At 48.7% G+C, this 71,703-nt stretch overlaps 1 protein-coding gene across 1 annotated transcript; it reads left to right on the top strand.

The window, feature by feature from the left end:
* The first annotated feature begins 12,070 nt into the window (after positions 1-12,070).
* LOC149360554 (glutathione S-transferase B-like) lies at positions 12,071-35,651 on the top strand. The gene is made up of 4 exons (XM_089572395.1): positions 12,071-12,351; positions 31,337-31,550; positions 33,518-33,709; positions 34,368-35,651. Exons 1-4 carry the CDS (start codon positions 12,254-12,256, stop codon positions 34,557-34,559), a joined length of 696 nt encoding a protein of 231 aa, XP_089428521.1. The 5' UTR covers positions 12,071-12,253; the 3' UTR covers positions 34,560-35,651.
* Positions 35,652-71,703: the final 36,052 nt, after the last annotated feature.

Below are 71,703 nucleotides of genomic sequence, written 5' to 3' on the forward strand. Positions count from 1 at the left end.
GTACGAGATCGAACTCTGGCACCCCTGTATCTTTCTGCGTCGTAATTTTGTAGGTCGCAGTTTACGTTAACAATTTCGTGCAAATATACACATAGCTTGCACCAACGTCACGTCCAATGGCCGTGGGATGTCAGTCGGCCATGGTGCCGAACCAACGTCAGATCGCCTCTAGCTTAACGCCGCCTTTGTTAGCTCGCATCGTTTTGGTTCTCGTACATCCGTAGCACTAATATGGTTTTGTGTGCCACCCTTGGCTTCTCTAACTGTAGCGACAGCTTCAGGTGTGAGAAGAAGCCGATAAACACGAACTGCTCCCGCATTCGTACGATAATTGTAGGCATGCAAGTTCGAGCGCTCCAAGACTCTCAGTACGAATCGGCGCTGGCTGTGGCTGGCTTGCATTAAGCGCGACGATTGGACCCCAGCAACTCCGATTTTCTTATGTGTGGAGCGCACTTTGTGACAGGTAAGAGATTTGTGCCGTGGACAAGATCTTTGCGAAAACGTGGGAAGCTACCCGGCGTCACCTTTTGCTTTTTCGCTCGGCTTAAGAAAAGGCTTGTCAACGCCAACTACGCGGCTTTAGATTTTGAGAACCCTGATAGGCACTCTCCTGGCGCTTTGACTGTACTGTTGTCCCTCCCCCTCCCCACAAAAGCAGGCTTTTTTTTGGAAGTGGCTATTCTCCCGGCAGCCGTGAGAATTCCGCTCCCACAATTCTCACGGCACTCGCCTCTGATTGGCTGTACACGGTCACATGATAACTGCCGGTAGAATAAGATTTTGCTATTCTCCCGGCAGCAGTGAAAATTTCGGCAACGGAATTTTTACGGCTGTGCGTGATCAAATGATAATTTAAGATTTTGTTGCTCTCTCCCGGCAGCCGTGAACCCTGAACATCTTTTCCTACCTTTTTTATTATTTTAATAAAAGTACTACCTCCGGTTGAGCGTTCCTAGACTTCTGCGGGCAGGCGCCTCTAATTATCATTCATGGTTTCAGCGTTTCAGTAGTTGATGTGGTTGGAGGAGCAATTGCAGCGTTGGTGCAGAAGTCGACCCCGTCAGCGGAACGCTGCGGGCTTTTCACCTCTCGGTCCAGCCATACATGTTGCCTCACGTACTTTTCTTTTTTATTTTTATTTATTTATTTATTTACAAAATACTGCGGACACTGAGTCCAAGCAGGGTGGGCGAACAAAGTCAATCAAGAGACAAAAAAAACGCAACATTTCAAAAAAGAACAACACAATATAGAAAAAATAATTGGTTAAAATAATTGGTTTGCTACGTAAGTGCTAATAAATAGTAGTATTATTATTATTAGCCGCCGGCGCGGTGGCTCAGCGGTTATGGTGCTCGGCTGCTGACCCAAAAGACGCGGGTTCGATCCCGGCCGCGGCGGCTAGAATTTCTTTGGAGGAGAAATTCTAGAGGCCCGTGTACTGTGCGATGTCAGTGCACGTTAAAGAACCCTAGGTGGTCGAATTTCCGGAGCCCTCCACTACGGCGTCTCTCATAGCCTTAGTCGCTTTGGGACGTTAAACCCCATAAACCAAACCAAACCTATTATTAGCCCTTTTAGACGATGCGCGAAGTTTTCATCTAACCAAGAACCTGAAGAACGCGTTTCAGCGGCCTTGGGCGCATCGCGCTGCAAATTATCGTCACACGCGGTAGTGCTTCCTGTTTACTATATATAGGTCGACTGTTTAGTACTCGCTTCACACAAAAAAACAATGGCCTTGAGTAATTACGTGATATCCTGACAGAGGTCCTGACCCGGCAGCCGTGAGAATTGTGTTTGCGAATTTCTCACGGCACTCGCTTCTCATTGGCTGTGGACTGTCACGTGACCACTGCCCGACCTCATTAGCTGTGCATTGCCACGTGACCACTTCCCGATGCGGCACTGATGCACGTGCGTCGATGCGCGGATAGTTGTCCCGTCTTGCTTCGCACGTGTTGTCCCGTCTTGCTTCGCACGTGTTGTTCCGTCTTGCTTCGCATGTGTTGTGACCTGCAGCGTTTATTTCTATCGTGCGCGGTTTATCAGTGAACATGGCGAACGTGCCCAATTGCGGGCAGCCGCAAACGCACAGCCGCAAACTGAAAAAACTGCCCTCATCAATGTAATGCTCCCTTGTAATGTCAATACTTTGAGTGGCTGACTCGCTTCTCTTGGTCGTCAAAAGACTTCTTTTCTATGCAGGCTGCCTAAACAAGGCACAGGGCGACGTAATTTACTTGGAATAAAATTCGGTGCCATCGAGGATGTTTGTTTCACTGGAGTGTCGGTACATCTGTCAGGATATCACGTAATTACTCAAGGTCATTGTTTTTTTCTGTGAACCGAGTACTAAACAGGCGACCTATAAATAGTAAACGGGAAGCACTACCGCGTGTGACGATAATTTGCAGCGCGAAGCGCCCAAGGCCGCTGAAACGCGTTCTTCAGGTTCTTGGTTAGATTAAAACTTCGCGCAATGCCTAAAAGTGCTCATAATAATAATAATAATATTTATTAGCACTTACGTAGCAAAAAGAAAAGTACGTGAGGCAACATGTATGGCTGGACCGAGAGGTGAAAAGCCCGCAGCGTTCCGCTGACGGGGTCGACTTCTGCACCAACGCTGCAATTGCTCCTCCAACCACATAAACTACTGAAACGCTAAAACCATGAATGATTATTAGAGGCACCTGCCCGCAGAAGTCTAGGAACGCTCAACCGGTGGTAGTAGTTTTATAAAAATAATAAAAAAGGTAGGAAAAGATGTTCAGGGTTCACGGCTGCCGGGAGAGAGCAACAAAATTTTAAATTATCATTTGATCACGCACAGCCGTAAAAATTGCGTTGCCGAAATTTTCACGGCTGCCGGGAGAATAGCAAAAGTTTATTCTACCGGCAGTTATCATGTGACCGTGTACGGGAAATCAGAGGCGAGTGCCGTGAGAATTGTGGGAGAGGAATTCTCACTGCTGCCGGGAGAATAGCAAAATCTTATTCTACCGGCAGTTATCATGTGACCGTGTACAGCCAATCAGAGGCGAGTGCCGTGAGAATTGTGGGAGCGGAATTCTCACGGCTGCCGGGAGAATAGCCACTCCCTTTTTTTTTCTTTCTTGCGCGTCACGCTAACTTCGTTAAACGGAAAAAGCCCCACTTCGGTGACAGCGCGCCCATTTCTGTTTAGCTGTGCCGGTTTCTGGGCATGCTTTGTGTAATTTCTGTTCACAATTAACATCTTTTGCCTTGTATCAACTTGACTGCTAAAATTAACGAGAATGACTCGATGGTGGAAAATTTTTTGCCACTGTATAACGACGTTCCTGCTACTGTAGTTGGATACAACTCAAGAACGAAGCCGAAAATGCTCGGCAATGGAGCCCCTCCAGCCAGTGGCGTCCACCGATTATCCCCCTTGACCGGTTCTCGGCCTTTCTATCTTGACCGGTCTCTCCGGCAGAGTTTCTAGTTTATTTCAAAGCCTATTTTTAAGAATTGAGAGTGTTCTCTGAAACAATCGGTAGTTCCCGCGAGTCTTTTTGCAAGTCTGATTATGTTTCTTTGCGGCTGGAGCATGGAAGTAGCTTGTAAAAACGTAAGACGTTACTTTTTCCAACAGCCCTAAGCCAAGGTAACTAGGAACCAGCGGATATAGCACCGGTTCTTTCAAAGGAGATATTTTTATATTGACTGCGACTGCTGATGTAAAAGAGTGAAATGCTTTTGTGCGAAATTGTCCCGGTTATGTTCTCACACGTGTATGACGCCTTGAGTCACTTGCATTATTTCTTATTCTTTCCGTCCTACTCCTCCCCCCCCCCTCCCCCCTGTAATGCCTACCTGCGCTGAGGTTTACTGTGATAAAAAAATAAATAATTCGTCTGAGCTCGTGTAACATTATCTCCAGAATCCCTGCATTGCATCTAGGGTGGAGTGGTACTTCGCGCCAGAAAGACGCGGTGATACACCCCCTAACGTCGGCATGTCGCGGTGCCCCCTAGAGATAGCTGTGTTCACGTCTGACGGGCCTACGCATATCCGCTCCTTCTCTCTTTCAAGCGTTGCCACCTGCGGCTAGACCAGGAAGTTGGTTTAGCTGCCTTTGCTCTGACCCCGTCTTTTCCTATTGTTTGGAGCTCGGCTGCCACGAGTCCTTGAAAAGCCACGGCGGCTCTTTTTGCTGGTACAACCGTACATTGGGCGCCAGGCTGGAGTTGCATGTGGTAGGCGCAATCGTTTAGCTGTCCCAAGCCTTGGGCGACGTTTCTAAATTCGCTTGTTAGACCGCTATGCCTGCAGCATAGACTGAACCTATGCGGCGTATCAGTCAAAGATGTTCCGCAACGCAGCCGCTCAAGCCATTGAGATGTTCCTTTCGACGACGAAGAACCCCGCTTCGCTGGCTTTGTACCCGCAAAAACGCGTGCAAAGTAGCGTAGCACGGCTGCGCAAGATAGGAAGTTGGAAGACAGTGCAGTTGCTAAACACGTTTCCCGTTGTGTCGAGCGGCTTTGATAGCGGAAGACGACGCTATGCTTTGATGCTTTTACGGCAACGTTCCTGGTAGGGCGTTTCAAGGCTAGATAATTATGATGGCGGCACGAACGATGGCACTGTGCCGTGCCATCGACACAATCTTCTTACACAATGTGGTACTCCAGCAGTTGGGAACGATAAAACGCGGTTTAATTAATAGCAGCGTGGCATTTATACAGCTCCTGTACTGCTGACATGAGCAGTGTTGTGCGCGCGAGCAGATGGTGCATTGAGCCACAGGTTATTCGAAGTGTACATAGGAACTATATCTCTATAAAGATTGTGGCAAAGCTAGGAAAGAAAGTATAGCCCTGTCTCTCGCAAACCCGAAGTGAGCGCTGTTTCGCACGTTTATATTGTCACGTAGCAGTTGGTACAGGTAGCGCCGCGTCCAGACGGCAGAGGAACGCCAACACCGAGATGATGCCAGCGCACACCGAGACAGCCAGGATCGAACGTCGAGCTTCGTCTTCTTCAGCAGCGAACCGCGTGGCGCACGAGCTGCGTGCCGAACAGCCGCCGAGCGGCTATTGTTGTAGACGCGGCATTACCCTCCCTCTCGGAAAGAGCATCGGCCCGATGCTTTAACAAGAAAATAGGGAGAAAGAAACAAAAAAAAAACAACAGAGTAACGCACAGCACTTAGTCACTGAATGTCTCGCGAAAAATAGGGCTTCATCCGCACTACATGAACAATCTCTGGTCTCTGCTGACGGCGAGTAGTCCGGGAAGCCCCATCAGGGAGGACTTCATAGGTTACGTCGCTTAGCTGACGGAGAACTCGGTAGGGGCCGAAATACTGCTTGAGCAGTTTTTCGGAAAGGCCACGGCGTCGAATGGGGGGTCCATACCCACACTTTGTCGTCCGGGGCGAACGTCATCAGTCTGTGGCGGCGGTTGTAACGTCGGGCGTCACGGTCTTGTTGGTTCAGGATGCGCACTCTTGCAAGTTGTCGAGCTTCTTCTGCGCGAAGCGTGAACTCCTCGGCGCCAACGTCGAGGTCGCGGCCATCATGGGGCAGCATTGCTTCCAACATTGTCGACACTTCGCGGCCGTACAACAGACAGAAGGGCGTCCTCCGCGTGGTTTCCTGTTGAGCCGTGTTATACGCGAAAGTAATATATGGCAGGATATTGTCCCAAGATCGATGCTCAACGTCAACATACATGGACAGCATGTCGACGAGAGTTTTGTTGAGGCGCTCGGTCAGGCCATTCGTCTGGGGATGGTAGGCGCCGGGGAAACTGAAAGCGGCGACCTCAGGGGGGAAGGTTGCTGACAGCGGATATAACGAAGACCCCCGAACGCCGCCGGAGCGCGATGCCGAGATCCCGATGCCGCCGCAGCACGATTCTGTGAACCCGAGTTTCCCTGACACCGATGCAGTTAGCGCCGACCTCCGCATTCACGTTGACGGGCACCCAGTGACTGCTTTAGTCGATACAGGCGCGGACTTTTCGATCATAAGCAAACACCTCGCGGATCGCCTCAGCAAGGTAAAGACAGCCAGGATCGAACGTCGAGCTTCGTCTTCTTCAGCAGCGAACCGCGTGGCGCACGAGCTGCGTGCCGAACAGCCGCCGAGCGGCTATTGTTGTAGACGCGGCAATATGGTGCCTACGTTTTACTGAAAAGTGCGACTGAAAAGGTTATTTGTATAGAAACCTTGTTGTCAGCATACTGCACTTTTATACTGCCTCATGTTAAATAACGATAGCGTTGTATGTCACGTGTGTTGATCTGCCTTTGCTGAACCTCGATGCTTAGATTCTGTTCCTACTTGTGGGTCAGGCACCGTGCAGTTTGTAATGAGTTCAGCGGTTTCAGTCAAATCTTCCTGGCTGATATATTAGCGCAAGTTCATGCTTGAACGCCTCCAATAGCTACGAGCTCACTAGTCATATCTGCTCCATTTCCCGTACTTCCTCCTGCTAGCTCATTGTGGGAGCGTTTAACCGCATGGCAGGTCGATTTGCGTTGGGGATGGGCGGCGCTAGCTACAGCTACAGCATTAATGCACAGCTGACAAAACTAGCCTAACATACTTTGCCCAAGTAGGTTTCAATCATTATCTTGGGGGCGCGTTCAGCAACCTCTTGCCGCGTCAATAGTCTAACATCGTGGGGGGTACAAGACGAAGGGCGAAGCAAGAAGACACACAGACGAGCGCTGACTCTAAACTGTTTTGTTTCTTCACCGGGATAAAATGACCAGGGAAATTATGGAAGCTTATTTCATAAGGAAAAAGGAGTCACAGTGTGTCGGCCACCCTTCATTGGCATTAGATGGTAAAGAAGTATCATTTTTAGATAATTGATGACTCTTACATTTGGGTTCTCAAGGGTGCCTTTGGTCGCAGTTCGCCACATGGCATATGCTGCGATTATTTATCTTGATTTTGCAGGACCAATGCTCTTTGCTCTGTTTGTTCACGTGATTATTATGTATATATGTTTTCTCTTTTCAATAAAAAATTCAGTTTCGAGTCAGCGCTCGTCTGTGTGTCCTCTTGCTTCGTCCTTCGTCTTGTTCGCTCTGTACCTCCCCCCCCCCCCCCCCCCCCCCCCCCCCGATGTTACAAACTCGCCCAGCTATCCATCCTTCTTCAATAGTCGAAGTCCGATGTTTGCGTTGGGGATTCCTAATAATAAATCATTACTTATAATACAACTTCCTCTAACGCTTCTTTTTGTATGATAAAAACTTCACTAACGCGATTCTCGCACAGCCTGTTCCTCTTGCGTGCTCTAAAACAACTCTCCAAACTGACAGTCAGCCTCCTAGAATTGAACATATCTGGGCCTGTTAGTACAAACACACCTTAAAATTTCACTCGATCGAGGGGAAGACAAAACAAATAGTTAAAATGAGAGCTATCTAAACATTGCGTACGCAGTGAACCCTCGTGGCTTCTTCGTCCTTGTCTCGTGGGTCAAGCAGACAGTCGAAGAGTTCGAGGATTTATTTTTACCGCCAGACGACAGGTGCGCGATGACGTGAAGTTCGTTTTGTTTATTTTTATTATGATGTCATTGTTTAGCTGTCCACTCACAGCGGAGGTTGCGGGGGCTTCTCACCAGAAGGCGCCATATATTGAATTTTGAAGCTTTTATGCAACTTACGCTATCGCTCTATATCTACATTGCGCATCGTGTCGTTTTTTTTAGGTTAAATCGCACAACTGAAAATGAAACTTCACCACAGCGCTGCCGTTATAATGGCTGCACATGAGCTTGCATCAGAGAACAAAAGGAATAAAATAGAACGCAATGAAAAAGAGCCGCTATATTGAGACGTTCTACTTTTCAGTCTAAACTACAAACACACAAAAAACAACACTACGCTAAATTCATTTGCTGAAATAGGGCTCCAGCGGAGAAAGTCAGTATCCTAGAAGTATACTCAGTAGTGTGCTGCTCACTGTACGGCTGGAGTCTTTGTGTATACAGCTGCAAAGGCAGTTTGTCTTGTGGCGAAGTGAACCAAAATTATGACTTCTGGCATTAGATGTGCAGAGGGCAAACCGCTTGCCTAGAACTCGTTCTGAGCGTGTTTCAGGCTGAAGACGGGATATCTAGTGATAACATTTGGTTAGATATGATATAGGTGTAAGCACGTGCACTTTAACTGATAGGATGTCATCGTAATTTTTTGCGTTCCTGGTTGCAGCGGCTTTGGGAGCTGTTGGACACACAGTTCGGTCGTTCTAGACGTGTGTTGCCCTCTGTACACGTACCACATTTCATGAAAACAGAGTATAAAAACGCTTTTTGATTTGCTTTTGAGATTTTTATTTGGCAAAATAATGTGTTTTTAACATATAAAACTTTTTTTTCTGTGCGTATCTGCTATCATGTTTTCCCGGAAAGTAACCACATAGCTTAACCCACGCCGATTTGGACGTTTGCTTAGCGGACATTTCCAGAATATCAACCGACGTCTGCACTGCTACGGTTCCTGCGCGATTCCTTATTTTTATAGCCTCGTAACCTTCGAGGTACACTACAGCGCTGCCCTGGTGATACGGCTATGTGCTGTACGACGCTTGAGCTACACGTTGAAGAACACCAAATTTTCCATATTAACCCGAAGCCCTACAATACGGTACCTCGTTCTCTCTTCCTTCTTTCATTCCCTCCTTCATCCGTCGCCTCATGACGGCGGTGAGACATCCACCGAGATATGAAGCAGTTACTGCACCCTCTCCTGTTGCTTATAAAAAATTCCATTTCTTGCTTGCACGTTGACGTGTGAGCCGCCGCTGAGTTCCTTAGTAGTGGAATTGAATGCCCTAATACTGCCATGTTTATAGACCGACAAAAAGATAACAATATAAAGAGTCCCTCATATCCTGCAAACATTATTTATCCTGTATTATTTTGTGCACTTTTTCCGCCATATCTTGCACATCCTCATAACGAACTTACCCATCTCTCAAGCTGGTGACTGCGGCATTTTATCGCCACCTTTAAAGAAGTTCTCAGGGTGTCATGATATCGTGGGCGGCTTGATGTTTGGTTGGCGCCGTACTCCAACATGCCTGCGAACTACCGGCACAGTGGCCACCTCGGCCGCAAAAGAAAATGGAACGACCAGGCGAGCACGAACTTTATGACACAGGAACACAGCCCCGCTTGGGGCATCTCCTACATGCCATAAGACTTACGAAATGAAGTGCAATAGGGCAAAAACAGGTGACCACACGATGAAAAAGTTGAAGACGCGCATAACTGGCCCTCTGGGCCAGTGGACACCTCAATCGAGCTTCCAGGCAGGTGGTGGTGGTGGCGGCGTGAGAAAAACTGTGCTTTCGCAGAATAGTTCGTACTTAGCTATGCTAAACCGCCAGCGACTTTTTATTTGTAGCGCTCAGGTCCGAGTAGTTTTCGTGCCTTCTGCTGTGTGCGCAGAGAAAAAAGATGACAGTAGTAACCAGGCCTCCCAGGTCCTGTAGTAGCATTCATTTCGCTTGTGGTAAGTAGCTGGCACACAGGCTTTCTCGCGCAAGATTACTTTCTTCGGCACTTTTACTGACTGCTAAAAGGAAAAGAATTCTTGAATTATACGTAGTTCTGAAGACTATTAGGAGGCGCTTGATCTTTGTACTAATACACAGAAAGAGGATGTTCTTCAGGCGGCAAGTGAATATTCTAATCATGAATTAAAAAAATACCGTCGTGTCATAAAAAGGGGATCCTAGGAAACTGGAATCTTGCAGTTGGCCTCGTCCTTTGTTTGTAGTGAAGAAAAGCGATGGGTTAGCTTGAGGTTTGTCTATTTTCGTTTTTTGCTTTGAAACATGCCTGTCTCCAGTTATATTTACATCTTTCGCTTGTGGGACTTTGGTGACATTTTCAGTGCTCTGATAGAGGTTCATAACGATCAATATAATTGATATGATGCCGGCCTGAACAGATCGGTGTTCCGGACAAGGACGGCGAAGGTGAAACCTCTAATCTCGTGTGCAGATTTACTGTTATCAACGTCAATTTTTTTCTCTGTATTACAACACTGAATGGCACCCTAAGCATTTAAAGCCAATTTGTATGCACTGACACTATGCTTTATAAGTGCCGGTGACGGAAGCCTGAGGACGTCTTGAGGTTTCAGGAAGTTTTGGAGCTGAGTCACGTCGAGTGCCTACTTTACTTTTCACTCTGACGAAGCAGCCGTCCAGTTTTTATGGTTCAATTTGCATTCTAAGTGCACGATTGCTTCGTACTTCAATTTTTTATGTAAAAGTGGGATGGAAAGGTCCGTGTTCATTCTGACAGGAGGGGATACTCAAGAAGCTTGTTTCGAATGGAATGGAAGGTAACATATACTGAAAGGCTCACCAGCTTCCTGCTTTCATACAGTCATCGAGGAAAAGTAAATGAAAAGGAGCTGAAACGTTCGAAGTTAAGGAGAGCAATGAAAAAAGATTTTCTGTGTTGCTCTCTGCCGTCCAATGACCTCATTTTTTTTACGGATCAGGCGAAGAAAATTTATCAGCCACTGTTTATTTTAAGTTTTAATAAAACCCCATCCCATAGCTTTCGTTCAAATTGAGTGAAGTTAGTGACCTCAAAGCAGCATTTCCGTTATTTCCCATTATAGGCGATAAATGAGTGCTAAGGGGGCGCGGAAAATAAAATTCCCAATTCAGTCGAAGTGTTCGAGTTTTAATTTCTGTTTCGTCATTCGCGAGTCTTCAGCTGCCTCGTGACGGCAAATTCTAGCGAAATGACAGAAAAGTTTTAGAAAAATATGTTTATTTGTGTGGTTGTAGAAAATTCAGAGCAAATCGCGTTTGGGACGGTTCCGGCGCATCCTGGCTTACAGGCTCTCTACGGCTTTCCAACAATGAAGCCGCGCCATCCTCGTATCATCGCAAAGAGGAGAGATCAAAGATTCACTGGTTGCAAGGCCAAATTCATCTCTCCAAAAGCAAAAGAGGCAGTAAACAATAGCAACCAGGGAAAATACTTCTAGTTCGATTTTCTCTGCATTCACATTTCTTGCGATTGCTATCACCCACCTTTTCGGATTTCGTAATAACGGTAGAGTGATTCGTTTTTGAGCATGAATTCTGAGACGTTGAGGAATCCAGTAGAGCCCTCGGATAATTTATGTTTGCATGCAAGAGTTTATGAAAATTTCTTATGAAAGCGTTTTTTCATGCAAAAATGCGCGCTGAAGCTGGGGCTTTGTTTTCACTAGGAGAGGGCGTCAAAAACAACTTATAGCTCTAATGCACAACACAATGCTTTGTGAACATGCCGGCATGAAAAAGTTGTGCACATTCTTCATAAATTTTTAGCGCCCCAGGATTGAATTTAGGAGGTTGTTAATTATAATAATTTAACAATTATAACAGCTAAATTAAAATAAAATCCAGTTCTGAAATGTGCAATCTTGGTCAAAAGTCTGGAGGCCACAGCGTTGACCTGCAGCGAAATAAATTTTCCTATCATGCTCCATGTAGGGTGTCATTCAAAGCGCTACTCAAGCAAGAAGGTTCTCTACAGCAAGAAGAAACGAACTGCTAGCATTTCAGTGTCATTCGGTCATAAACAGTGCCATAATGGCTCTTTGGCCTTAAGACTTTTGACCAAGACTGTATTAAAATAGTGACACGAACGTGCCAAATGTGGTTACATTTAATGTGTAAATAACGATAAGAGCTAAATCTCTACTTCCCTGCCTAATTCATAGATACGTAAGATCACGCACCTCTTTCAAGAGCAGCGTGCGCATTTTGCGTCCAAACAACAAAAAACCAGACGCGAAGGCAACACGCCCTGTCTCGCACCAAGAGAGGGCGCGAGCGCGGGTACACACGTTGTCAGCATGATCGCTCAGTTTCCGGCATCTGGCAACGACGATTGCGCCGACGCACAGACAAACGGCCTCCGTCATGCGGCCGCTATCAGCCACTTTACGGGCCGCCGCGCCTCCCTTTCACTTGTTCAAGGACAAGGACGGAGTTCAACGGCTGCCGGAGAGAGCGACGCCGCTCACTGCCCATGCCGGAGCCACCGGAGCCGAGCCTCCTAGCGGCGGCAGGGCGAAGCGTACACGACACGAGGCAGCGCCCGCCGCGGTGGAGCTGTCGTCGCCGGCTCGTAGTTTTCTTGCTGCGCTTCCAGCCATCCGCATTGCCATTCCGCTGCCCGGGAAAGTAGGTTCGGACGCTCGTCTCGGAGGCCAGAGGAAACTGCTGCAAGCATGGCGCCCTTGGTGCTCGGCTACTGGGACATCCGCGGCCTGGGAGAGCCCATCCGCTACCTCCTGAACCACCTCGGCGTCCCCTTCGAGGACAAGAGGTGCGGCTTTTTTTTCCTTGCTTCGCTCTACCATTCATTCCGCGCGCACTTCACGGAGCGGATTCATTCCAAGCGCTTTAACGTCTCAGGCGAGTTGGCGGGTACCGCGAGCCGGCGCTGTGCCAGGCGTTGCATCCGCTTTATCACGGCTTCGCAGCTAGGTGCCGGTTGGGCTTGTTTGTAAGCCATTGCTATTCAGACTGGACATTTTCGCTTAGACGTCAATGCTCTTTTTCAGTTCTGGCATGTTGACAATTTTTGTTCGCAGTAGAATAAAGCTTCGAGGTGGTGCCTGTGCATATTTTTCTCCGACGATTTTTTCGTCCTTTGTGGTGACTTGCTTACTTGATTTTGGCCTCTGTTCCCTTTTCGCGAGAAGTACTGCCTTTGTAAAAAATTTTGAGCCGAGGGGTATTGCTTCCGAGCTATGTAGTGTTCTTGTAACATCCGTGGAAATTCTCACCTTCAGATGGGACAGAATCAGAGTTGCTCTCATCTTCAAGAGTTTTGGAACACGTGGGATGCATAACGAGCGACACTTCAATGCTCAGAAATGTGTGAATCTTTGTGTACTCTAAACTTTCGGCAAATGGTGTGCTTCCTACTGGGGGCGACCGTCTGGCGAGTCGTGTGGGGCGGTCGGAGGGGCGTTGCCGCCGCGGTGCGAAAGTCGTTGCAACGTGAGATGCGGTTCGAATGAAGGGCACTCGGCAACAGCAGTCCGTTGTCAGGATACAGTAATGCTTGGATCATGTTGATTCACAGTAGAATTGAAGGCTTTATTCGCTCATGTTAACAGTCTGGAATGCTCAGACCCACGTCCATATAAATCGCACAGAAACTGGCACTTTTCGTTCATTCGGTGTAGTTCGGAACGCCCTCTTGGCTTCCTCGCTGCTTTTCGTTCCGGCGCGCTTAGAGAAAACACACATGCGCGTGCTGACGCTGGAAAGCTCCCGAGGTCGTTCAGTTAACTGCAACATGGAAAAAAGCCTCAATGCGTTGTGCGCGCTTTACCAAGAGCTTCGCTTCCTCGGCTGCCAACCGAAGCCGCCTCAGTCGTAATAAGTGGGCCTTATTAGATATGGAGGCTGCGGGTAGAGGGAAGGCGACAGGATAAGGCACCGAACGTACAATTGTAGTGTCATCTTATCAGGCAAATGGTTATCTAATTCCTACTTATTTAATTACCCCAAAACAGCGATCTTGCATTAAATGACACACCAATGAGGCCACTCTCCTCCTCCTGAGGAAGTGGAGAGGACACCAGACGCCATCCTTTATTCAAGGGCCGTGCTTGTCAAAAACTCGCAGAGACCGTAAACTTGGAAAACCTGCTGTATGTACAGAAACTAACTGAACAGTGGCGTTCTAGTGGTAAAGACTTGCAGCTGTATAAGGAATATTCTTGAAATAGCTAAGAAGTGCAATTTTTAAAGAGGAAGTAACTAAAAAAAGGGGTGATTTTCAGCTTTGCAGCAAGAGCACCTGTTTTGCGTTTCTCCCTGGGAGCACTTGCAAACAAAATTGACACTCTTTGTAACAGGCGGCTGGACGGCGTGTGGTACCGAGTATTGTTCGTATTTCAGTAACTCCAGAGTAGGGTTAAGTTTCTCGCAAATGTAGGTATGAGTCCCTTCGCGCTCGTGGTCAGCTCTACTACAGGAGCAGACCAATCCGATGTGCGCTATGTTTCGTTCGAAGCGGAAGCTTCGTAGGTTATGTTTCGTTCGAAGCGGAAGCTTCGTAGGTTATGTTTCGTTCGAAGCGGAAGCTTCGTAGGTTATGTTTCGTTCAAAGCGGAAGCTTCGTAGGTTATGTTTCGTTCGAAGCGCAAGCTTCGTAGGTTACGTTTCGTTCGAAGCGCAAGCTTCGTAGGTTATGTTTCGTTCGAAGCGCAAGCTTCGTAGGTTATGTTTCGTTCGAAGCGAAAGCTTCGTAGGTTATGTTTCGTTCGAAGCGAAAGCTTCGTAGGTTATGTTTCGTTCGAAGCGAAAGCTTCGTAGGTTATGTTTCGTTCGAAGCGGAAGCTTCGTAGGTTATGTTTCGTTCGAAGCGGAAGCTTCGTAGGTTATGTTTCGTTCGAAGCGGAAGCTTCGTAGGTTATGTTTCGTTCGAAGCGGAAGCTTCGTAGGTTATGTTTCGTTCGAAGCGGAAGCTTCGTAGGTTATGTTTCGTTCGAAGCGGAAGCTTCGTAGGTTATGTTTCGTTCGAAGCGGAAGCTTCGTAGGTTATGTTTCGTTCGAAGCGGAAGCTTCGTAGGTTATGTTTCGTTCGAAGCGGAAGCTTCGTAGGTTATGTTTCGTTCGAAGCGGAAGCTTCTTTGGTTGTGTTTCGTTCGAAGCGGAAGCTTCGTTGGTTGTGCTTCGTTTGAAGCGGAAGCTTCGTTGGTTGTGCTTCGTTTGAAGCGGAAGCTTCGTTGGTTATGTTTCGTTCGAAGCGGAAGCTTCGTTGGTTATGTTTCGTTCGAAGCGGAAGCTTCGTTGGTTATGTTTCGTTCGAAGCGGAAGCTTCGTTGGTTATGTTTCGTTCGAAGCGGAAGCTTCGTTGGTTATGTTTCGTTCGAAGCGGAAGCTTCGTTGGTTATGTTTCGTTCGAAGCGGAAGCTTCGTTGGTTATGTTTCGTTCGAAGCGGAAGCTTCGTTGGTTATGTTTCGTTCGAAGCGGAAGCTTCGTTGGTTATGTTTCGTTCGAAGCGGAAGCTTCGTTGGTTATGTTTCGTTCGAAGCGGAAGCTTCGTTGGTTATGTTTCGTTCGAAGCGGAAGCTTCGTTGGTTATGTTTCGTTCGAAGCGGAAGCTTCGTTGGTTATGTTTCGTTCGAAGCGGAAGCTTCGTTGGTTATGTTTCGTTCGAAGCGGAAGCTTCGTTGGTTATGTTTCGTTCGAAGCGGAAGCTTCGTTGGTTATGTTTCGTTCGAAGCGGAAGCTTCGTAGGTTATGTTTCGTTCGAAGCGAAAGCTCCAGAGGTTTGTTAGAGGCATACAGTGTACAGTGGGGAAAAGGAGCTGAAATTGTAGACGGCTAGGAGTCGAGTGCGCAGATGAGATTAGAAAATTTCCTTATATAGGGCTGGCATAGCACGACGCTAATTGTGATTATCGGCGTTTGTTGTCCCTAATTAGCCGCGCGTTGGACATTTCATACGGATTGCGAAGTACAAAATTTTTGCATGAAATATGCTTATAGGGTTCGTCCCACATTTCTAAGTGACTGATGAGCAAGTAAATTTGAGAAGGTTGAAGCGAATAACGTAATTTTTTGTTGGTAAAGTGATAAATATGCTTGAATATATCGGTACACTACGGTTGGACGAAGGAGCGAGCGTCAGTGCGCCATCTTTGCGCACCACGGACGTCTAAAACAGAGCGCGAAAGGAATGTAACACGGAGAAAGTTAGTAGCAACAATATGCCGGCGGCCACAAAAATAAACAAAAAAGGCCTCTTCCTTTGGACCTGCCTGTATTTCCAAAGTGTGTTAGCCTTTCTGAGACGTTTCGTTAACAGCAAACTGTTTTGCTGCCGCGACGGCTAATTGGATAGCTACGTGGCTTGTCATTGTTGTAAAATCTGGCAGCGAATAATGTATAGCAATAACTGCTCGTTTCTGGAGGGCACCAGCAGTCGTCTGCGCGAAGTTATAACTCTTCGAGGTATGACCAGTTATTGCACTGCTCATCAAGGTTGTGAATATCCGTGGAGCCTCAAGGGAGCCTTCATGAACCTCCAGTGCAGCGTTAAGGGCATTTTTCGAGCTTCCGGTGAAAGTCATGCATGTCATAAAAGAGCTGTTCACGTGAGCACGAATTGTCGTGCGAAGTTATGCTGCCGATGTATCTGGCCGCGTGGCTCTAGAACGCAGAGTTGGATAGGGAAGTGTTTGGTTCGAATCGGAACGGGATTTTTTTTTTCAGTTAGCATTTCTTAAAGAGAGTATTCATGTCTTATTTCTTAGTTCTGAATGAATTTTTCTTCCAAATCTTGCTTTTCCGTCCAATCCAGCAGTACGCCGCGTCGCAGTGTCGAGCTGCGTGCTAGGCCCACAATGATGCAAGGAACTGCGACACTGGCTTAAATTGGCGATCTGTTTTGCAGTAGGGTTACAGCAGCTGATAGACAGGCAGGTAGCTTCTAATGGATACGTGCAGCTGCAACGCTGTCACAATGGACAGCTTTCTCGGATTCTTTCGCGCTGAAAGTGGTCTACTAGTGCTATTTTGCGCTCTTTCGAAGATTTAATTAAAGCAAGCAAAAATTGTAGCCCACAACGACTTGGCAGTCGACAACCCAGCGTACCCGGGACTCTTCGGTCCGCACATCGGCGGCAACAATTACACGTGTGCTCTGCATATGAGGCAGCAAGGTGGCTGCGGGAAAAGTACTGTCGTAACACCTGCATATTCTACTTCTACACGCATGATTCACGAATAGAGGTCGAGCGTCCGCCGTCCACTGAGTGCGAGCACCTCGATGCATCAAACAGCCTGCAGCAGACAACGTAGGGCGGATATGATCACATGATTTAATTTGTACAGGTTGTGAGACGGGCAAGCTGTTCGCAAAATAAACTAACAAGGAACACATTTCAATGATATATACGGCACTGTATGAACTTTCATTCTTGGTGAACTATATTTGAACGCATCATCGTCAGCTTAACTATGCCCACTGTAGTACAAAAGCCTGTCCCATGCCTTTCCAGTTAAGCATTTCCTGTGCCAACTGCGGCCACCCTACTCCTATAAACTTCTTAATCTTAACTTCTTAATGCTTTAAAATGACTGGTTTAGTTCTTGGCGAAAACTTTCTCTATGAATACAGCAATTATGTTAACTCGTAGGGAGTAAAATACAATCAGATGTGCATGTTCGAAAATTGGAAGTCCTGGCGTTTTCAGTTCTTGAGCAGGTGCGAATAATTTGGCATATTTTGCAGTTCTTCCTCCATTGGGAAGCCTCGAACAATAGGCGGTGAGCGGCCCCGCCGCGGTGGCTCAGTGGTTACGGCGCTCGGCTGCGATCCGGAAGACGCGGGTTCGATCCCGGCCACGGCTGCCGCATTTCGATGGAGGCGAAATGCTCAAGGCCCGTGTACTGTGCGATGTCAGCGCACGTTAAAGAACCCCAGGTGGTCGAAATTTCCGGAGCCCTCCACTACGGCGTCCCTCATAGCCTGAGTCGCTTTGGGACGTGAAGCCCTAATAAACAGAAACCGAATAGGCGGTAAACGGTCGTAACAGCGGGAATGAAGAAAGGAAGAGAACGGGATGTACGTAATGCTCGCAGCTGTGATGCAATTGTTAAACATCTGCACTGCCCGGGAGGGGCAGAACCGTTCAGTGCCAGCTGGAATCCGGAAAGACACCTTTTTCGCTTGTTTTGAATGCGTGTTTGCGTTCTTTCGGCGGCTGGCGGGACTTTGGAGGGGCTGTGCTGCTTGAGCGCCCAAGTGCGCGCCTCCTGCTGCCATTTCCCTCGTTAGAGACCCCCCCCACGAGGTGCCCGCGAGCGGAATGCGGGTGGCCGCGTTGCGTTTCTTACTTTCCATGGAAATTCCTTCCTAGAACGGCTTTCATTCGCCGTTCCATGCGTTCTTGCCTTTCCGGCCTCGTGTTCCATCGGTCCCTCCGAGTGACGTCTGGGGCGCTGTTTCGGGGAGAGGTGGCGTGCGGGAAATGATGGAGACTGCCACAGACTCGGTCAGCAGGAAAGTGCGTAGAGTTCTCCCTCTTGCTTGACCAAGAGCATGTTTGGTGAAACATGCGCAGCTTGTATGTCTCCTTCAGTCGAGGCCCGAACAGAGTTCTGTCGCCCACTTGTGTGGTGCTGGCGGTGCTGAGTCGGGAAGGCCTGATCTGGCTGCTTCTCCGTCACTGTAGGCCATCGCCGGCGGCGACACGCAGTGAGCCATCGACGTGCGACTTGTGTCGCCGTAAAGATGAGGGTGAGAGAACCATCGCGGGTTAATGACATCTTAGTCGAAATCAAGAGGAACAAATGGGCTTGGGCAGGGCATGTAATGCGAAGGCAAGATAACGGCCAATCCTTAAAGGTAACGGAGTGGATTCCAAGAGAAGGCAAACGTAGCAGGGGGTGGCAGAAAGTTAGGTGGGCGGATGAGATTAAGAAGTTTGCGGGAGTATGGTGGCCGCGGCTGGCGAAGGACAGGGTTAATTTGAGAGGCATGGGAGAGGCCTTTGCCATACAGTGGGCGTTGTCAGGCTGATGACTACGCTGCACGCGACCCTTAGCTGCACCGTCACGCGTGTGCAGTCCTTGCTTTGCGCGCTCTGGTGCGGGCCCGCTTCGGGAGCTGCGAAAGCAGGGCTATGGGTTATACTGAGGTCTGGGGATTAGTGCAAGCTCTCTATGTGCAGCTGACTGTGTAAAGAACACTTGTGTTTCCTTTATTTAGAGCAAGCGGGCAGCCACGCTGGGAAAGCATGGCTGTGCGTTCAGCTTGCTCTGGCCCGATATCGCATTGTGAAGGTGAACTGCCACCTGACATCTTTCGTTGGAACCCCACAAACTCCAATTGCTCCGCTGGGTGCGTGCCTGCTTCGCGGGCACGCTCTGCTATCTGAGGAGCGACGTGTGCGCTGTCAGCCTTCACGTCTCTAGAGCAGTTGGTTCTTCCGCTGCACTTTTATCATCCTCACGTTGGTAGAGCGGTTCCGTCCGGCTGGAGATAACAGCATTAGAAAGAAAAAGGGCTCGGCCCTGTCTTGAGTGCATGCATTCCAGTTAGGCGACGAGTAGACTATGCAGCCAGATGGCGATCTTGTGTGCAATACGGAATTAGGCGTGATGCTGAAACTGGCAGGGTTAAATGCAGGTCAATTGTAGAAGCCTCTGCCCTGAAATGAGTGTGATCGGGCTGACAAGGAGTCTTCAAATCTGAATCTATATGTTTCTGCGCGTTAGTCCACGCAGTCGACTTCTGTGGACCACTTTTGCGAAACGAACTTCGGAAAGTTAAAAAATCGCCGCACACTCGCAGTATAGAGACTGCGTGCTCTTTCCGTCTTAGTTTTATACGGCGGATACTAGAGTGAAATGTGGCGCTCCTGTCGTCTCGAGTCGGCACTTCAGCTGTTCATCCACCGTCGGAGTGTCGGAAGTAGGGGGAAATTATGTATAGCTGATTTCACTGTGCAGTTTATTTCTAAATTTGTAGGAATAACACGTGCGCTGCTCTCAAAATGGCACCTGGATGAAACAGCGAACAGAATAGGTTAAATCTAATTAAACCTACTATTAAGGATGGGAAGATTGCCATCATAAAAAGGAAGTTGCACATTTCAGGCTACGAGTGTACACGCACGCACGCTACTTTCTCGAGCCCAACCTGCACCTGGACCAAGAGGGCCCCGCAGACGAGCATGCTCTTGACAAGCCATACCACCATGAAGCTTACGTTTAAGTGCTCTTTTCTTTCACCGCTGCTCATTAGACTGCAGAACTGTCGTAATGTTTACATGCCATAATTCTATTTCAGCTCATTCCACTCGGTATGGGTGCCGTTAAATCCTCGTAAAACACTGCACCTAACATTTCACTCTCATACAGTATACCAAGAGCAACCCCATTTAAGTAAACGTTGCTTTGGCGCTATTTTGCCTACTTTACTTCGCGCGAATATACCCGCTACTAACATGTATTCACTATGAATTGACTTAACTTAAAACCTTGCTCACAAGTTCATGGCCTACAATACATGGGAGCATGTAATGCCAAATGTGAAACGCAGCAATACTCAGGATTGCTATCGCTGGTGAACTTTACCCATCCTTAAACAAAGCAACATAAGTAGGAAGAGGGCAATTGGCTGCCATTTATGCGCCAGGTTGAGTTTTCTGGAAAAGGGATTGTGTCGCCACCTCACTCTGCTGGTAGCATTCCTTCGATTAGAAATAAGCAGCCAGTGGACACAATGTTTGATGCCAGCAAACACTATTAATGTTAATCAGCGTTCCATTTTTCCTTGGTTGCATTAATGATTTCAGCGCGAGGTTGCCCCTCTATCGCTAGTATGGAACCTTAGTTTACGCCGCCTTCTGTCCTGCAACGCGCTGCTTGCAGTGAGACCTTAGGACCTTCTCCAGTCCTATGGTGGACCTCGTCCGATGATGCAAGCCTCTCACCCGCTCCGAGCCATTGCGCGTCACGCGCCTTACGAGCGCGCGTTAAAATTCGTTCAGCCGCTAACTAAAGAGCAATGAAGGATATGGTAGGATCTTGCCGAGTTCTTCGGCGACTCTGTGGCTCTGAGGCTATTGCATGTACCCGCTCATTTCGGCATTCAAGTTTCCTAAGATCTTGGGCTGCTGTAGTAGCCACCGCAACTTTATAGCGTTGTGGTACAAGCCAATCCCGCAAGGGTGCTTTTTTATAAAAGAAAAGAGCTTCGAAAGCTTGCTGTGCGTCAGATGTTGAGAAAAGCCTCCTCGTCTCCCGCCTGTCGCCACGTGGAAAGGATGAGCTCGTTTCCCTTCCGCCATATCAACGAAAGAGGCCGACTGCGCCGGAGTGACTTGGTCTAATGTTGGACATTTGGTTATTGAGATAAACATTATCTCGCTCTTGAGTGTTGTGGCCTCGGTCAGGTGCAAACGAAATCCGCGGTACTCGCCCCTTTGACGCGTTCTTTTGATTTCAAAGGGCGGACGACTACGCTTGGTTCTTATTTTAGCCACGACCTTCTCGTTGTTTAAGTGCGCTCGGTTCATTTGTCTTGACGCTCCAACTAGCGGTGGGCGGTTTCTCGACTTCGGTCGGTCGCGGCTTATGTCTAGAGGCTATTTTCGAAACCGACGGCAAATAGCGGTGATAGGAGCGTCTGCCTTTGTCTGCAGATGGCTTTCGAGTCTTGCGTAAACAAGGCCCTAGACGGCAGTATTCCGAAGCAGCTATCTCGGACTTGAGAGGCGGTTTTGAGACTGCGTTCGCTTTCGCGAGCTGATAAAGCATTCTGGGAACACTAAAAAACGGATCCGGAGGTGACCGGACTTAAGCGCTGCTGACGGGCTCGGGAGCAGTGAAAGGCCGATAAGCAGTCTCTTGGCGCTGAATAAGGTCAAACGCGACAGCGAATCTCGGAATGTCTAGGTATCTTGGCAGGAGGAACAACGCCCTACTTGAACGCGTGTGCTCACGTGCGCCGGGAGACATCCAAGAGACTCGTTTCGCGCCTGATATTTGCCTTCGAATTCTTGTAAAATGGGTTTGCAAAACTACGTACGCCATAGCTCTCCATTTTTTTCCGAAGGACAGATAAGTGGTTGAAGGCCGATTCATTCGTGGTTATGCGCTCTCATGCAGCCGTGCACGCGTCTCGACAGCGTTGGCCGAACGCTGTTCCGTGATCTGATAGTCCTGGCTCGTGTCGCCGGAATACCGGGACTTAGGTCAGCTGTCACAAGTGTTACTCCGAAACGTTCACCGGCTAGCGCAGAATGTCGGTTAAATCACACGACGTCGCGAGTCGGTGCTCTGCTATCTCATAACCGGGTCGAGTTTACTTCCGATGCGATTAGGGCATGATAATGACAATGACGGTTGCCTTGTGTCACAACTCTTGGCGTTCGTGCTCCAAGGTCGCCACGAGTAGAACATGCATAGTAGAGCAAGGTGGCCCGCAAGGGCACCATGTGTAACGAGGTGTTGTTGCTTGGCGCCACCACGGACCCTTAGCCCCCATACCGAAGCTGTCATCCGCACCGTGGCGATAGGTTGAAAGGTGGAGGGAAGAAACCTTGAACGGTGGCGGTCGAGGAAGTGGTCAATCCTCGGCCGATGGGCTCCTCGTCTGTCTACCAGGCGGGGAATCCTGGGACCTTCCTCTGTGTATAAGGGTGAATCAGAGGCGACAAAGTATTGGGAACCCTTAGCCAGTACATGCCGTATGGAAAAATTTGCAAACAAATCTGATCGGCCCCCAAAAAGGGGTCGCACCGATGCGAAAAAAATGATGCCACAGAAACCAGAAACGTTTCCGAAGTTTTTCATGGTTCACTCAAATGCAGATGAACCTGTAGCAAACTTGTCTGCATTTGTGATGGCCAACACTCTAAAGAACTGTGTAGGCAGAAACTACAAAGCAAAAAAGCAGCGAACGGGAGATCTCCTTGTAGAAATAAACACAAAAGAACAGAGCACCAAACAGATGTCCTTACAGAATCTTGGAGAAATGAGCGTACAGGTAACCCCGCACCGCACCTAGAACCACTCAAAGGGCGTCATATCTGAATATGAACTCCTACAGAGTACCGCTGCGGAAATGGAAGAACTAGCCGAACAAGGAGTAATAGCAGCCCGACGAATAACCATCCGGAGAAACAATGCTGAAATCAAGACAAAACACATCGTCCTAACTTTCAATAGCACAACTCTGCCTGATTCCATCCACGCCACATACCTCCATTGTAAAGTCCGCCCATACATACCGAATCCGAGACGATGTTTCAAGTGCCAGAGCTTTGGACACAGCATGTTGGCTTGCCGAGGTAAACCCACTTGTGTCACATGCGCAGAAGACTCACATACAGAGGAAAGATGCGAACGTACACCAAAATGCATCAACTGTAATGGCGCACATGGCGCGTACTCCAGGTCGTGCCCAGTCTGGAAAACAGAAAAACAAATCATAACTTTGAAGACCACAGAAAACCGGTCCTACTTTGAGGCAAAAAAACGCGTCTCTTTCCAACAGAAAGGGACATACTCCGAAGCGGTGACGCGGGGACCGCCGCCGCCTTTGGTTTCTGTCGGCACACAGGTCGATCCGAAGGACCTGGGGTCGACAAGCAAGTCCCCACCACAGAAGTCGGTGACACAGTCCACAGGGCTGAAAATTTCGCGGGAAGACCACGCGATCCTCGCCGGAGGCCCTCAGGTCCCACTTTCAGCAGCGGCATCCTCGGCGACAGACACCCAGAACAGCTGTGCTGAACTGGACCTGCCGCCCCACCCCTCTAAGAAGGCAACTGCTGGCCCAAGAGACTCTGCCGCTGGAGCAGGGCCTGGTTCAGCGGTGCCAGCAAAAAAGACGAATGCGAAGGCCAAGGGCCATCGCAACCAAGAAGCATCCCCCACGTCCACCGTGGAGGAGATGGATGTCAGCTAAAGTCCGCTGACATCTAAAACACACGCATCCGCGGATTCTCCGCGGAAATCCGGCGCCATGAAAGTGGCGATGGATACAACTCCTGGTTCGCCACTGCTGCAGCGGCGGCGAGACTCCCTAGAGAAAAAAGGGAAACCACGAATCACTGCTCCTGAGAATAAGTAACTTATCACAATGGCGTATCTAATACAATGGAACTGTAGAGGTCTACACAGAAACTACAGACATAACCGATATGCTCAAAACGATGGCACCTACAGCTGTGTGCCTGCAAGAAACGAACCTTGGGCCACAGCACACAAACATCTTAAAAAAATATAATATTTTCCGGAAAGACCGAGTACAAGCTAGCCGACTCTCAGGAGGCGTCGCTATCATTACGCAAAGCGATCTCCCTGCAAGAGAGGTATCATTAAAGACGAACTTAGAAGCGGTCGCAGTAAACATCATTAGCCATAAAACAATAACAATATGTTCTGTGTACATACCACGACACAACACAATTACCATGCATGACCTAGAAGAACTTCTGGGACAGTTGCCTGAGCCATATGTCATAATTGGGGATTTTAACGCACACTCCTCATTCTGGGGAAGTGAGCATACTGATTCCAGGGGTCAGCTCATCGAGGATTTTATTATTTCAAATAGCATATGTTTAATGAACACAGGAAAAGCAACGTACTGCTGCCCCAGCTCTGGAAAAATGGCCTGCCTAGATTTAGCGTTTGCATCACCATCGGTTTTTAATGATTTTATTTGGGATGTTTTAGACGACCCTCGGGGAAGGGATCACTTACCTACGGTTTTAAAGCTAACATCAGCTACATCCATCCTCCCTACTAAGCCACGGCGATGGAAAATTCACCTCGCCGACTGGCCACTTTTCAGAACGAAGGCCGCACTAGAAAGAGAATATGCCGAAACCCTTACGATAGAAGAAATAAATGAAAAATTTTTGACATGCTTAACATCTGCAGCAATAGAAGCAATCCCACAAACATCGGAAATTGCACGAAAAACACATAAAGTTTGGTGGTCAAATGAATGCACATTAGCTAAAAAGCAGCAAAACAATGCTTGGGGCAACCTTCGCAGATATCCCACTGCAGGGAACTTGCTCACCTTCAAAAGGGCTAGAGCCAAAGCACGATACATTAGACGCAACACAGAAAGGGCATCATGGCAACAGTACATATCCTCGATAAACAGCTCAATGTCATCAAAGAAAATGTGGGAGCAGGTGCGGAAATTCACAGGAAATTTTACTCCTTTTACATTTCCAATGCTAACAACACCCGGTACTCAAACATTAGAACAGCAAGCCAACATATTGGGTGAGCATTTCTCTACAGTTTCAAGCTCATCCAACTACACACACTCCTTTCAAAAGCACAAAACAATAGTAGAAAAACAAGAACTTCCCTTCAGAACATGCATACATGAAGACTACAGTCAGCTTATTACAATGCAGGAACTAAACGCAGTACTAACATCCGGTAAAAAGACAGCACCAGGCCCAGACCATATACATTATGCCATGCGTGCTAACCTCTCTGAGACTGCGATAGAGGCTCTCCTAAAATTTTTCAATAAAATATGGATGAGTGGAGAAATCCCCCATGCATGGAAAGAAGCAATCATAGTACCCTTCCTAAAACCTGGCAAACCACCAACTAGTCCCACCAGTTACAGGCCAATAGCACTCACTAGCTGCGTAGCAAAATCATTCGAAAGCATTCTAAACATCAGACTAACCTTCATACTTCAGTCCCAGCAACTTTTAGATATACACCAGTGCGGTTTTAAAAAGACGTTCCACAACCGATCACCTTGTACGCTTTGAGAACACAGTCCGGGAAGCGTTCATCCACAACCAACATTGTATCGGGGTTTTCTTCGACCTGGAGAAGGCTTACGATACCACGTGGAGGTTCGGTATCCTCCGTGACCTAGCGGACCTAGGTATCCGCGGCAGGATGCTGAGCTGTTTGAGCGACTTCCTGACCAATCGAACGTTCAGAGTCCGCCTAGGCGTAACCTTCTCCAAGACTTTTATCCAAGAAACTGGTGTGCCCCAAGGGTGCATCCTCAGCACGACCTTATTTGTCATCAAAATGAACTCCATAGGAAAAGTAATCCCAAAATCCATAATGTACTCAGTTTACGTAGACGTCCTCCAAATAGCATGCACGTCTTCCAGCATACCTACCTGTGAGCGGCAAATACGAATAACAATAAATAAACTGGCTACCTGGGCAGATAGAAACGGATTTAGATTTTCCCCTCAGAAAACAGTAGCGGTTCTGTTCTCTTTGAGACGAGGCCTACAGACCGACCGCACACTATATTTAAACCAAACCCCACTACCTGTCAAACAAGAGCATAAATTCCTAAGGATAACTTTCGATAAAAAGCTCACTTTCTTGCCACATATAAACAGCTTAAAGAAAAAAGCTTCCCAGGCCCTCAATGTGCTGAAAATACTATCAAGAAAACACTGGGGGTCGGATAGAGCTTCCCTGTTACATATATATCGTTCTCTGGTTCGCTCTAAGTTAGACTATGGGTCCATAGTATATGGCTCAGCAAGACCGTCCTACATAAAACGACTGGATCCTGTCCATAATCTTGGTTTAAGGTTGTCTTCCGGTGCTTACAGAACTTCACCAATAGCAAGTCTGTATGTGGAAACTAATGAACCTTCCTTAGAAGATCGAAGAACTGCACTAACTTGTACATACATCCTCAAAATCCTTTCTCAGCCAAAACATCTCTGTTACCCAATTGTCACGAAATGCCCATCCAGAATACTCAACAACAAGCCCCATGCGATTAAGCCGTTGCTCTTGCGCTTCGAAGAAAAATGTCAAACTCTGAACATACTAAACGAAATCAAAAATATTGCCCCAAGACACAAAGCGCTACCACCGTGGTACCCTCCCCACAGTGTGTGACGTCACACTAACACGCCTCAGGAAAACCTGTACACCACACGACCATATAATACAAGAATATCTAGCACTAAAACAAAAATACAGAAATTATACTGCCTTTTATACTGATGGGTCAAAAACTCATGCTCATGTAGGAAGCGCAGTAATACAAGGAAAAAATGAAAATGCAGTACGACTGCCCTCATGTGCCACAGTGTTCACCGCTGAGTGTTATGCCATTAGTGTTGCGGTACTGAAAATAACAAATGAAAACATCAAAAACAGCATCATTTATACAGATTCACTGAGCGTCCTTACAGCATTAAACGCCAAAAATGCCACGGAGCCACTGATAGGGAGCATCATACACAATATAGTAAAGGTCACAGCACAAAAACATGTTATAAAATTCTGCTGGGTTCCCAGTCACGTTGGTATTAGGGACAATGAGAGAGCCGACATGTGTGCTGTTCAAGCCAGAACCATGTAAATAAAACATGTGAATTTGCCTCCTAAGGATTACATGAAGTTAGTGCATAGCAAACTAAGAGCCAAATGGCAAGCTTCTTGGGAAAATGAAGGAAACAACAAGCTGCATACTGTAAAGCCCATTTTAAAAGAATGGAAATCATGCCGCCGTAAAGAGCAAAGAGCGTTTTATCGAAGTAATTTTATGTCGTTTACGCATAGGTCACACACACATCACCCATAGATTCTTATTAACAAAAAAAGACAAACCTGTATGTGAAATCTGTGGTGAGGAGCTCACTGTTAATCACATATTAATTTCTTGTTCCCATCTCGAAGAACTTAGGAGAAAGTTTTTTACTGTATTTTACAATGAACACATTCCATTTCATCCCGCATTGCTTTTAGGCGAGCAAACACTCGTCGAGTTTTCACTTGTTTGTAAGTTTCTAAAGAAAGCCAATGTTTTAAACCTATTACAATGTAACCTCTATACACTTAACATAACATCATCTAACCTTGTGTTTGGCGCATGATAGCCATAGTTGCTTATGCGCCATAAAACCCCATATAACTAACTAGAGCAAGGTGGATCGCGAATAAATGTACCGAGTGGCCTATGTGTCACGAGCGGCGTTTGCATGAATTCGATGGTCGTGTCGAGTTCGTCAGAGGGTCCGTGTATGGGCCATGCAGTGGAGGGGTCGGGTCCAGTCAGCACGACAGCAAACGATGACTTGGCTCTCAGGCCCCTTCCGCAAATTGCACTTCTTCCCCTCTCATGACAGGAGAAATGATTTTCTACAGGGGAAAGCAAGAGGCGGTATACTGCTCGCGTATTCGTGCCTTCGTTGAAGCGCCTCGACTGTCGACTCGCTGGTGTCGAGTTCATGTGGAGCGGCACTCGTCGAGTTCGGGTAACCTTCTTCAGCCCGATGCCTGACTCGGCGCGCTGCTTTTGCGTTCATGAAAGTGAAGCTATAGGATGAAAAGGAAGGAAGGAAGCGAGCACGTGATGTTCCCTATCTGTGGATACTTAACCCACAATTTTTTGTACTGCTAATAATTGGTTGCGTTTCGAGTGACCCGCCACTGTGGCTCAGTTGTTTTGTCGTTCCGCTGCTGATCCAAAGTTCGCGAGTTCGATCCCGTCCGCGGCGGCCGTGTTTCCTTGGAGGCGAGATACAAAAACGTCCGTATGCTATTTGCTGTCGGTGCAAGTTCTACCGATGCTTCAAACTCACCCGGGTTCCTCCTTCACAGCCTTCCTAATAGCCTATGTGTCGGTTCGAGATCTTCTGCCCCGTGATTTACATTTGCGTAGTTTTCGGGCATTTGTACAAAGAAAAAGGGCACAGTGCATTCAAACTTGCACTACTCGTGTTGTGTTCCAAAGACATGCTCGGGAATGTCAAGAGACAAAGTTCGAAAACAAGCATGGTTAGTGAAAATGCTGCGTGTAAGTTACCGATCGCGAATGCATTGAAGCAGCGTGAAGAGTTTGGCAAGTTGGCATTGATTCATGATGGGTAGAAAATGCTAAAAAGCACGAAACGCGTACAAAGGCCAAACACAAGGAGGCCAAACACGCTTGGGGCGTGTGGCCTTCCTACGTGTGGATTCCTTTTTAGTGCGTTGGTACTCATCAGTAATACACTACATTCCATGACGCGCATCACCTTTAGTACCCAACATTGTATTGTGTGGCCTTCAGAATGGTCCGTGCCTGCGTAATTCTTTCGTTAGCTCTAACAGCCCTAAACTGCTCGTATTTTTTGGCTTTGGGGTTAGCGTGGACAATAAGACGCGCAGAGCGCTGCTTTTGTTTGGTGAAAAAATTCGGAAAAGTTTTTGCGTCTTCATTTAAAAACGACCTTCGTTTTAGAGTTAAATGTCACTTAATGAGCGTTGTCCTTCACTTTTCGTTACCGTTATATTCGTTGATATGCGAAGAAGTATATCAACATTCAAGCAGCCGAGGGTCCCACGGATACAGACATCTTGCCTCGTGGCTCTTCGCCAGCTATATCGTCTTGTGCTTGTTAAGAACCCCGCGTACAGGCGCAGCTGACATACGTGCAACGAATTCCCTACGTATCCAGTATCGTGCTCGAAGTCACGTCGACCACCACGTGAGGAAACCTCGCACGGCGCATTCCGGCGAAGGCGTTAACGGACAGTGGTGAGATGACACGGCTTAGCGATCCGGTTTCCATGTGCTGCGCACACTCGCGACATCGATCCCAGCCTTCCGCTCCGATATCAGTTTACCGACGCGTCACGCGGAGCTGGCGTGCTAGTCCGATCGGGTTCCAGTGTCCAAAAACTACTCCTGTCTGGAGTGCGGGGGAAGATCAGTTTCACCTGAGGCGATGTGATCCTGGCATTGTTGTCAGCCGTCTTATCGGCTAGGTATCAGTTTTTCGGCTGCGTCTCATTCAACATCCTTTACACTTGCGGTATCGCTTAGGCGAGTTCATTGTAAGCCTGAATAGCCGCCGATTGTTAAGTGCACCCTTCTGCAACAGATATCCCTAAGGTCGTGGAGACGAATTGAGTACAATGAGGAGGACCTGATTTCGCTTGTTTTCTGTTTAAGGAGTATATCTGCATGAGGCCAATTCAATTCGGTGCAGACAGAGACTCTCATTCGATGTGAACAGATCGAACTTAGCAAAACGCAATTAAAAGACAGGGACATAGAAGAAGAGGCACACAGGACAAACGCTTGACATCAACTAGTTCTTTACTCAGGAAAAAAAAACACATATATGCAGATACATAGAGGGCGGAAACAGATTATAAACCAAGCATTTAATCGCTTTATCACAAGTGTGTTAAGCGTGCACAGGCATCAAGGTAAGCAATTTCCTTGCGTGATAAGGTCAGGGAAGGACTGCTGATACATTTTTCAGCTTTCTATATAATGCAATAAGCCTCTATAATTTCTCTGTCAAGCCTCTTTTTACCTTTAGTTGATGTCAAGCGTTGATGTCAAGCGTTTGTCCTGTGTGCCTCTTCTTCTATGTCCCTGTCTTTTAATTGCGCTTTGCTAAGTTCAACATGTAATACCAACTCGCCCAACTTTCTGCATTGCGTGAACAGGTCGCTCACGATTGTGGGCATGCTCCTTATCGCATTGAACGCCCGGTTGTTGAGAGGGGTGGAGGCGAAAATATTGGATAGGGACAGCCTATTGTGAACAGACAAAGCTAGTTGTTCGGGTGGTAATCGCAAGAGACGATGAAAACATGGATGAAAATATGGAAGGCTAGCCTCCGCTCAATTTTTTTTCGCGATAATAACCTTTCTGAGAATGAAACATTAGTCGGACCACTTTATCAATGAAGACACAATGCCTTTTTCTGGCCCGCTTGATTTGCAAATTGCGTCGCATGATCGTCCCTAGACAATGACCGCCATTATATTGGATACGAGCTATATAGAAGTCTCATGAGGTGATTTGTACTTCTCATCGAGGAATTATTTTTCTTTTAGTGTAAAGCGGAAGGGAATTATAGGGTGCTCCTCCTTGAACTTCTGAGAGCAGCGTGGTATTGAACAGCTGCTGTTCAAATTGCCACTTTACGGTTGTTGCGGCTTTGTAACTGCTAAAAGATTGCAAATTTGTTGAAAATAAGAATGCAGAGACTTATACTGCGTCTTAATAAATCCGTAGAAACGGATACCAGAGTTCAGAAGTCGTACTTCAGTCGTACTTCAGTCGTACTTCAGTCGTACTTCAGTCGTACTTCAGTCGTACTTCAGTCATACTTCAGTGGCGCTTCAGTCATACTTCAGTGGCGCTTCAGTGGCGCTGCTTCAGTGGCGCTGCTTCAGTGGCGCTGCTTCAGTGGCGCTGCTTCAGTGGCGCTTCAGTGGCGCTTCAGTGGCGCTTCAGACGCGTTTTGCGTCCACGCTTTGCGTACACGACCTCGCCAGCAGAGCCTAGAAATGCTTCTGCATTAAATTGTCCAACTGACCAATTCTGTCTTGTTTTAAGATGCACATATTGCTAGACGGAAAAGCCATGGCGCCTTTTCATCGAGCAATCATATTTTCTCGCTGAGCTCATTTCTCGCTCTTGTCGGTTACAAAATTGCGAGCGCGTGTTCTAAGCACTCTTTTTCCGGAGGAAAACGCGCTGCCTTGGCTCCTTGGAGGCGCCATCAAATTGTCTCTCCCTACATGCATGGCGAGGTGACGAGTAGCCCTGCAGTGTGCGCGCCTTACCAGTTATCGCCGAGAGTTGGCGAGAGCACGCGCAACAGGCTCGTTAGAGGTTGACTCGATGAAATCTTGTTGGGGGTATGTCCGCTGGTCTAACAGCCGTGTCCACGCGAATCCCGCAGGCGGCGTAACTCGCTGCCCACGCTAGCCATCGCTTTCTGTACAGCGGGACGCTTTTGCTGTGTTTGCAGTCCGCCTCCTGTGTTGACTGTTTCGCGTGTTTACGCAGGTACAGCTTCGGCGACGGCCCGGAGCCCAGCCGTGACGAGTGGCTGGCAGTGAAGTTCAAGCTGGACCTGGACTTCCCCAACCTGCCGTACCTGATTGACGGCGACGTGCGGATGACGCAGAGCCAGGCCATCCTGCGCTACCTGGGCCGCAAGCACGGACTGGCGCCCAAGGACGAGGAGACCCAGCGAAGGGTCGATCAACTGGAGCTCCAGGTAAAGCATGCCCTTGAGACATAAGCAAGGCGATGATACAGAAGCACCCTGCTGAATTAGATTGGTGCTCAAAGAGGTTATTTCACCGGGCTTTGACGTTTTGTTTGGATTAAGAATTGTTCGGTCGATTGTGACATCCACTGTAACACAGGTTCGCAGCTGCTCGCCGACAGCATTTTGTAGCGTGAGCTACACTGGCCAAAGTTGAGCAGTTTCGCGTGGCTCCTGGAGAGCCGTGCTGCGCATGCGCGAGGAGCAGTGACGTCACAAAGCGTACAGCTGGCGTGTCTCGCCGCGCCCGCTCCCGTTCCTTTCCTTAAAATGATCGGAGTGTAAACGTTGACAACGCAAACGCCAATGAACAGAAAGAACGGCGATGGCCTATGGTTTCAGCGTCGCGTTTCTGGCACTAGGTTGTTAATGCCTGCAGCCCATATCTTTCTCTCATCGCCCCACGTACCTACAAGCAGGATTCAGGCGTCCGCTGACCCAGAGAGCCATTTTGCGCACTTCCTTTCCATAAAATTATCGGAGTGTAATGCGTTCTCAACGCAAAGGAACATAACGAACAACGACGGCCTATGGCTTCAGCGCCGTGTTTCTGGAACAACGTTGCCAATGCCAACGCATGCAGTGCACACCTGTCACTACCGCCACTTAGCTTAAAGCACGGTTGAAGTGTCCACTGTTCCAAGAGGGTAGTGATGGGCCTTCCCTCTGGTTAATGTGTCCACCGAGATGTGGACACCTCGCCCTCATGTCAGGCTAAGCGATGCTATGTATATCCTGACATTTTGGGTGGAAAAAACAGCGCGAAAGGGACAGAAGACAAAGATGAAGGAAACCACATGGACGAGCGCTGACTCACAACTATTTTTTATTCAGAAACAAGACATTTATAGTTAAAAAAAGTCGCATGACCTCACGTCACTCGCGCACATGCGCGAGTGACGTCAGGTCATGTGACTTTTTTAACCATAAATGTCTGTTTTTTTTAAATAAAAAATAGTTGTGAGTCAGCGCTCGTCCATGTGGTTTCCTTCATCTTTGTCTTCCGTCCCTTTCGCGCTGTTTTTTCCACCCAAAATGAACTTATACCAACTCGCCCAACTTTCCATATCCTGACATAGCAGAGCCAAGCCACTGCCAAATTTTGCACTGGGTAGCGCAAGTTTTGTCTTTAGCGTGCCCCTGTGGTCCGTACTCTCACAAAGGAGAGGACTGATATGTCTGTAATCAAGAGACAGTCTTTCTTACCTAAATATGGAATGTGGATGCCTTTTTTCACCACAACTATTTTTCACGTCGCGATATTTTTTGCATTGTTCGTCCAGCCGACAGTTATCAAAAGAGATTGTGTGCCTTCATTTAATTGCTCATGCCTTTTTCGAAATAAATCTGCTGAAAGAGCCCAGGAGACCTGGAGAAAGGCTTCTAGTTCGTATGGCGGCCACCACATGGCGCTGAACACTCAAAATCACCGCGGGAATTCGGAATGTTTGGTACACCCCGTCGATTTTCTATGGCAGTCGGAAATGGTTGTTGTGAGCACCAGAAGTATTTTCTTAGTTCAGATGTTTCAGCAAGTGGGAAGAGTCACTCACGATTATTACCATATTCACGCAGAATCTCTTGGGACTATCTATTTTTTTTTCAAATTAATAGTTTAAACTACATTTAATTAGTGACGTGGTGTTCACTACAGGCTGTGAAGAGATGACGCTATTTGCTTTTGTTTAGAAAAGCTGTTCACGGAAATACTGTTTCATTTGGACACTTCATTCTCAGTACTGCAAGAATTGAAATGAGAGAAGGGAAAGAAAGTTCTTAATCCCCTGGTCAGAGGAACAGTCTTAGAATGTGTGCATACTAAAAGAAAGTTGGAAAAAATTTTGTGACATTGTGAAACAAAGCTTTTCCAGCTTTTCAATGTGCTTCCCTTGAACACTGCCTCTGCGGCTTCGCAGGCTTCCGACGTCATCTGGGCAGCCGTGCGTGTCTGCTATGACCCCGCCTACACGGACGAGAAGCGGTGCCAGTTCTTGGTTGATATAGCAGACAAGCTTCACCAGTTCGAAGCGTACCTCAAAAAGTACGGGCCCTTCGGAGCTGGGAAGAGCGTCACTTACGTAGACTTCCTGCTCTACGAGACTCTGCAGGTACGTGCTTGCTTAGAATGCCGACATCAATGCATCATTCACAGGGGGGCATTCAATACGTGTTAAAAAAATTCTGCACGACGAAGCCATTTTTAACTGAAGCCTTTAACAGGATGGCATGGTATAGCTCTTAAAATGTGCTCTATCAGGCTTTTTCTTTTTTCACCTCAGAGCGAACACAAATTTAATTATATAGGACTCCAGCTAAGAATATCAAACAGCTGTGCAGGAGAATTTTTCTGGTACTCTAAGCCTAGCGCACGCAGAAATTTTTATTGCGCTCGGTTTTGTGATGAGACATGGGACGTGTCAAATTAATTTTCAGCATGTTTGTGTGTACTGCTTAATTGTGCGGTCTTGAACGTGGAGCAGCTATAGGTACAGGATGGTGTCTACGGGAACGAAGTAACCTTTTCTTTATCAAACAACCGGACGTCGATGAATCAAACGACCCATCGCCCTGCCAGCAGGTGAAGCAAGTTGAACAGCTATGCCTTTACCGCCGACTTTCTGTATACGCTGTTGCTGGACAAAAGCTTTTATCCAGACTATACCGGCTGCAGACTCAGCTTTGCGCGTCTCTTTTCTTTAAACAACGAAAAAAAAGTGGCGGCGGGCCACTTGCGGTGCATTCATATATCAACGGCGCATTTCGCAGGTGATCAAGACAATGGGCCCTAGCACCTTCCGCAAGGGCTACCCTCCTCTTGTCGAGTACTGCGAGCGTGTGGCTGCCCTGCCAGGACTCAAGGAGTACCTGGCCTCGGACCGGTTCAAGCCCTGGCCCATCTGGAGCCCCTTCGCCAAGGCTCTGGCGGCCCAGCAGAAGCCACCTGCCGATGATTGTTGATGGGTGACGGTCGATGCTGCCAACAGGGGGACTCAGCGTTCGTGACCGTCTCCAAGAAGAGCATATTTCCTCATTGCAATAAAGTAATCTTGACGGCTTCATAAAAAACATACCACCAGATTGCTTGGGCCGTCAGGGCTTATTTCACCTTCTAAAATGGAAAATCCGAAGCAAACACTAAGATCTTGAAGCATTCCAGTGCTCTGCGTCGGGTGCGGCTCAATATCGAGGCGTGAACCCTCACATTTGCTCAAACTTTAACCACGTTATAGTAGTAGTAGTACGAGGAGGCATAATTTAGTGTACTGGAAGTATTTGCCTAGTAGTCAACGTTGCAGGTTACTCCAGATAAGGGCGGAAAAAGATCGAACACATGGAAACAAAAGTACTCCGCACTAGAAGAACTATTGGAGAGTTCGTAACAGACCACTGTCCTTGAGAAAACTTGCAGGCTTTTGCTCCACGTGATGCCGAAACTGTCTCGTCAAGGAATAAATGCTAGCTCCAGGAGCATGGCGCAGTCCTATCGGAGAAGTAAAGCAATTTCCTTCGCACTGGGTTCTGTAAAATTTCTGCAGCTAGAGACTGTGTTCTGTTATCCTCACACACGCTAAAAATTTCTGGCATCGAGGACAGCTCAACAATCCGATGTTGGGAAGGAATTTCGGCAGGTACACACGAAGTGTTCCGTTCTACCTCGCGCAAACTCTAGGCAAAAAGGAACTAAAAGGGGGAAAAGGTTAGTCTTTTTGGGGACTAACTGATCTGCTAAAGCAGTGAGTACTTTTTGGGATTAAAAAGGTTTAACTCTTCTTCCCTAAGAAAATGGTGCAAATATTGGTCCCTTTTCCGGGAGCAGACTTTGAAGAAAATTCAAACGCAACATGATATGCGGGGTAATATCGAGCGGGATAGAATCCGACCGCACTGATCACAGATATCACAATATAACCGAAACGTAAATAAACGCGTACATATACAAAGTGTCAGGCTAGTGACTTCTGGATGAAAAAAAAGAGTACGGATATGGTCTGGTTACCACAGGAGAGGACCGGGAGCAGGCAATAAAAGCCTTATATTCGATGCACAGAATTTGCTTGCGTTTGCCGGTCTAAGTTTTCTCGCGTATTGTTGCTTACAGCAGAGCATGCTGATTTTGCTACCGTTTGCTTTTGCTGCAAGCTGAGGTAAGCCTTATCGTTTACATAGAGCGGTATGAAACTCGTTCCTGGCCAAAAAGTACCTGACAGCGTATACATTACATCCGGTGCTCCGTAACAACAAATATTTTTTTTTTGCGCATAAGTTGGTTTTGCTTGATTTCTACTAACTGGCAGCTGTACATTATAGAAAGAATTATAAAAGCCCGTGGTTCACTTCATTTTTTGCTGCTGGCGGGCAGCGGCGTTGAGAAATGGAGCGTTTGCACTAACCATTTCGCCAAGTTCCGCCGATGCTTACACAGCATCACATAAGCCGGTAGCCAAATGGCAATAAACTCATCGCACAAAATTGCTAACGCTAACTCTTACAATTCACATTCGACACGTACTGAGGCGCGTAGTGCATGTTTATGACTTGCTCAACGGCTGGTTTTCTTCGGTTCCACGGAGCATTTTTCTTATGCACGAGTCGATCTGCTTCAGCACGGATAGCGGCTGTGCTCTCGCTGGCCTTAGACGACATCCTGTGCTTCAAAAAATCGTGTATTATTGCAAACGATGTCTTCTCGAGCAGTTTCCGTGTACTACTATTCTGCGGTTCGTCACCCCTTTCGTCTCTTTCTTAGCAGTTGAGTTTTCACCTGTCACCCATTTATGGCAAGAGGCGTACCGCTTGCAAACGTAGGCAGTAAAGGCAGGTTTTGAGGACTATAGTTTTCTTTGCTGCCCCACCGGGATTTTTTTTTTTTCATGCATCAAATGTTGAGCACAGTAGACCGCTGGCGAATCCGATGTTGTGAAGGAAGCAGTATACGAAACGTCTAGGCGAAACCGGTGGAATCAAATAGCGGTCACGCCTATACAGGTTGCGTGCATGTGGAAGTCAAGAGTGGTCGATGCAAAGTAGGGGACTGTATTGACGGTCCATATCACACCGCAGACAGCTTTGAGAGCACCAGGCTACAGTAGCCACAAGCGCCGCTCCATCATTTCCGCAGAAAGTATAAGGTATCACTTCTGATGTGTTGCCACGCGCCGCCTTCTCAGCGCCGTCGACGTGGTCAGTGCCTGTGACGCTGCGGTAAACACGTGACCACTGCATCACCGGCCAATCAGCTGCGTCTACGCCTGTGACGCTGCGGTGAACCGGTGACCACTGCATCACCAGCCAATCAGCTGCATCGCAGCCTGTGACGATGCGGTGAACAGGTTATCACTGCATCACTACGCGGTGATGCAGTGGTAACCTGTTCACCGCGATGTCACAGGCTGCCATGCAGCTGATTGGCTTTTAAATGTGCAGTGGTTCTAAAGAAGCAGCCATATATCAATGGTGACAGTCATCCAGAGTGCGTGAGAGGCTGCTGCAGAACGAATGGCTTCTTCAGGATGTGCGTCTGCCTTCTTCGGAGAGGCGCCCGAGAGTAAGACACACATTATGCTGTGGAATGGCGATGACACGTCGGGCATATGCAAGCGTGAGGCGTACTTCAGGCCCCTGGCATCTGGTTGCAGGTTGCTTTGACGACATGAAGGAAATTCACACACCTGTCACTGTAAGGTTCCAATGGCGTTTTGAGGGATGTGTTGTGAGGCCAGAATGAAACGCCAACAATGCATGTGCTGTACTTTTCTTTTTTTGAGCGAGACATTGCTTCACAGCGAAGTTATGAACATGTACTTTAGTTTACCTCTTGCTGAAAAACATGAATCTGGCCAGTTGCATACACTCCAGCTGAAAGTACGCGCATTAGCTATTTTGATATGTTAACAATCGCTGTTCGTGTTTCATTCTAGCCTGACTGTACCGTAAACAAAATTCGCTGAAGGCCGTTGGTTAAAAAAAGAAAAACGCTTGGTTAGTGCGTGACTGCATCCGCGGAGTTTTGCTCTGCCTCGAGGTGCTCTTGCGCATCATACTGAGCAGTAGTACCTGGGTTCGAACCCGACTGCAGTGGCCACGTATGGATTGAGGTAAAACACATAGGACGTTCGTGAGCAGTGCGATGTGAGTGCAAGTAAAAGATCCCCAGATGGCTGAAAATATTCCGGAGCCCTCTACTATGGCCCTTCGTTCTCTATCCACTTTCCCTCCTACCTTCCTCCCGTCCCTCACGGGGTGGCTGAAGTGTCCTCCGAGAAGTGATACAGTTACTCCGCCTCTGATTTCCTGATGACCAATCATTTTTTTTTTTCAGTATATCACAGACCCTGTGGGACTACGAACGACACACACGAAGCGCAAACTTTCAACTTTATGAAAAGATTGCCGCCCGTTGGAGGTATGTCAGGAAGGATCTCCAATGAAATAATAATTGCGGCGGATTGGTTCCTACGGCGTTGGGCTTCTGAGCCCAGGGTCGTGGTATCGAATCACAGCAGCGGTGGGCGCATTTCAAACCAGGGCAGATTCAAAACTATACGTGTGCTGTACGATGCAACGTTGAAGAAATGCAAGGAACCAAAATTAATCCTGAGTCGTGGGTTAGGGCGTCTGTGACAGCCAATAGGCAGCCGTGGGACGTTAAACCCACATGCAAAATAATACGACATCACGCAAGAAACCGTGGAAAAAACAATGCATGAAAGGCGAGCGTAATAACACTACTCAGACGCGCAATGCGAGCATAAACGCCAAATTTCGGTTTGCGATTGTGCCTACTTAACACTAAAGCTCAGCCAAAAACGTAGTCAGCATAGCCAAATACTTCTGGGTGACAAAAAAGAAACACTGCAAGGACAAACAGAAGCACCTCCAGATATTAACCAAGGCGATCAAGACGCGTCCTTTAATACACGAAAGAAGGATGCCAAATAGGAACCATTTCAGCAATGTTACTAAGACGAGTGCTTAGAAGAACAAAAATAAAACAGTTTGAAACGCTCGTTAAAGCACTGCGTCTTTGATTTTTCATCCCTGTGCAAGCACTCTAGGTAGCCTGCGGTGGCGTCGTCGAAGCTTGGTGCAGCCCCCTCCGAACAGTTTAGCCCCCTGAGTTCAGTAGAACACGGTGCCGTGATCGGACCTGTAGTCGCGCCTGATTAAACTGAGGAAAACGTGATGCCTTGCATCTCAAGGGAGTCACACGGTGAGGTATGCTCGCTTGACTCGCCGCCCTTCGTTGCTCCGCAAAGCGCGAACTCCACTGATTGCGCGCGTTTCTTATATTTCTGTGTGCGACCACTTCACGCCTGCCGAGTTGGCACAATTAAAAGCTGGCAGTGCTTCGCATTGTGGTATCTAGGCGGCGCAAAATGCTCTAATTCCGTCCTACATTGATGCCACATGCTCGCCAGTCCTACTTGAGGAAATGACGAAAGAATTCCGAGGATTAGGCGTCATCGGGCGCAGTTACTGATTTACCCTGCAACTCCTCGCCACATGGCACTTTACTTTTTCGCACCCTTCCGATTGATTAACGGCGCCCTAACCAGGCCTGAAGGTTTGAAGTAAACAAGCGAGGTGTGTAGATTTGGGGTCGATGATATTCTCTCCAAAATGTACTAGAGCCATGCGCGCCCAGGAAAGCGCTGAAAATTTAACTCGAAGCCCTTACACATTTGCTTCCGGCTAAGCTGACCTCCTGGCATCCCAGCGTTCGCAGTGACGTCTGAGCGAACGACATTCCATTCGTCAATCATTTTGATTGACAGGTGAAAGGCAGGTGTAGCCGACGCATTTACGTAACACGGAATGACTCACTTACTACCCCTACCACGTCGCGCCGTCGGCTGGTTACACGCTCACTGTTTCGTCGCTCTTTTTGTTTTCACAGGCACATATTGGCCAACAAAAAGGTAACATATGCATTGTCTTGCCGGAGTCAATATATTCTTCAGCGTGTTTAGTGTGCAGTGAAGTTTGTATAGCCTTCTTGCCGTCCATAGTTTTTATTCATATTAGAGGTCTGCAAACCTACGTTATTATTATTTCGAGACAAGTGTTGCTGCATGCTCCCGTGATCCTAGCTGCACTGCAGCTTTAATAACCATGCTTAAGGCGAAGCGTGTCGAGCCATATTGTGCGGCACTCACACGTAGGTGTGTACCACGAGGTGCCGCGATGTATAGTGATGAACAAAAGCTGGCGGAGTGTGGATGCGCACATAAATAATTTGTAGCCGCATTTTGCTGTTAGCTTATATTACGCCAGTCGATGCGGCAGGCATTACCTTTGTAATTAAGTGCTGTTTATTACCCTGCTTTGCGCGACTGCATAGATATCACTCTTTTTTTTCCCTCGAACCTGAATTCCGCAAACTTTTGTTCACAACTGTACGAGACTCGGTTAACATATCGCGGCAGAAAGTTGGAGTACCACGCTGCTCAAAGTTCCCGGGTTTGTTGAGGCGGTAACGTCATTGGATCGTCGCCCTCATTTCTGGGACTTTGTAACACAACTCTCGTTCTGCATTCGGGCGAAGTTTCTCAACTACAGGTTATCGTTGTGTGCACATGTACCGACTGCAGTCGAACTACGATTCGGCACCAATTGGCGTCTTGAACTGCGTATAGCTTAAACCAATCGGCGTTACAGACACAGAGGAAAAAAGAGGAAAAGGGTATGTATCCTCAGTTCCTGACCCCGACGGAGTGCACAACAAGGCATTCCGCAACCTCGACTACCCCTCCGGTAAAGCCCTAACCGACTAAAACAACTGCTGGCCGCGTGGTGCCCTTCCACCTCAGTGGAAAGAAGCAAAGCTAGCCTTTATTCCCATATCCGGCATACCACTCCTCCTCGCTAACCTCCGCCCATCACCCTTCGATCCGGCGTTATTAGGGTTTAACGTCCCAAAGCAACTAAGGCTATGAGGGACGCCGTAGTGGAGGGCACCGGAAAATTTTGACCACCTGGGGTTCTTTAATGTGCACTGACATCGCACAGTACACTGGCCTCTAGAATTTCGCCTCCATCGAAATTCGGCCGCCGCGGCCGGGATCGTACCCGCGTCTTTCGGGTCAGCAGCCGAGCGCTGTAACCACTGAGCCACTGCGGTGTCAGACTGCTTCGCAAAAAAAAAAAAAGTATTTTCAGGGTTTTCACAATTGTGATAAAAAAATTTTCTTAGCTTTCGGCAAATAAATGGCACTCGGGTATTCGCGACTTGAAAAATAATTTTTTCATTTTTGGGCGGTTGACGTCGAGCGGAGAGGTGGCATTTTTTCAAAGCCTGCATGTTTGGTTGGTTTGGTTTTATGGGGTTTAACGTCCCAAAGCGACTAAGGCTATGAGAGACGCCGTAGTGGAGGGCTCCGGAAATTTCGACCACCTGGGGTTCTTTAACGTGCACTGACATCGCACAGTACACGGGCCTCTAGAATTTCTCCTCCAAAGAAATTCCAGCCGCCGCGGCCGGGATCGAACCCGCGTCTTTCGGGTCAGCAGCCGAGCACCATAACCGCTGAGCCACCGCGGCGGCGCCTGCATGTTCATTTTTCTCAAAACAGTATTTTCGAAATTTTAGGTGCATTTTCGTCAGGAATCATTGGGCGTAGACATAAAAAATTTTCTACAAATTTGAAACAATCGCTTTTACGTGATTCGTAACAGAATCAATAACCTAAGTCCATTTGTGTTTGTATTACTAAAGAAGAAACCCCTTTATGTGAGACAATTGTTTGCACTAGCTGAGAAAGAAAAAAACTGGCTAAATATATTTTCTTGCCCGAAATGCATAAATTGGTTCCAGTTGTGTAGAATAACAGTTCATACTCAATATAACATTTGAGCAGTATGCTTTCACTAAATTTTCGGAAAGAAGTACATGGGTTGAAATAAAATATAACAATATAAAAGTTTTAAACTAATTTAGAGCTTTGATGCAAGCTGGATCAATTCATAAGAATGATAGAAAATTTGCAGCCATAGACTTGATTTCAGCTGGTAGGCAGCCAATTTTCGAGGTCCATTTTCGAAATCTCGTTGAACTTTCCAGGTTGGGTGAAACATCGATTTTCACTTCGTGTTTGTCTGGAAAAACAAGACGCGCATAGGATGGTCGGAACTCTTTACAGAAAAATTTTAGGAACCGCAGCTACGCACTATTTTTGCGTTGATGGCGGTGGTGGTAAAAAACATATTTCATTAAAAGGAAACGTGACTGTGGGACCGGTCTTTGTGGGAGAGGTACTCAGTCATGGCCTCGGACACTTGCTATCCTGGGGGCACCCACGATCAGTCACCGACTGGAGAGAGCGCACGAAAGCGTTTTGGCAGTGAACATACAGCTCCGCATGCACTCGACGTGACAAGGAAGACGGTAAAAGACCATAGGATCCCAACCTGCGTGCCACAGCACTCGAGGCGATATTTCACCGACAGTGCCGAAGCGAAAATAAGGAGGCGTTTGCCAGCAAGTGAAAGCCGAGTGGGCAACGTAGCTGTCCCTGAAATTCTCCTAGTATAGTCGGAAGTACTATGTGCGATTTTTAAGGAGAAAGTTCTATATGGCTAATGAATGGCGTGGACCGGATGTGTCACGCTCTCACCAATCCATAGCCAATCCACAATTTAATCCATAGCCATGCAACCAGACAATCCATATTTTAAAACAAGACAAGCCATAATCCAAAATCAAATCTATAATCTAACAAGACATGAACAGTCAATATTGAAAGGTAAGGAAAGAAAACTGGGGCCTATCAAGGGATCGAACCCGCGCCTGTGGCGTACGAGATGGCGATGGTTCCATTAGGCCACGACGTTTTTTTTTTTATTATTGCAGCAGACATTTTCACTTATTCGAATAAAGGCGCTTATAGTGAATGTCTTAGAAACGTATCATATAGATGTGTACTGAGGCATAAATGAATGATAATGAGCGAATAAATTGCACATGTCGTAATTAATCGAGCACTAAAGAAGGTTTCCAATAAATTTACTTGTTCCTTGGCGTGTCGTAGCGCCATCGTGCTGCACCCTCTGAAAACGGCCCTCGCAATGTACGACGCTTTCCCCGCAGACGGCACGTGCGTAGTAACGCAGCGGACGCCAGCTTTGCCATTTAGCCATGTCCCAAGACGCAAATTCAGATGGCGAACAGCGAACAGCGCTGAGATTTCGAATTTCCGCACGTAAGGAGACAAGTTCACCTCGCAATTTTGGCGTTACTATTCTTTGATGTTGTTTCATATATTTTTTCTTTGAGCTGGTTTTTACTGATCTCAGCTTTGTTTTTTACTGATCTTCAGAAGCATGCTGTACACTGCTCCAATTTATCGCTTTATTAGACTGAAAAATAATCGCCACCAAGACCTCTTCCGTGGTTTTTACACTAATTCCTATTACCCTACCTTGGAATGGGCACGCGAAATTACATCATGGTACTATATAACTACTCTTAAAGACACTGACAAGCTGATGCAAAAGTTCCTCCAACATCCTTCTTCTGGAGGAAGGGAAGGTGCCGCGAAATGTAAAAAAATATTATGTATTAATGTCAATGGAAAAATGGGCGTAGGTGAGAGAGCCCAAAGGCAGACCTGCGTAAGCAAATTAAACGGCGGAACTCCACAGAGAAGCCTTGTGAGACTTGAACCTGCCGTGTTGGATGAAATTTCCTTTCTCCACCTGTTGATCGTTGTTGTTGTTATTGCCTTGGTGGCATGGCACATACCCGGGACGAGGGTAGGTCAGGGTTCAGGCAGTGGCATGCGTGGTGTGACCAGTTTTCGACACAGTCATCGAATTCTTCTTTATGGCGAACATTTCGCGCTATGGAACACGGTTCCCGTCGTCCTGACGCAGCGGCCACATCATGCTTCGCTGCTAACTTAACTCCGGATGATTTCGCAAGAGAAGCAGCGCGGAAGTTTTTTCCGAAGTATGGCGTGTTGTCTCCAAGAACCGCAGGAGCCTCCTTGGCTGGCATTCCAGCATATGTCGACAGGCTACCATCTACAGCCGACGCCGAGGGTATCGAAAGCCCATTTTCCATGCCCGAGTTGCTTGCAGCAATAGATGAGGCCCGTCGGAAGACTGCACCCGGCCCGGACACCATTCCGTACGAGGTGTACAAGAACATGAGTTCCGCTCTACTGCCTCAACTCCTCGCCACCATCAACAAGGTATGGATAGAAGGCGTCGTACCAGACACTTGGAAATCGGCTATTGTGATCCCCATCCCAAAGCCAGGGAAGCCGCCGACAGACCTTGGTAATTTCCGGCCTATATCGCTTACGCCCACTTTGTGCAAGCTTACTGAAAAGATGCTTGCCACACGCCTGTCGTGGTGGCTTGAGCACCACGGTTTCTATCATCCCGCCCAAATCGGCTTTCGAACGTCCATAGGTACAGAAGATGGATTGGCTGTCTTGGCGTCATCAGTTCTAGCATCAACACGCAGCCACAATGTGCGTACCGTACTGTCCATGGACGTTGAAAAGGCGTACGACAATATCAGTCATGCTGCTATCCTGGAATCACTTGACATGCTGCATTTCCCCGTTAGAGTGCGCAATTTTGTAAAATCCTTTCTGGAAGGCCGACACTTTGCCATACGCCTCAGTGGTGAGGCCGTCGGATCCTTTGTGCCTCTTCGCGGTGTGCCCCAGGGATCGGTACTATCGCCCACATTATTTAATATTACTTTTATCCCCCTTGCTTGGCGCTTACATGAAGTGACTGATATTAAGTTTTTATTGTACGCTGATGACATCACTGTGTGGAGCACCCACCACGACCTGTTGACTCAAGCCTCGGCCCTACAGTCAGCCCTAGATATAACGTCGACTTATGCCTCTTCAATTGGTCTTCAGCTTTCAGTGAGCAAAACTACGTATGTGTCTGTTGCCAACCGCTGGGGACGCCGTAAACTCGCTGCGACACCAATTCGTCTCCATCTATCGGGAACTCCACTTCAAGAAAGTTCGATAGTCAAAATATTGGGCTTGACGATTCACGAGTCAGGAACAGGGACTGCTTGGCTTTCTCGAGCTAAAAAGCAAGCGATTCAGGCGTTAGGTCTGATTAGACGAATTGCTCCTAAAACACGCGGCGCCCGCTCTCATGTTGCAAGGCAGTTGGTGCGGGCTGTTGTGCAACCGCGCCTCGTGTACCAAGCCCAATTCCAGCATTTGACGAGGGCTCAGTGGGATCGCCTTGAAGCCGTTAATCGAGAGGCAATGAGGGTCATCACTTGCCTTCCCCGCATAACCCCGATCGTGGCGCTCCAAAAACATGCGCAGCTGAATACTCTAGATGAGCTGGTGCAGCAAAGGCGTGATGCTCGCCGGCTTAAGTCTAACCTTACACACGCAACGTGTGCACTCAGGACGTATGCTTCCTCGCACTCCATTCGACAGCCGCCTCCGCCAGTTCTCCCTCCTTGGCATTTTGTGCAGCTAAGCGATAACAAACCAACAGATCTAAGTCGGCCATCATCTACCCTCGCGGCGGCGTCGTTTCGCGAACGAATTGCACAAGAAGACGCCCATCTGCCGTATGGCTCCATCGTTTTATACGTTGACGCAGGCATCCAGGCTTGCGAAACCACTACTGCAATTTACTGCCCTTGCAAGCCTGCCCTCAACAAAACGTCCAGGTTTCGCTTCCCAGAACCTCCTTCCTCCTTCTGTGTGGAGATGCTTGCTGTTCAAGAGGCACTATGCTCAGTGGCCGCCGTTCCCCTACTACCTACGGCTCGCATTGTCATCCGCACCGACGCTCTCCAAGTCATACGCCTACTACGACGCGTCAGTCGCACCCTAGGCATTTGCCAGGACATCCATCGTCTCGCGGCACGCATCCCGCAGCCAATACGAATTCAGTGGGTCCCACGAGACCTCCTGAGTTCGCAAAGCCGTGCAGATTCTGCGACCCACCTTGTGACCCCAACTTCGTCTCGCCTCGAGTCCTAACACTGGATGACACCACCCTCCTTTTAACAAAAAAGGAACACCTCCGGCGCCGCACACGTGCTCTAATCCCTCCGTGTGCGGTAACCCTCTCCCGTGGTCTTACCCGTGCAGAGGAGGTTGCGCTTCGGAGGATCCGGGTCGGGGTTGCCCTAACTCCGGCCGTTACACGAAAGTGGCCGCAATTCCAAGGTGTATTTCCCCGCCCCGGGTGTCCAGTCTGCAAGAACAGAAATCTTGAGGCCGACATTCACCACCTGCTGTGGGTATGCCCGGCGCTGAAGCCTACAAGAATTCGGCACCTGGCGGCAACGGGTCTTTCGCCCGATAACAGTGATTCATACACCGCTTGGACACAAGGACCTCATCATCGTTCACTGTTCGATTTCATTAGATCAGCGAACCTTTACTCATTTATTTAGGCATCCTCATTTATCATTACATGCCGTTTTATGCCCTGAGGCAATAAACATCACATTAAAAAAAAAAGAAGATGGGTGCAGCTTGACATTCTACTATTTTACTTAGCTTTTTTTGTCCCCGCTTTTTTTCCTTGGTATTCACCACCGTACCTTGGCCAATCCCCCAGCGTGGGTATGTGCCATTTTCATATGGTGAAGAAGAAGAAGAAGAAGAAGACCTCCGTCGCGTGATTAGCCATGGTCCTGGAATGAGGCTCTGGTCCACACCCATGGAGCCTCCCCTCGGGACTCCCCGTCGTTACCCGCTTCAGGTGAGGGGCCCCTAGAATTCATGCAAAGGCTGCCATGAAACAGGTTGCAGTGAAGTTAAGGCATATTTCCGAGACGACCGGTAGTGTGGCCAGGTCAAAGCTGGAGGGCCCGAATTTTAACGCAACAGCATTAAGGACCTTGTATCGCAGAAACTCCAGTGTCGCCGTCGGTGTTGTTGTTGTCTGCGTCGTTGACCATGAGCAAAAAATCCCCAGAGATGCAACCATGGAGAGAGGTTGGCCGCTGTTGTACAGCTGGCTGGCCTCTCTGAAAACCGGCGCCGCGCGCTCGCTGTCGCCCAAAGCAGGCCCAGACTCTCTCGGACATGTCGCGGCTTTCAGCGTGAATCATACCGCTTCGCCGCCGTCTGGCGCGAACCTTTCCTCCTCCCCCCTCTTCACCGTCGGTTCGAACGACGACGTTTCGCCGGCCGCCCGTTCCAGACTGCAAGCGTTCAACGGCCGGCCGCCTCTCGGCCATTCGTCTAATTTGAACGGCGGCCAGTGCCGTGACCAGATTGGAGGATTTGAACAGTTGGCTGCCGCAACGGACACCGGCAGCTATAAAAACTGAGCCTGGCTGATCCCGCGCAGCAGACGGGCAGCAGAAGAGCCATCACGCCGGAGCTACGCTCGCCGCCGGGGCCGCCCTTCTTTGTGCTAGCCCGTGGTGCTCTTGGCCCTTGCATCATGTAAAAGCCCTTGTACATACTGTACATAAAAGACATTTGACTCACCGTCGCCTCGACCGTTCCTGGCTAGGAGGCCCAGACCCAACACCGCCTAGGTCGCGTCACCTTGTGTCGTCATCACAACTTTTCCACCGGATTTTAAGCAAACTGCCGATCGTGGCTGGTGGCAGTTAAATCAGTGAATGGTCACTCGGCAAGAGCAACCTGTGCCGAACAAGGCCCACCGCTGAAAGCACCTGCCATTGCACGGTAGTGGCGCATCGCTTAACTGCTTCACCACTGCGCCAGTCCTCGGACGGTTTGCACGAGGCAAATAGGACAGTCTTATTGGCAGTCTAATCTTATTCCCGCTCTAAAACATCTTTCGGTTTTGAGAAGAGGAAAGGCGAATAGCTGGTTCGCTTTGTTGGTGGGTACAAGCGCGCCACGAATGATACCCGCCGTGGTGGCTCAGTGGTTAGCGCGCTCGGCAACTGAGCTGGAGTACCCGGGTTCGAACGCGACCGCAGCGCAAGCGTTTCGATGGAGGCGAAACGCAAAAGGCGCCCATGTGCTGTGCGATATCAGTGCACGCTGAATATCCCCATGTGGTCGAAATTATTCCGGAGCCCTTCAATACGGCACCTCTCCCTTCCTTTCTTCTCTCAGTGACTCCTTTATGCCTTCCCTTACCGCGCTGTTCAGGTGTCCACCGATATATCTGAGACAGATATTGCGCGAGTTCCTTCCCCTAAAGCAAATGTTAAATTTTTAACGTCGACTGATTGATTGATTGAAAACAAGTTTATTCACTGAATATTCGTAGAACATGTGGGGGGGGGCCGCCTACTCCGGTAGTCCACTTTTTATTGCTGCTGCGCTGGCGCTCCACACCAGCCATTGCCGACGGTCAGGATCATCGTTGAGCAGAATAACCTCCCACTGCTACTCGGAGGGGTTTAGAATGGGATCAAGTATGGGATTAAATTGGCATGCCCACTCCATGTGGTAGAGGTTAGCTGCCTCTCCACAGTGTGGGCACTGCGGAGAGTATAGTGTAGGGTACCACTGGTGTATCTTAGGTGGCGTTGGGTGTGTGTTGATTTGTAGTCTCCCAAAGGTATTCCAAGTCAACAGCTTAATTCGCGTTGGTGGTGCGCTTCAGGTTTCCGCCGACAAACTGAAGCAGTTATTCGCCTTTCCTTTTATCAAAACAAAGAGAGGTTTAAGACGACGAATCAGATTAGGCTACGAATAAGATGGTCATATTTGCATTGTGCAAGCCGCCCGACGACTACCAGGGATCTAAACGTAAAGAATCACCTTCTGGATATACGGTAATTAGTTAATCACGCTATCGTGCCATGCCCTTGAGGCGGAGCCTAAATGTCCATTTTTCATTTTTCATTTAGCCTAAATGTCCCCTTCAACTTTTTATTTATATCTACCTAAGACTCGCAGTTTTCCTTGAGTGCCTTCAGTCTCGAAGTTTCTGTTCAGTGGTGCACCTCTCGTTTTTATGCGTAGCATATTGCAATCACTCAGTTCAGCCCTTGGGCGCGGCCGGGCAGCCACCAAACCACGTGACGTGACGTCACGTGGTTTGTTGACGTCACGTCACGTGGTGACGTGACGTCACAAAGCCACGTTAAAAACAAAAAAGAGAGAAAAAAACAAAAATAAGAAGGGAGGGCTGAGCATGGTGGCGGTTGCCACCGCCCCGTTTCAAAGGGGGCGCTCCTATCAATCCTTCCTTACGTCACGGAGGAAAAGCTGCTGAGAAAATCGAGTACCGCCAAGCAATACCTCGCGCAAAAAGACCGCACAATATGCAACGCATTCTTGGCTTAACTATAGTGCCTAGAATATACTGGCACAATAGCTTAACCAAGCTAAACCTGGGCATCTTTTGCATTGTGCAAGCCGCCCGACGACTCCCAGGGATCTAAATGAAAAGAATCACCTTCTGGATATACGGTAATTAGTTAATCACGCTATCGTATCATGCCCTTGAGGCGGAGCCTAAATGTCCACTTCAACTTTTTATTTATATCTACTTAGGACTCGCAGTTTGCCTTGAGTGCCTTCAGTCACGAAGTTTCTGTTCAGTGGTGCACGTCTCGTTTTTTTATTGATTCCCGATAGCGCACGTTTCCTGTGCTGTTCCTCAGTCGTGTACTCCTGGATGGAAGACTTTTTTGATGTCATATTGATAACTTGTGTGCTTTAAGCCTCCTGTCTCGCGCTACACCAATGTACGCATCCGAACAGACTGAAAAAGATTATGACGTGGGCATAAGTCTCCTTACATGCGGCAATGCGAAAGCTGTGTGCGGTCCTCCACCTGCGCCATATGTTGGGCCAGAGCCGTGCATTAGGAGTTTTCAGTGGGTGCCGCAAGATGGCGTTACGACTGCATGCCACGCACCGAGGAAATTTACCCCAAACAGAGGAAATTTCGTACCCGCTTGTTTCCGACATCTGTAATCAACGGTCATAATTAATCATATAGCCCTTAGTACATATCTCGAAGATACGTTTTTAAGAACTGTGCATTCCGTAGACGCGTCTTTATTCAGCTTCTAGCGTCGAAACGTGGCAGACTGACAGCGCCCTCGACGTGCGAGCCGGCCGCCCGGTTTCGATACCCACCTAGATCCGAAATCTCATTTCTTATTCTTTAATTACCATACTACTTGTGATTGACAGTCCGCGCGGAAACTTCTGTGGACGGCCTCTGCCTGAACTTTCGTCCATGCCACTCGTAAGTCCTGATAGGCTTTCGCCTTAAAATCGCTTTGGGCACTTAGTTCTCAGTTAAAAAAATTTGTAAACGCAACACTTATCTAGCCTACCGTTTTCGCATGGATCTCCGAGCTGCGCAATGAGGCACGGTAAATCAGTGCGCGATGGTGGTGTCTGCCCATTTGCAAGGCCACTACCATCGCGCACTGATTTTTGTGCCCCTCGAGAGGGAGCAGATTTCCTGCTAGTGCGAAAAATCAGCTCCTCTTTAGGGCCAGTTCATAAGTGGCCTCGAGGTACTTTGTAGAGTACAATGCGCCCATATCTAAATGTTTTGTAAACATTTTTTGTACTTCAGGCCATAAACGCGAAAGTTATGTCGTGATTGCACATTTGCCGCAGTGCGGAGGATGAGCGTTAGAGTGTTTTTCGCTATGCTCTTGCGGGTAATGGTATCTTTCTTTATGCTTTTCAGATTTATAATTTATCTGCCCTATCTAGTCGGTTATAATGAATTCAAGACTACAGCAGGCAGATGAATTGAGGGTCCTCGCGAAATTAATGGCTTATGCTCGGAGAGCCGGTTCTTGAGGATCTGCAGTCTTTCAGCTCATGCGCCCCCAACTCGGTGTTCGAACAAACCATAAGTTTTGGAACACTTACGCGGCCGTGCCGGCCGTTTCTGCTCGCCTTGCTTGCGAGGCCTGTCTGCTCAGTTACCCTGCGTCTCTCTCCCGAGCTTCCGCACGACGTTGCAACCCGCGAGCGACTGAAGCGAGCTTCACCTGCACACAGCAAATGCGGGACTGGGAGTGAACTCCGCTCAGCGGTAATTAAGTTTCCCAAGCTGACGACCGCGATCCTAGTGTTGGCCTAAATGAAAATTGGTTTTTAATTGGTTCCTGAGGAACGGAAACGACTCAGTAACTGTCTCACATCTCGGTGGACGCCCGAACCGCCCCATAAGGGAAGGGTTGGAGGAGGGAGTGAGAGAGGAAAGGAAGAAAGAGGTGCCCTAGTGGTCGGCTCGAGAATAATTTTGGCCACCTGGGGATCTTTAACATGCACTGCGCCTTTTTTGTTTCGCCCTCATCAAATCGCTGCCGCTGCGGCCGGGTTCGATCCCGGGAACTGCGGCTTAGTAACCGAGCTCCTAACCACATAGCCAGAGGCCCGTGTACTGTGCAATATCAGTGCTCGTTAAAGAACCCCATGTGGTCGGAATTTCCGGAGCCCTTCACTACGGCGTCCCTGATAGCCCGAGTCGCTTTGGGACGTTAAATTCCCGTAAAACATAGTGAGAGCCACTGGTGGTGGCGGTGAAAACTATTAAAAAGGGACAGGAGGTATGTTTGAATCAGCTCTTAAGGGACTGATCCTTACAAACACTAGGTGGAGGTCCCTAGTATGGGACCCCAGTGGCGGTGGCCGCCGCCCGTGCGCGCCCGACTAATGCTTGCTGGGCCTGTAAGTAAAGGCCTGAATAAGGCGGATGAGCGGCTCCTTCTCCGCCTTTTCACCAATACATTTCTGTGCCCGGCAGCACTAAAACATTTTGACCCGTCCTTTAACGGCAGCTGCCCGCACTGTAGTGAGGTGTCTTCTGACACCTATCACATGCTGTGGGCCTGCCCCTCCAACCCGGCCGTTACCCCCATCCCCAACCCAACCCGGGAGGACTGGGAGGCGACCCTGCTCGGCGGCCACGACTTACAGAGCCACTGCGGCGGGGAGTCGGCAGAAGATTTAGTTTGCGACAGCACTAGTCACAGCCTTGGTTGACACGTGCGTCCTTGCTAAGTTAATGGTTTTTGAAGAAAGGCAATGGCGCCGTACCTGTCTCGCATATCTCGGCACATATCCCAACCGCACCGTCAGGGAATAGAGGAAGGTGAGAGCGCAAGAAGAAAGAGGTGCCGTAGTGGAGGGCTCCGGAATAATGTTGGCCACCTCAGGGCCTTTAACATGCACTCACATCGCACTTTAACATGCACTCACAGCACACGGGCGCCTTTTTTGCGTTTCGTCTCAGTAGAAATGCAACCGCCGCGGGCGGTTTGAACCAAGCGCCTAACCACAAGAACATCGGCGGATGCTATATGTGAGCAGTGATTGCTGAAGCCAACGCGATATGGGGAGGAGGGCCAGCAGCTGCGGGTTGGGTCACATCTTGCGAGGATCAGAAGCAACCGAGCTGATCTTTGGCTCATCGTTCGATGCAAGGACATGGCTCGATAGGTATGAAGTACCTAGCGTAATAAAGTTGAGTAATAAAATTAAGCACTTAATAAGTAATAAAATGTTCATTCACCCTACTGCGGACGCCATGAAGATAGCGGGAACCGTAGACGCACAAGTTTTGTGACGGGCCAAAGAGAGCAATTGAAGGGCAGTACCCGGCAAGGTTTCGCAGTTTGCGCTTGGAATATGAGGCGTGACGGCGATATAGATGCAAAAAAGCCCGCCTGATAGCCGGTGAGGCCAAACGTTGTTAATGGGATGTCCTGGCTCTATCGCTCCTGCATTTCTGTCTGCCTAGTTTACCGGCTCCAGTTAGCGCTGTGGCCGGAATGTTTTAAGCCTGCACGGTACCTCGTCCTCTTTTTCTTCTTTCACTCCCGAGTGAGTGAAAAACATTTAATGCTCCAAAAATCAGGTTTTAGCGGTGGGCCGATGTCCATGTCTTCGGCCTCTTCACAAGGTCGGCGCCCCTATTCCAGGGCACCGCTGAGTCTTGCTGCTTCGCAGGCGTGCTGCACCAGTGCCCTTTGGGCCGTGAGCTCGCTGCTGGTCAGCAGGCCCTCCCATTGTTCCGCATTCGGGTCATTTAGCTTGTGAAATGTTCTGTTACGTTCGCATTCCCATGTGATGTGATGTAGCGTGGGGGTTGCTCCGCACCACGGACATGTGTCCCTGTATTGTGTAAGGAACATCTTATGTAGTATGTATAAATTGTGGAAAGTCCCTGCTTGCAGTCTTCGCCAGCAGACCGCCTCGTGCTGTGTTAATGATGTGTGCGGTGGTGGGTATTTGAATCTCCGCCCTCTGTGATAGTTTAATATTTCTGCATACGTTGGTTCCACCGTAATGGGGTCCTCCAGGGTTTCCGACTGCCCTGCTCGGCTCGTGATCTCGCGAACTAGGCTGTCTACCCTCGAGTTACCCTCTATCCCGGTGTGTGCCGGTATCCAGAAAATCCTGTGTGTTAAGGTCTTATTTGGAAGCTTTGCTTCGAGGAGGATCTTCAGCGCTTCCTTGCTTATTTTGCCCTGTATGTAGTTCCTGCATGCTGCTTTGGAGTCTGTCAGGATTATCAAAGACTTGTTCCTACGGTAACCTTCGGCCGCCGCTAGAGCTACGGCAGCTTCCTCCCCCTCCGTTACCGTACAGTTTCTTAATGTCGCGCTGCTAATTGGTTCCCCCATGTAATCTACCACTGCTGCCGCGACTCGGAACTTTCTGGTCCTGTGGTCCCATGGATAGAGGGCCGCGTCTGTGTATACTGTGTTTTCCATTGTGGCTAGGTTCCGCTTCACATAGTCTGCCCTGGCCTGCCTTCTAGCGGCATGGAGGTTGGGATCCATGTTTCTCGGCAGAGGGCTGATGTCCAGTGTCTGGCGGACATCGTCTGGAATGCTAGCTGTTCTATCTACGATCCCTTCTACATTGTGCCCTAATCTCTTTAGGAGCTTGCGGCCGGTGGCTGTCTGCTGGAGCCTGGCTATTTGCGCACTTAGCTGGGCTTCCGTTAGTTCTTCGAATGTGTTGTTTAGGCCCATTTGTAGCAGCTTTTCATTTGATGTGTTTCTTGGCAGGTGGAGTGCCGTCTTGTACGCCATTCTTAGCAGCGCCTCCGTCTGTTCTTTGTCTTTCTTGGTCATGCGGTGGTATGGCAGCGAGTACGTGACTCTGCTGACTATCAGGCTTCTGACGAGCTTGATCGTGTCGCTTTCTTTCATCCCGCTTCTGTTCTGTGATACCCTCTTTATCATGCGGCTTATTTGTTCTGTTGACTTCTTGAGTAGGCTAATTGTGTAGGCACATCTCCTGCTTCCTTGGATCCACATGCCCAGGATGCGTATCATATCCCTTTCTGGTATATTTTGGCCTTCTAACTTTACTGTCAGTTCCTCCTTGGTAGGGTTGGACCCTACCCTAAGAAGTTCCGACTTTTCCGTGGAGCATACTAGGCCCCTTTCCCTCACGTACTCTTCTACACACGTTGCTGCTTCTTGCAGTCTCTCTTCCTTTTGTCCTAGCGAGCCTCGATTCACCCAGACCGTAATGTCGTCGGCGTACATCGCGTGCTGGATGCCATCGATCTTGCTGAGTCTTCTGGCCAGTCCGATCATTGCAAGGTTGAAAAGCACTGGTGAGATTACGGATCCTTGCGGCGTGCCCTTACGTGGGGTGGTAAAGGTGTCGCTTCGCAGGTCTCCCAATCCCACAGTCGCTGTGCGTTCCGACAGGAAGGATCTTACGTAGTCGTGGGTTCTTCTTCCGCAGTTGGCGTTGTTTAGGCCTTCCATAATGGCCTCGTGGCTAACATTGTCGAAGGCCCCTTTGATGTCCAGGGCCATGATAATGTTTTCGCCAGTTCTAGGTGCCGTGTCTATGATCTCTTCCTTGATCTGCAGCAGGACGTCTTGAGTCGACAGGTTCACCCGGAAGCCGAACATGCTGTGCGGGTCCTGTTCTTCGTCCTCCAGATATTGTTGAATTCGCCTGGTGACGATTCTTTCGTACAATTTGCCAAGGCACGACGTGAGGGAAATGGGTCTCAGGTTCTCAATCTGAAGCTTCTTGCCGGGTTTGGGTATCATAACCACGACAGCGTGCTTCCATTCCTTCGGCACCACTCCCTCTGCCCACAGCATGTTGAGGTGCGCCGTGAGCTGGTCGATCGCCTCGTCGCTGAGGTTGCGGATCAAGGCGTTCTTGATCTTGTCTGCGCCGGCTGCTGTATTTCTTGTTGTCGCGCTTATCGCCGCCTGGACTTCCTTTCTTGTGATTGGCCTGTCCATTGCGGGATTTTCTGCTCCTTGGTACTCCCCGTTGTAGCCCTGGGGGTTGTCCTTGCCGTAGCATTTGATGCGGACTGCTTCTAGCAGTTCTTCGTCCGATCCTTCGTACTGGTAGGCCAATTTCTGAATTGCCTTGCCACTTTCTGCTTTTGTCTTGGTTGGGTCCATGAGGGCCTTGAGTATGCGCCACGTCTTGGCCGTGCTGAGCGTGCCGTTCAGTGAGCTGCTGAACTGCTGCCGTCCCTGCCTGGCCAGTTGCGTCGCGTACTCCTCTGCCTTCATCGTGATTTCCGCAATCTTCTTTTTGAGTTTTCTGTTTAGCTTTTGTTTTTTCCAGCGTTTGGTGAGCCCGCGTCTTGCCTCCCATAGCCCGAGTAGCCGCCTGTCCACCTCCGGTGCTTGTTCTGTTCTATCTATTTCCTTTGTATAGAGTTCTTGTATTTGTTTCAGCTGTTGGCTCCACTCCTCTATGGAAGTGATTTCCCCTTTTAGCCGTTCGCTGTACTTGCGGAAGGCGTCCCAGTTGGTAAGGTGGGCCGTTCCGATCTTCTTCTTTACGTTGTCTGCTTCGATTGTCGTTCTTAGAATGTAGTGGTCACTGCCAAGGTCTTCCAGCAGATTTTCCCACTCGGCCTGCTTTGCTCCCTTAATAAAGGTGAGGTCAGGGCAAGTATCTGGACTCACACTGTTACCTCGCCTAGTTGGTTGGTTTTCATCCGTTAGGAGGTCGCAGTCTATGTTTTCCGCCGCTACGCATATCTGCTGCCCCTTTTTCTCAGTTTTTTTGGTATCCCCAGCTCGAGCTCCTTGCGTTAAAGTCACCCGCGATTATTAAGGTGTTTGTCTTGGCTAGCTTATTCGCCTCCGAAAAAAGCTTGCTAAAATCGCCATCCCTTTGTCAGGGGGGGCTGTAAAGGTTAACTATGGAAGTGCTTTTGGCCGTTGTGTTTCTTTTTGGGTATAATCTCTGTTATTACATGTTCTATCTGTGTGCCCTCAATCTCCTTGTGTGCTATGGTGACCAGCTTGTTGCTGATGAGGGTGGCGGTGCGTCCGCTTTCCTGGCATGTATAGCCCCTCAGGGTGGGTGTTATGTTAGTCTCCTGTAACATGATCATGTCTGGTGTTGCGTGTCTAGTGTTAATGAACTGCTGGAGGAGTCCCTGCTTGCGCCGGTATCCCCTGCAGTTCCACTGCCATATGTCTAGTTGGTTGTGTCCTGCCATATTGCGTCACTACTTTTTCCACTTTGGTTTTCTGCTCCAAATCTTCTTTCATTAAAAAGCCTGTCTCTGGCGTCATTTGTGGTTTTTTGTGTGTTTTGGCTTTTGACGTGTGTTCGGAAGTTCTGATCTTGCAGCGCTACTTTCTGCTGTATGTGTGTCATTTGGTTTTGCATCTGCGTTTGCAGTTGCGTCATTTGATTTTGCATCATACTCATAAAGCTCTGTAATTTGCTTTCTAAGCTCTGTGGTTGTTGTGTATGCTGCTCCAAGGGCGGGCCCGGCGTTCGCGGAGGCGGACTCATTATCCGCGGAGGCGAACCCTGCCTCTGGAGCTGCATCTCCCTTATGAGATCATCTATATTTTTTTTAAGTTGCCGCGTTTCCTCGCGACAAAGTTCGAGCTCTTGGTTTAGTGCCCTGTTCTCCTAAGCTAGTTTCTTGTCATTATTTGTCTGATTTTGCTGACCCGAGTGCGGAAAGAGTGATTTGGGAGGACCTGCTCCCCAGCTCACCTTCACTCCACTCTTCTTCTTCTGTTGTTGTTTTTGTTGTCCCGGGCCTCCGCTTTGCTTTACCAGGGGTGGGTAGGACTCGTCTCTGGTCCAGCTCTGCCCCCGGCCCTGGCTCTGCGACTGGCTCCTGGACTGGCTCGCCTCGTCCCGGCCCTGGCTCCCGGTCCGCTCCGAGCTGAACCACCTTGGTCTACGTCCTCCCTTTCGGTTCCGGCTCCGGCTTTGTCGCTGTGAGGGCCCTCCTCGTGGGGGTCCTCCTCGCAGCTCTTCGGCCGTCTTGAGCCGGTGCTTGCACTCTCTCGTGCCGGCTGCGTGATCGCCTCCGCAGACCAGGCACTTGGTTGTGCACGAATGTCCTTCTGTTGGGTTCTGCGTCCCGCAGAGCCTGCAGGCCTTGCTCTCCGGTTTGGGGCAGACGTCCGATCTATGTCCTTGTTGGCAGCAGATATAGCAAATCTGCCGCGTTGGGCGGTATGGGTAGCACCACATCACCCCTCCGTAGTATAGTACTTGTCTTGGGGTGGTGGGTCCGTCGAACGTGATGACGGCTGAGCTTGACTTTCCAAGCATTCGGGCGCTGTGGATCTTGACTCCCTGGGTCCGCACCCTTAAGTTGGCTTTGAGCTCGGCGGATGATGTCCCCGGTTCTATGCCGTGGATCACGCCTCGCTGAGTGCCCTCGGGGGCTGCCACGTAGGCGTTGACTTCGTACACTTTGTCACCGAACGCTAGATGGTTAATGCGTCTCACGTTCTGGGCTGCATCTTCATTGTCTGTGCTGACTATGATGATGTTCGAACCGATTCGTAGTCTTATGATTAAGTCTTCACTTTTACACTTTGCACTGGTCGCCGCGACTACGGCTCGGGCGACTTGATGAGTTTGCAGCGATCGTACCACGAGGCCCCTCGGCCTCAGGATTATCTTGAAATCGTCTTTCGGGAGCGGCGGCAATCTCGGGCCTGGCCGACGTGCCGCTTCCTTCTTGTCTTGCTTCGGCGCAGCTGGCGCGACAGCTCCCGTGGAGGCGCTCCCCGGGGTTTTCGCGCCAAAATCCGCCTGGGCGGAAGGCGGGAAGTCTCCGGGGTTTTTCCGCTCCTTGCGGGGTTTCTTCTTGCGTTTCGACGTGGCTAATTCCCAGTTGTGGTCGTCGTCCTGCTCGATTCCGCCCTGCGTTCCCTGCGGGCCCAGCATGGCGGCCTCTTGAGGCGCGAAAACCGCCTCGCTTCCCTCCTTCACCGTTGGCCGAGTGCTGACGTGGCAGTCTTCTTCCATCTCCTGAGTTTCCATGAAATCTTTTGGCGAATCTTCTAGTGCCTTCTCGATGTTGGGTCGGTTGTCGGGGTAGGGGACCGTTGCCATCGTCGTTGTCGCTCGTGACGAGGCCGGAGAGTCCTCGAACGCCCGTAGTCGTGCTAGGCCAACGAGGCTTAGCTCGCACCCCGCCACTCGGCAAGTTCGAAGTCCGGTAGAAAACCCAAAAATGGGCCCACCTCTTCGAATTTGGTGTCCAAGTGGTCCACTTCTGTTCCTCTTCAAGCTCCAACAAAAATTTTGGAGGTCCGTTGAGATGATCGGGCCTGGCTGGTCAAAATTTGCGGAGCCCATGCGGAGCACGTCGCTCGCGGTGGACACCCGAAGCGTCTAAACTCTTCACTCCCGAAAGACGCGGGTTCGATCCCGGCCGCGGCGGCTGAATTTCTTTGGAGGAGAAATGCGAGGCTCGTGTACTGTGCGATGTCAGTGCACGTTAAAGAACCCCAGGTGGTCGAAATTTCCGGAGCCCTCCACTACGGCGTCTCTCATAGCCCTAGTCGCTTTGGGACGTTAAACCCCATAAACCAACCAACCAAACCATCTTTCACTCCCACCTTTCTCCCTTCCTGAACGGGGCACTTGCCGTGGTGCCCGGCTCTGTTAGGGCGCTTCGTTCGAGAGAGGGTACACGGGTTCGAAACCGATCGAGGCGGCCACGCTTTGATGGAGGCGAAACGCAATATGCGTCTATGTGGTGTGCGGTGCTAGTGCACGTTAATGATCCCCTAGTGATCGAAATTATTCCGTTGCCGTCCACTACATCTTTCTTTTATCTGTTTCAAGATGAAAGCCTTACTAGTTCTCATTACGGGAATAGCCGGCGGCGTGTGTTAGTTTGTAGGAGCAGATGAAACAAGAAATCCAAGCGATGGCAAGAAAAAAAAGGTGACGTCACCGAGCAGCCGCAGGACCCACATTGATAGACTAGCAGCGCAGTTTCAGACAATCATGCATTAGCTTCTACGTATCGACCACCACTTCCTGACCTCAAAGTGTCACCCGTATTCTCGACCACATTCGTAAGAGGAATGTAAGAAACCGTTTGTCGTACAGCGTAGCGGGTGCTGTCCTGCGATTTATCTTTGCATATTGCTTACACGTGCTAGTGGAGTTCGAGGCTAGCTTGCGACAGGGATTCGAACCAACGACTTATGCACCTTTAATTGTGTGCCTACCAATGGTTCATCTCTTTCTTTAAAAGCAACAATAAATGAAGATTGGTTTTTGACGACTGGAGATGATGCAGTATCTGTCTCACATATCTCGGTGGACACCCGAACCGCGTCTTAAGAGGAGGATAAAGGAGGAAGTGAAAGAACAGAAAGAGAAAAAGAGGTGTCGTAGAGGGGGGCTTCAGAGTAATTTTGACTACCGAGGAACTTTAACGTGCACTGACATCGCACAGCATACGGGCGCTTTTTGCGTTTCACCTCCGTCGAAAGGCGGCCGCCGCGGTCGATCCCGAGTACTCCGGCTCAGTAGCCGAGTGCGCTAACCACTGAGCCACCGCGGCGCGTGTTGTGAGTTCTTGGCAGTTGCGAAATCTTGAAACGAGGATTAGTTTATTTTTTAACTGAGTAAGGTTTCAACGCTCTGTCGCTAAATGGTCAGTGGGAAAAGTTGTTTGTCGTGTGATGTGAGGCTAGCGCCATCTATAACCTCTCCTGGACAGTGCTACGCCGGTACTGCGAAGATCTCATGCTTACATCTATACTGCGTTTGCAATTTCAATTTGCCAGGAAACCGGCATTGTAAAGGACACAGACAGTTCGCCCTGAAGAAAGCTCTTGAGACTTGTAGTTATCGTAGTGAAAATCTGTTGAATCTCACCTCCCCACAAGGCGACGAAATAACGGCAGCTGCACCATTTTCCCTTGTTCGCCTTTCATGCGAGTGGTTATTTCAATGCGCGTGCACAGGCGCAAAGCAGCTCTGTATTGTGAATACACTGAATTCATTCTAGAGCAGAGTGACTAGATCGCGGGAAACCTGGTCAATAGATTTATCATCAAAAGGTGACGAAATGTATTGTCGGATCGTTTAAAAATGGTAGAAGATCGATTTCCCCGAGAATTGTCGCTACACCTCCAGCTTTAAAGCGCTTTTAGCTCCCGTGAGCGATACAATTGCCGCCATTAATCCCAGGTAATAAGGGAGTAATTACTCATTGACGTCCACCCGAGCGCAGCCATACGGCTACAGAGGAAAGCTGTACAGCTTCCTCAGAAACTTCGTAGTTAAAGAAAAATTCGTCCTGGTCCGTGATCCCGGACAAATCTGCAATTCTACTCCACCTTGGGGGTTTGGTTTGGTTTATTGGTTTATTGGGGTTTAACGTCCCAAAGCGACTGAGGCTATGAGAGACGCCGTAGGGAAGGGCTCCGGAAATTTCGACCACCTGGGGTTCTTTAACGTGCACTGACATCGCACAGCACACGGGCCTCTAGAATTTCGCCTTCATCGAAATTCAGCCGCCGCGGCCGGGATCGAACCCGCGTCTTTCGGGTCAGCAGCCGAGCGCCGTAGCCACTGAGCTCCCCTAAACATTTGGTCAACACTGTTCCCACTTCGAGTTATTGATCAATTCGCTCTCGCCCTACCATAAGCTTGCCCTGTTCCGGGTTCGTACCTACTGAAAAATCCGGTATGAATTTTAAACCTGAACCGCATACCGGGTTATTGTACAGGATTTGCGATACCGGATTACCGGAATATCCTGTATAAAACAGGACAGTCCTGTATAATACAGGACTCTCCTGTTTTGTACAGGATACTCCGGTAATCCGGTATCGCAAATCCTGTATAATAACCCGGTATGCGGTTCCGGTTTAAAATTCATACCGGATTACAGGACAGTCGTGTATTCTACAGGCTAGGCACGTATTATACAGGAGGGCCCTGTATCACAGGACAAAGGCAGGAATAAAATGCTTCAAATATATTCCACTTGGACGAAATCTGCCCAAAAACTGGGGCCATAAGTGTACATGCCAAATGCTGCAATATACAGAGCCTCAGAAACTGGTAATCTGCGATTATCAGCGACTCGTATTGCAGTCGATGTGCAATTGTGTTATTTGCTCCCAGCTTTTACCAAGTATTAATAGCTTGTTGAGTATTATAATGCATCAAAAACTCCAAAAGATATTTATTTTTTTCGGATGTCTTGAACCAGCTCACGTAGGTAATAATTTAACTCTTTGCGACGATCTACCGGCGCTGGGGTCTCTACAGGGTGCTGGCCAATGAAGTAGTGAAAAGCACCTGCAGAAAAGAAAATATGATTGGTAGTACATAATGCCCCCACCTTATCATTTAATTGGGCACTGACACACAACATAATGCATTGAGCACTGTGACATGGAACTTACGGCCAATGGCTTGTAGCTTTTCAGGGGTCATTGGCTTCCTGCCCACTGTCGAGGCTTCTGACTTCAGGTTCCGATGGCATGCTTGCCCTGTAACGCTCCTTTCCAGGAGTTGTGGAGTCGTCCAAAGGCTGCGTCCTTGCAGAAACGCGAATCTTTGGGTGCCACCATAACTGCTGCCCACGTTGCCGAAGGAATAAAAATTCCATTCCCGAGGTGGACCTGTATGCAATAATTACAAATGCATACCCCGGTAGCACAAACGGGGCTCTGAATTGCGGGCCCTCGTGGGCCCAGACAAGCCAGACAAGCAAGGCGTCTCAAGACGCCAGGCCCTGAGCATTGACAATGCTCAGTATCGTGAGTGCACCTCACGCCTTCCATATTTGAATCAATAATGTATTGAAAATCTGCGTCGTAACATTGTTGGTGTGTACACAGGTTGCTCGGACGATTCCGATGCTTGCGTGGTCATCCTCCATTATTTACGGCACATACCGCAGCATCGATGCGATGCTTGATGTTTGTTCAAGGGCTTGAGCCGCTCCCCCTCAGGACGCTTATCGATGATTGCTCTCGCACGTGCACACCACATGACTCTGTAAAGAAAGAATACAAACTATAAAACTAATTTTAGTCGTGTAATCATGAAGGACAAGCAATTTCGGTATGTAACTGAAAGAAAATTTTGCGCTATTTCGTCCCTCTACGCTGTGCAATCTACAAAGTTTTAGTTAAAAAGACACTGGACAGTTAGAACGTTTCTGTTGACGCCGAGCATATACCCGAGACGGAGGCAGTACTTAAAGAACAGAGTGATTTAAAATGCGTACTTACGTCCTAGCAGCACGACGTCGCCGTCATAAAATCCGCCTTCACCTCCGTGGCCTCCACCGGTCAAATGTTCCCCACTCACGTCTTTCGGAGCGAAGTCATTCATCGCTGAGACAAGGATGATAGGGTTGCACCAGATTTGCACTGGACGTACGCATGAAAGGCGTTGTCATATTTGATCATGGATTGATCAAGGCAACACGAAGAAAGGCGCAAAAAATTGTATAACACAAATTCAACGCCAACGATCGAGTGCCAGCGTGTTTTCGCAGCTACCTTCATCGCTTGACACTCAACCCAGCCGCAGGAGAGAAAAACCTGTTCCAAACAAACGCAGGAAAGGCGGGGGAGGACTTCTGCATAAAGTCACCGCGCTGCGACTGGGCACAGTGAACAAGCAGAATTGGAACCTCCTCGCCACTTAATGGAAGCCTCGCGGGGAGCGTGGTCGGGAGGGCGGCTTAAAATGCTCGGTCGTGGGTTGTAGAGTGAGCGCCTCCGCGCCGCTTCGGGGAACGGCACTGGAAGGGACAGGACAGACACAGAGGAGCCCAAGGGGAAGTGACAAAGGCCGATAGAAAAGCCAGGAATGCGCGGGTTTTTTTTTGCGACCGGACCCAGGAAAAGCAAAGGCGGTGAGGAGAGAAAAGAAAAAAGCTTTAAAAAAAAATTGCGCAAAGACGGGTTACTCGTGTAAGGTTTCTACAGGTGGTTTTTGTTTTTATTTTGTTCTCTCGAGCGCTGTATCTTTTAGCTAGCACGAAGCGTCGCCCTTAAGGGAACACCCCAAGCTGCCGGCTCCGTTGAATTAACCTTTTCTTGTTCGTTCTGGGCGATTTGTGATTAGTATGTGTTCCTGATAGAGTGAAGGGTGGGGCCGCTCGCGATGACGCTTGGACAAGTTGCGTTATCAATGGGCGATCACTTGAAGAAGTGCAAAGAATTCCTGCACGAAAACCAAGAATTTTCTTTCTTCATCGATGCGTCGCTAGAGGCTGCCGCTAGCGAACATTAAGGAAGCTGCTGCAATGAAGGCGACAGTAACAAACCTTTTTGAGCCTCTGGCGCAGTCACCGGAGGCTCGCCATGTTTATCAGCCAGTCTTGAAGTTCGCACTGTTAAATCCATAGTAATCTTCGAAGGACTTACGAAGGCTGCTGGCGGATATATACTAGCCGTTTGCCCGCACACAGCCGCCCTGGCTTTGTCAGGGTGCTGCACGGGAAGCCAATATGGCGGTTGCCCACAATTCACCTTCATGCAGCCCCCGCCTTTCATGCACAAACTGCATGTTTTGCCACTGCGAAGCTCACGCTTAGCCCTTTTCTTTTCCTAGCCCTTTAAACAAAACCGTGTATGTGTTGATTATCGCACTTATGCGCACGCTGACCCCCCCCCCCCCCCCCCCCCCCGCCCCCCTCCCCGAAAATATATCTGCTGGCGTACAGCAGTCAATCTGCAGACCAAGCACCAAAACCGCAGCACATATCGCTCTGAATACAGGCTGGTATGTCCGGTTTGAGCTCCGTACCGGACTAGTCTGTTCGGTTTGAGCTCCGTACCGGACTGGTCTGTCCGATTTGAGCTTCGAACCGGCAATAGACTGCCCGGTATGAGCTCCGTACCGGAGCGGTCTGTCCGGTTTGGGATCGATACCGGACCGGTATGAACCGGTATAGCCATCAAACCGGACGGGTCTCGCCGGTATGAGAGTGATACCGGACCGGTATGAAACCGATATGTTCCGGTAAAATCCGGTTTGCCGCGATACCGGATTTTTCAATAGGGGTATCCCGGACCAGGACGAATGTTTCTTTAACTACGAAGTTTCTAAGAAAGCTGTATAACTTTCCTTTGTAGCCGTATGGCTGCGCTCGGGTGGACGTCAATGAGTAATTACTCCCTTATTACAAATCTACTCCACCTTGGGGGTTTCCCCTAAACATTTGGTCTTTAATCCCAGGGATATGATAAATGTCTGCTGATGATTGGATGCTGAAAAAACCATTCCATTCAGGTTATGTTTCAGTTTTGCTAAATACTGCACTTACCTACGTTATTTCCTTGGAAATAGGGTTAATCCCGTAGAAAAAGGATGGTTAACATTCGAAACGTTTAACCATGGTTACCCATATTCAAGGTTAACCATGAAAAGATGGGTAATGGCGAAGAAGAAACGTTGTTTTTGGGCATAGCAAGAAAATCACAAAAAGCTTTCGCTCATCTGTTAATAACAGCCGCATTAATTACAAAACATCATCTGCAAAAAACTGAATCAGGGCGTTTGAGACGTAAACTCAATGGAACAGACGACATCGTTAAGAGCATGAAATTTACAGCGCCCCGATAGAGGACAGAAAATTTCTGAATTGAAGTTTTTTGACTGATTGATTCATGATAAATTTAGAATCCTACCGGGGACTCAAAACGCGCCCCAGTCATAACTACATCTTGACCCCTTATTTTACACGTCCAAACCAATCTAAATTTCCATATTTGCCTCGAACTATTATGGTATAGTACTACACACCTCAGGAGCTGCTTAAAAACAAAATCTTGAAGATGCTTTTGCCAGCACTATACTATTCTCTACTTAATGTCCTTAATATTCTACTTTATGGTATTTAAGTGTATTTCTCATGATTTTTTCTGTAGTTACTAAATAAATAACAGATAAATTAATGAAACAAGTGAGGGGGGCGCTTTGTTCAGCTAAAGTGCGGTGAGGCGAAAGCCTTAAGCGTGGTATTGGTGCTTGTGCGACTGATGTGTGGTTATGATGTTAAGCTTCGCCTCTGAGTGTGGAACGCGACAGCGTCTTGCAACGATGCCAGCGAGTCCGCAGAACGCCACCGCCCGTTCAGCTCTACGCCTTGCTCGTCGGTGAATTGCTTTTGAGGAAAGGAAATGTATCTCTTGCGCATATCTCGGTGGACACCTCAACCTCGCCCTAACCGGGACGGGAGGAGGATGGGAGTGAACGAGGACACCGTATTGATTAGACGCGCCTTTGTTCATTCAAACCATCGAGCTGGCAAGGCGGAATAGGTTGGACCGGCTGCAGCGCTCCCATTTGTTTTTGCGGCAGCTGGTCATTCCTTTTTTGTTTTTTTCTGGACACAACAGACCCGTTTTTGAGCACCATATGCCAAGTTGGGCTGCGGCGCATGCTGCCGGAAGTCTCTACTACTGAGGTTTACTTTAGGATCAGCGGCTTTTACCGGGAAATTGTCTCTAGTGTGAGATTCCTTTCCGCGCGGTTTTCAAATAATTTTCTGTCGACTGTCAAATTTTGCTCGAGGCCGAGTTCATGTCCCTGCTTTTGACATACTGGACTCGGCCGATGCACCCCCGCCCCGCCGAGTGGAGCTGATATGGGTGCCTGCGCACTCCGGGCATCCCGGAAACGAGGCCGCCAACCTTTTAGCCAGAGGTTCTTTAAACCGGGCTCAGGTGGCCTCGGATCGGGGATTCACGAAGGATCGCATGCACTCATTCAGTGAGCTGACCCAGGCATACAGAGCCTCTCGCCAGCTCTACCCCCCGCCCCACCCCTCCCTAGATAACAGACACGCAACACTCTGGCGCAGATTACAAACACATACTCTCCCCTCGCCCCTTACCCTAACCCACTATCATCCCTCCTTCCCCACTCCTGCTTGCGCCCTATGCCCAGAACCCTTCGCTTCTTCCCTCCACATCCTTTCCCTCTGCCCGGCGGACCCTCCCCCGCGGGACCTAGAGAACCTCAAGACCTGGGAGGACTGAGAGACCGTGCTGCGCTCGGGGGACCCGGCCGTGCAGACCATCGACACCGGCCGTGCTGCCAGTGTTATGAACCTTAGGAACATAAACACTTGAGTGCCGTGGGGTCGTGCGGGGACCCTGGGGCGTGCCCCGAATTCCTGTTAAATTAAAGTTTTTTTCTCTCTCTCTCTCTGTCAAGCGGAAAAAACTGCACCGTGCTTTGTGCGATATAGTTTTCCCAGTGCCTCTGTACAGGGCCTTGTACAGTGGAGGCCCAGACATTGATGTTTTAAAGAGGGTTAAAAAAATGCAGGTGCCGCCAGGAGTAAAAACCTTCGTTTTTAAGCTGCACACTGGCACCATGACGGTTAAAAACTTATTAGAAGGAAAGGAATTTTTTTTACCTTGGGGATCACGCTGTTTAATTTGCAGAAAGCCGGAAACAATAGACCACGTGTTTTTACACTTTTGGAAAGGGGTTTATTTTTGGAATGTATTGCAGCAAATTCTAAAGAAAGAATTACACTTGACATGTAAGGCATCCGGTATGTAAGGCATCTGTAGAAAATGAGCATGGGGTACCGTTTGACTGATAGGCCTCCACTGTATATGGCGCCTCAGAATGGCAGGCCACCATTGTGACAAATACGAAATACCTGCCCGAACTTACTTCCGGGAAAGCATGGACTGGTTTCTGGCCATCCAGAGAGCCGCGCCGGAGCCTCCGGAGTGGCTCTCGAGACTAGAGCCGCTGTGCAATTTGTGTGAATTTTAATCTGACGAAGCCAGATTCTAGCTGGCTGACCACGACAGTGCCGTGTGTATGTACATATATAGCGTTTAGTGTGCTTTGTTGATTTTTTGTTTTGTTGATTGTTATGTGTCAAAGCCAGGCAATAAAGAAGAAAAAGCTGGCATGGCGGAGGGGGTAGCATGCTCGTCTCGCACTCCGGATACCCTGGTTCGATTCCCCAACTCGACCAATTTCCTACTCGATTTTATTTATCTGGTCTGAATAGAAAGGTTAATTAGGCTAATTGGTTAAGTAACAAAACTCAGTCCCACTTACTTGGAGCATCACTATACAATGCCTTTAATTGGTTGCAAGGTTACCAGCCAAGGTACAATGGGCCCCGTTTGAAATTCACGCACTGTGACGTCCCGACCATTTCGACCAATTCAAAAGCGTGACATTTCTGTCGACAACTCCAGCTGACAACGATGAGGCATTAAAGGCTTCCGCTCTAAAAAATGCTGTGCATTATTTTCTCTTTTTAAGAGCTAAGATATGGTTGTATGCCTTACGGTAATGTATTAGTGCAGCTATACCTGTGGAATTGGTTGCAAATTGTGCCCATTCGGTTTAGTGTAGCCTAGCGAAGCGCTCACACCATTTAGCTAGCTCTCGTGAGGTATATCCTTTACATATCCTCTGCAGGATACATTTCCTGTACACTTACAATTTAGGGAGTAAAAATAAAAAGAAGACAATATAAGCAGGTTAGCTTCACAATTCGAACCACAGAACTTCACTTCTCCTGAGCACGTTATCGACTAAGCCATGGTGAAGATCATTTACTTTACTGCCTGTTCCAACAAATTACAGCAAGCCTTAGGCACATTAAGTTGTCCTCTCCATTCTCACGATAAGGGGCGTGTAAGCATTTTGCTCACATCATTAACTCAGAACCGTTTTAAGGAACACTACTGCTACATAAAACCAAAAAATTGGCAGGACGGTTGCCTCTGGTTAATGAGAGATCGGGCGAGAGCTCTTCAGTTATATTTACTTCACGATTTGTTGTAATGAGCTTATGAGAGCGACTTGACACCTGTATAGTTCTAAAGGGCGCTGTTTAGTTTTCGGCACAGTCATTTTTAAAGCAAAAGCCTTTAATGCCTCATCGTTGTCGACAGACGTTTGACAGCAGAGGTGTCACTCTTTTCGGTTCGTTCAAAAGTCCATGATGTCAGAGTACGGGGATTCGTAGTAATGAGGTCACCCGCGGATACCTGGTGCCCCTTTTCGAGCACACGACACCTAATAAATTATTTACCGTCCGCTCCGACGACAAATAAGGGCGTAATAAGGGACGACAAAAAGGGGGGCGTAAGGCGTCCGCGGGTGACCACATTACATACCTCATTACTGAGAACACAGCCATAAAAACAAGGGAACTCATCAAAGCAGAGGGAGAGTCGTGCTAAAGAAGCAGTCAGAGTCGGCAGTGAAAGTTTGTAGTTGTAATGTGTAGTCAAAGTGTGTAGTCAAATAAAGCACTAGTACAGCACAAACAGCCTCACAGACAATGCCAAACAGTGCGTCAGGAAACGCTTTCACCTTACAGCACTTTCTAGAGAGCCAAGTGCCCCCTGAAGTTTATTCGACACGGTCATCTCTCCAGTTCTCCGCTCTAGAAACGCAGCAGGGCCTATGATTCTCTTCTCTGGTTTCGAGTTTGGCAGTAGCTGTCGTAGCCAAGCAAAGATCTCTTTCTACAAAGTGGTGTGCTAAAAATACACAACTTGTATAAATATCGCTTGAGTGTCCGGTTTAAACTCGAAACACGTAGAAATGTAAACCACATACGTAAACTTGCCGAACTACATACCCGAGATGCAAGCTACACAACAAGGTATGCGGAGACATGGATAGTCCCGACCCCACGGTTAAACTCGGGTAGAGAACGCCTGCAGTTCACTCTTCCGTCCCTGCTAAACGCGTATATATATAATTTTGACCTTTTCAGTTCGTCAAGCAGGTCTTTGCGTGCTTTGTATGCTAGCATGTAGAATTTTTGTTTTGTGTGTTTTTTTTTCTTTCTCTTTTTTTTCTTTGCTGCCATTACCTGAGTCTACCCAATGTGAATATTGTGTCAGTATTGTATAATGTTCTTTCGCTTTCTCTTGTACCTGCTCATTATTGTATACTTGTTATCACGCTTTGCAACTGCCTTTTGTATTAAAAGCCTTGCTGTCAAGCTGCTGCCAAGCGAAAGGGGGCTGCGGCTTAGTCAAGCTGTCTCTCACAGCTTTTTCTGCGCCTCCACTGTCTGTATCTTTACAAGGCAGAAATAAAGAATTTGAATTTGAATTTGATTGACCGGGCTACATTCGTCGGTTCTAGGCACACCCTTCCTCCTCCTTCCCGGATGTCCACGTTCCGGATGGTTACCGTGGTACACATTTCAACACTCTCGTCATAGCCTCCTCCTCTCGTCATGCCCTCCTTCCACAGCTGTTCTCTTCCTCTTACAAGGGTAAATACCGTCCGGTTCGTTCTCATGAAAACCATGTACCACTTGCGCTTTCTCACACTCTCGCCGTACCCACCTCCTTCCATGATAATAATTCTCTGGTTGGGGATTTTTTCACTCTCGCCCCATTTTCCTCCTTCCAAGATACCCTCCTGCCGAACGGTTATCCTTGCAAAAATCCCCATGCTTAAGCCTTCCACCGCTCTTGCCCTAAAGCTTATTTCCTCGGTAACACTCCCTGTCCCTCCGTGGCAAACTCCAATCGATTGCGCCTTCTTGTGTTTCTGGCCATACTCTCCTTCTTCTGGGTGACTATCCTCCGGTTGGGGATTCCACCGCTCTCTCGATACCCTCCACTTTTCCATGGTAACCACCTTCCGGATGGTTCCTGCGGTAACCACCCACAGGTTGCCATGAGAAAAGCTTCCGCACGGCTTATGCAAAGGAACCGTGCAGCCGGACCACCGCTAAAATGATGGATTGGGAGGAGGTACCATGCCTGAGGAGATCGCATCTCGCGTCATGCAGCGAAGATTGCGCTAAGTCCGGGCATGGCCCCCCATCCCAACGGCAGCCAACCTGGGCCACATGAGAACCGCGGGTGTTCTCCTCCCCTTCCCTCAGGTTCAGCTGCCTCCCCTGTGGGGGAGGCAGCTGAACCTCCCTTTCTCCGCTCCCTTTATACCTTCCTCCTTGCGTGATAATCACCCTCCGAGTGGTTCCCATGGCAACGCACCCACCGGTGATGCCGATGATGATGATGATGATGAGAATGATATCAACTTTATTTTCCGCCAGATAAGGAAGCCCACTACTCCCTGTCCCCGGCACGCAGGCCTTGGTGACGGGGGCTGGGACCTCCGCGATTAGAAGCAGGCGAAGAGGTCTTGATTCCTCGCGGCTTCTTCCGCCAGGCGGATGGCTTGTTGCTGTGAAGCAGGGGCCTCGCTCCGCATCGGGGCTTCCCAGGTTTCTCTACAATTTATATTTTCTTTAGCGCCTGGGGAGCTAGCGAATTCCCAGATTATGTGCTCGAGGGTCCTTCTCGCCCCACAGAGCTTGCACTTATCTATCGTTTTCTTTGTTATCTCTGAACATGATACGTCGAGACCGGGTTTACGAAGTTCCCAGCTTCAAGGCATCGCCATGCGATTGCCTCCCTATTGTTTAGACTTTTATCTGGTGGTGTCACCAGTCTCCTCTGTAACCGATAATTTTCAACTATCTCCGTATAATTTCTCAGACGCTCGTCCATGTTCCGGCAGTCGGGCGGCTTCGCAGCTACCCGGAAGTAGAGAGCTCGGGCCACTAGTGGGCCGCGTCGTTGCTAGGAACGAACGCTTGTGCGGGAGTCCAAATTAGGCTAACTTTTCTCTATAGCCGTCTACTGGCCAGAATCCTGGCCGCTTCCGGCGAGATCCTACCCTTTCCAAAATTATAGATGGCCGTTTTGCTATCGCCAATTATAAAATTGGCTTCCGTTCCAACGCAAGCGAGTGCTATCGCAACTTCTTCATCTGTTGTCGCGTTCAGGCTTCTAATTGTGGCTGCCGATACGGGGACCCCGCGGCCGTCGACCACTCAGGCGACCGCAGCCCCCGACTTGCCACTTGCTGCGTCCATGTACGCAACTGACTTGCTGTCCATCGGATCGAAGTCTCTGATTAGTGCTTCTGCTCTCTTCTCGCTCCTTTCAGTGTTGAATATGGGGTGCATGTTACGAGGGAGTGGGGGAATGATTAGATTTTTTCGGCAGTCCTGCGGAATGCTCGATTTGGCTCGTAGTCCCCTATCTGTTTGCAGGCCTACCATTTCAAGGATGGCTCTGCCTGTGGTTGTTCGGCTTAATCTTTCGAGCTGTGAAATTCTGACAGCCTCCGCTATTTCGTCCCAAGTATTGTGCACTCCCCTAGAGAGCTTCTCTGTGGAGGTTCTAATCAGTAAGCCCAGGGCACTCTTTATGCACCGTCGAATGAGCGAGTCTAGTTTCTTCTTCTCCTCAGCCCCAATGTTTAAGAAAGGTGTGGCTTAACTCACGCGGCTTATTACGTGTGCTTGTGCACGTTAAAGATCAACTGCCGAAACAGCCTCTTCGTCAGCCTTAGCAACAGCCTTATCGTCAGCCGAAACATTTTTATCTGCAATCAACCCAAGCCGGTCAAGTTAGGGTATTTGGTTCAATTCTGGAGTGTTGCCCTTGTCGCGTATTGTTTTGTATTTTAATGTAAAGTGTTTGCTACTCGTCTATTGTTTGAGTTGTTTGGTAGAAATCTTGTTGCCTACCTGCAGGCTCTCTTTTTTCCTTTTTTTCGTTGTTTGCTGTTTGCAAAGCACTCTGCAATTGAATCCCCACTCCTGCCTTGGCCACCAAAAGGCGGCTGGCAGTATTGAATAAATAAATAAAAAATAAAAATAAAATAAACAGGTGGTCAAAATTATTCCGCAGACCTCTACTACGGCAGCTCTTTCTCTTTCCTCTTTCACTCCCACCTTCCTTCCTTTCCTTACGGCGTGGTTCAGGTGTCCACCGAGATATTGCGACAGACACTGCGCCATTTCATATCCTCAATAACCAATTATTATTAATATTAACGGCTGTCGCTGTAAAACATCATCAAAACGCGACTATTTGTGCAGTCAGAGATAAAAGGAATAACTACACTTCAGGCGTTGAAAGTCAAAGTCCTGT

The sequence above is a fragment of the Amblyomma mixtum genome, chromosome 2, assembly GCF_055824585.1.
Source record: "Amblyomma mixtum isolate Tamu chromosome 2, ASM5582458v1, whole genome shotgun sequence".
NCBI classification, from domain to species: domain Eukaryota; kingdom Metazoa; phylum Arthropoda; class Arachnida; order Ixodida; family Ixodidae; genus Amblyomma; species Amblyomma mixtum.

What these genes read in the sequence shown, in the direction of transcription:
- LOC149360554 (XM_089572395.1), top strand. Translation starts at nt 12,254, where the DNA reads ATGGCGCCCTTGGTGCTCGGCTACTGGGACATCCGCGGCCTGGGAGAG. An exon ending in TCGATCAACTGGAGCTCCAG is followed by an intron (nt 31,551 to 33,517) that starts GTAAAGCATGCC and finishes GCGGCTTCGCAG; the next exon opens with GCTTCCGACGTCATCTGGGC. An exon ending in TGCTCTACGAGACTCTGCAG is followed by an intron (nt 33,710 to 34,367) that starts GTACGTGCTTGC and finishes CGCATTTCGCAG; the next exon opens with GTGATCAAGACAATGGGCCC.